At 37.6% G+C, this 64,259-nt stretch overlaps 1 protein-coding gene and 1 pseudogene across 7 annotated transcripts; one reads left to right on the plus strand and one right to left on the minus strand.

Moving 5' to 3' along the window:
* The first annotated feature begins 26,629 nt into the window (after positions 1–26,629).
* On the plus strand, positions 26,630–60,074 carry THUMPD2 (THUMP domain 2 tRNA and snRNA guanosine methyltransferase). Of its 7 annotated transcripts, XM_019742662.3 has the most exons (11): positions 26,677–26,814; positions 29,009–29,072; positions 33,839–33,968; positions 35,340–35,749; positions 36,847–36,924; positions 38,975–39,027; positions 40,443–40,530; positions 47,285–47,356; positions 47,857–47,971; positions 53,652–53,760; positions 59,457–60,074. In XM_019742662.3, the coding sequence occupies exons 2-11, from the start codon at positions 29,043–29,045 to the stop codon at positions 59,779–59,781; spliced, it is 1,410 nt and encodes a 469-aa protein (XP_019598221.2). In that variant the 5' UTR covers positions 26,677–26,814; positions 29,009–29,042; the 3' UTR covers positions 59,782–60,074. The 7 variants fall into 7 exon arrangements, with proteins under 7 accessions (XP_019598216.2, XP_074188014.1, XP_074188015.1 ...); XM_019742657.3 differs by lacking the exon at positions 29,009–29,072 and having other exon boundaries at positions 26,630–26,814; XM_074331913.2 differs by lacking the exons at positions 29,009–29,072; positions 59,457–60,074 and adding an exon at positions 56,076–59,450 and having other exon boundaries at positions 26,630–26,814.
* Positions 38,169–38,281, minus strand: LOC141572010 (U2 spliceosomal RNA; annotated as a pseudogene).
* Positions 60,075–64,259: the final 4,185 nt, after the last annotated feature.

Here is a 64,259-nt window from a genome sequence, read left to right on the forward strand (position 1 = left end):
CTAGCTTTCTTAAGGCTGAAGAAAAACTGTTTCAGAGTCAAGGTTTGGCTCTAAATGGTATCTTCTGTCTCCCAGTAAAAAACTAAAGCCCACAAAGTCTGTGAGTGGGAAAAGATGTCAGGGAATAAAAATAAATCAGAAAATATATGTTTTAACCTTTGACTTATGGGGCTGCTATGCTATTAGGTGGTAAGCTCCATGAAGACAAGGACCCTGCCTATTTGCTCACTGTATCAGCAAAATTCAGCCAAGTCCAGAAACGTAACAAACACTCAGTGAATAATTAAAGAAAAAAGAAAATATATGTTTTAAATATTGGCCCTAATACCCATGCAAATGTGGCATCATTGCAAATTGTTTAGCCCCATCCCACAATCTCCCAACAAAATTGCTGCCCCTAAGCGCCTCCTATACAAAATACTGGAGCTGCCACTAGTCTAGAAAATTTCCATAAATAAAGTGCTTTGATCTAACCAATCATTAAAAAGAGAGAATCCTCACCCTGGTGATTCAGTCAACAAAAGTTTATTGAGCACCTACTATGTTCCAGGCACTGATCAGAGGACTGAGGAATAACAGGAATAATAGAGGAAAGGTTTTTCCTAGGACCACCCGTCAGTCATTGTCTTCAAACCAGTTCCACCCTGCTCACCTTTTGTTACTCAAAATGGGGTATCAAACACATCAACCTGAGGAACAGGGTTGAACAACTGGAACTCTGTGGATGGCAGACTGCCTTTGTTTGAAAAATGCTTGAGTTTCAGCTCTGTTTAGACCTTCCCTGAGGTGAGAGGTTTAATGTGGTCCCTTTGAGTTATTTCTGGTACAAAACCAATCCCCAACATATCCCCTGACTGCAATATCCCCAAAGAAAGAGTTACTTATGTGGAAGAACAGGGTGCCAGGGGTTTCTGTTTGACTACTGAGTGCCAAAAAGTAGGCTCTACCCCAAGCTCTTCGGGTGGTTCAGAGGACTTAATTGGACTGAACCAGGCAGGTATCAGCTGACTGGGCCTGTGAGGTTCTACAGTGAGCTATGAGCCAGGGCTAGAATTTGCATGGCAGAAAACAGCTAGGAGGTCAGAGACACAAAACCCTAAGCCTGACCAAAGCCATAGGTACAGAAGAACCACTGTCACTGGAGGCCTCTATTTTTTTTCATAAGGTTCTGCATGCTGACTGGGATTGAAACATAGGCTAGTCGGGGAGGTCTGCCTTCCTCTTCCTTTGTCCCTAATTTTCCTGTAGAAACCTCTAGTGCCTATTTCTAACCTACCTTGTATGTCTTTTGAATCAGTTGCGTCTTCTTTCACTTAACCTGTTTGAGAAAAGAGAAATGAAATATGAGAAGGGTAGATAGACCAGTTCATCTAGTTTGTGACTTAAAATGTTATAAATGGCCATGAAAACGCCCCCAATTATTCCATAAACTATGACCAAGTGCTGGAGGGTTGTAAGAGACGGATTAGTGGATATAGTAATGTAAAATTTGTCCATCTGCCCTGGAAGTAAGATAGGCTTTTTCCCTCACCACTTTCCTGGGATTGTACCCGTTAACAGCATCTCTCTCTCTCTCTCTCTCTCTCTCTCTCTCTCTCTCTCTCTCTGTCTCTCTCTCTGTCTCTCTCTGTCTTTCCCTCCCTCTTTCATTTTCCTCTCTCAATCACATATAAACACACATACAAACTTAGTATGTGATAAAGATGGAATTAATTGCTTAGTAGTGGATATTGGGGAAAGTGGTTCACAATGAAGGAAAAAAGACTGGATCACCCTCTGCCATCATATATAAATGTGGATACCAGAGAAATTTAAGACTTAATATAAAAGGAAAAAGCATATAGATAATGGTGAGTGGGGAGAGGGGAATAGAATGTCTTTGTGACTAAGGGGTAACAAGCTATAAGGAAAGATTATCATTCAACCCTTTATAACATAGACAAAACTAACAGACGAGTGACAGAATGGAGTGCGATAACTATAATTTCTAATACCAATGAAAGATTAATAGCTAGACTCTGAAAGGAACTACTGCTAATCAATTGGAACAAACAGAGTAACTTTCAATAAAAAAAAATGGGAAAGGATATGAACAGGCAATTCAGAGAAGAAAAAAGATGACAAACATAAAAAAATTTTAAATGCATTAGTATTTAGGGAAATGCAAATGAACACAATTGTGAAATATATTAAATTAATTGGGAAGAAAAAGAATGTTAGACCATGCTAAACATTGGCAGAGGTGTGGCTACATGTGGACCCCCGTGTACTGCTGGTGGAATAGAAAGCAGCAGCCATTCTAAACAGCAACCTTGCAGTACTTACTTAAATTCCCACATGCATAATGCATGGCCCAGCAACTTTGCTCCTGGTTATATACACCAAAAAAAGTTCTCACACAAGCCTATAAGAGGACACCTAAAAGGCTATTCACTGAGCATTATCTGATGGTGGGAAGTGTTGGGGGTAATCTAAGAGAATGGATGGGCAAAAGGTGGTGGATGCATGCCATGGAGTCCCATGATGAAACCAGGCCCAAAGGACTCTGTGTACATCCAGAAACATACATCGATTTGGAAAGTAAGGTATTGAGGCAAAAACTTTAAAAATTGAGTGAGATATAGAATACATGAAAAATAAATGTATACTAAACAACAAAACACAACTTGCGAGAACATAGATAAACAACTACACTTTAGTTGGTTGCCTTAAGGGTGAGGAGGGGAATGGAGTTGGGAATGGTGATAAAAGAGAGTGAATGAGTCATAAACAAGCAAACAAATGAGAAAAGGGGTCTTGCAAGGACGATGTGCCATCAGCTGAGGGATGAGAGTAACTCAACCTTCTGTACCTGAATCTCACGTGTACTCATAATATTCAAGGAAGTCCTCAACCTGTCAGTGTGAGCTTTCGAACATTCTTCAAACCTCACATCATCATGTTCCATCCTCAGTTACATTGCCTTCTTCTAGCTGGTTCTTCTCTACATTTCACTCTCTCCCCCTCCTTCTCCAGCATTCTCTCTCTAACCTCTATTTCATCTCCCTCATCCTCTTCCCTTCCTCCCTTTCTATTCTTCATTATTTTGTCTTCTTCCTTAATCTTTCTTTCCCTTCATTTCCAAAGTTTCCTTGTTTTCTCCCAGAATAACTTTTAAAATGTATATAACACAACTATTACCGCAATAATAACGATAGCTAGCATTTATTGACTGTTTACTATATGCCAAGCACCATTCCAAGCTCTTTATATACATAACTTGATCCCCACACCAACTCAAGTGTAAACTATCCTTAGGCTTATCAGACAAGGAGGAAAGTAACGCATAGAGAGGTGAAATAACTTGCCCAAGGTCACATAACTACTGAGGAGCAAACAATGAATTCAAACTTCAGGCAATCTGGCACCAGAATTCATGCTATTAATCACTATGCTACACTGCCTTCTCTAATCTGCAGATAGACTCTCAGAAGTATTTATAGACCTATGTGAGAATCCTAATTGTAGCCTTGTATAAACTAGAAAAAACAAAACAAAACCTGGTCTTAATCTAACTGTCCACTAATAGTAGTCCATATGCCCAGATGGTCAATGTCCATAAAGAAGGAGCTAGATCTTGCATGTATTCACATGCAAGAAACCTAAAGACATAAGTGAAATATACAAGAAATAAAGTATTGTGTATAACGTGATTTATTTTGTGTAATTTCTTTTTAAAAAGAGATGAGTGTTTGTGTATATGCATACATGCATGCAAAAGTGTGAGTATGTACATCTGAAAAAATATTTTTGGAGACATTATACCTAGGAATTTATTCATGGCAGTTTTAGTTGGAAAAAGGGTCTAGGGTAGAAAGAAAGAAAAATTTTACTTTTCATTTCATTCCTTTTTGGATTGAGTAAATCTTCTAACCACACATGTATTACTTTGTTTTTTAAAAAACATTTACCAGAATTGTGAGATCGTGGGCCATTTTTACTTTGTTCTATACATTTATGTACCCAAAAAAAAGAAGCCTAATAGACATTATTTGAACAAATACATATACTTCTACTTTAAATCCACTGATGGCATGACTCACTGATGCTTTCATAATTGAAATTTTTACTTAATGTTTGACATTGTTAATGAAGCACATGTTGACAGAGAATACAATTTCACCAAGAGAAAACATAGTTTCTCTTCTCAAACAGCTTGTAGCCTTGGCTTAATGAAGTAGCAGGATAAAGATGGCATATCTCCAATATAACAGACAGCATGTGGCCTTTCAAATGGATTTACATTAGAGCCGAAAAACACCCTTTCCTAATGATAATATGAAAGGGAGGATAGAAGGGAAAGGATCTAGATTAAGAATTCTTTGCAAACCCATTTAACGGTATTGAACATTTTACTTACCACTCCTCAGGAAAATTAGATGTAAAGTATGAATGTTAGTTACTAAATGACCTGGATGATACCCAAAGTTCACATAGTTTAAATGGTTAACACAGTAACTGTCAATGTTTCCCAAGTAGGAGTGTTATGAACATTACATTCAGGCACAACATTATTAAACATGAATTCAGGTATTGGAGTAGCAAGGGCATCTAAATCTGTTCACTACCCAGACAAAGACCCAGAGAAAAGCACTATTGTCTTTCTATTATTGCATATTTTTCATGGCACCAATAAAACATTGTTTTCCTCTAAGAAATTTGGAAGGTTTTCCTCTGTTGTTAACTAAGCTTTTTTTATAGTCTTGAATTAATTTTAAATTAACATAATATACTCTTTTTTAATTATACCCACACTAGGCTTGGAGGTGCCTGAGGAGGCAAAACTGTGAACTATGGCCGGCTGCCTCTAATGCCAGGGTTGGGAGCTGCTCTGCAAGAGGTATGGGGCACAGTGAGGCCAGATGGGGCTTATTTGGGGTTTGTGAACTTTTGAGAGATTTTAGCAAAGTCCAAAATATGAGCCAAGACAAGCTATTTGTATGGGAAAAAAACACTGGAAGTGGCTCGGGTGGGCCCACAATTGGGGTGGGGTCTCAGGGAATCATCAGGATAGGGAGAATGGTGTCAGCTAGGTTGATAGAGACTCAGATATGGCGCTAAGTCTGCATTCTGGGAGGCGGTAGCGCTAAACAAGGGAACAATGCTTTCTGCCTGAGCTTCTGTTTGGAAGAAAGCTGTCCCTCCATCCCTCACCCTAAACCTAGATAACTCAGTTCCTCCCCATATGTCCCTGGTGTCTTTCTAGCTGCTGTCCCAGTACTGGAGCCCAGAGCAAGTGAGTTTATTAACGAGTAAGTCCATGCGCAGGCCCCTTAAGAGGACTATCTGGGACTCCCATTCCCTTTGTCTCACTGAGCCACAAACTCCACTGGTTTTCACAGCCAGAAGTTGTGGAGACTTCTCTTCCCGGCACTGGAACCCTAGGCTGGGAGGCCAGGTGCGGGGCTAGAACCCCTAGTTCCTCAGGGGGGGAACCTCCACAGCTGAGATATCCCTCCCAATTTTTAACTACACCCAGGTGTGGGACCAGCCCATTCTGTGGTTCCACCCCTCCTACCAGTCGCAAGGTGGCTTCTTCCATATGTCCTTAGTTGTAGGACTTCTGTTCATCTAGACTTCAGGCAATTCTCAATGATAGTTGTAGTTTAGTTGTAATTTTGTGGTCATGAGAGGAGGCAAGCACAGTGTTTACCTACGCTACCATCTTGGCTGAAAAGCCATCTGATGCACCCTTTTTTCAATGAAGTTTGAAAAAGACTCATTTGAAGCAAGTAAGAATTCCCTGTATTAACTTCAACCGTTCAGAAGTTATACTAGAAGAAAAAAACTGTTTTCAATAGCAACAAAAACGATAAATATAATATGCAACATATATTAAGGAAAAGCCTACTCCTAAAAGAACTAAAAGTTAATTGAAAATATAAACAATCAACATCAGTAATGATGGTAATTCATCCCCCAAGTTAACCTATAAATCTGAGACAAACTCTAACAACAACAAAAACCAACCACATCTTTGGAAGCTGTTTAGGAAGATCTATCAAATATTAAAAGCACATATAAATCTTACTTCTAGTAATTTATCCTACAAATCTACTTGCCCCATGATCCATGTTCAAGGTCATTCACTGTAGCATTGTTTGTAAAAGCAAAAGATTGCAAATAACCTAAGGGATCATCAATAGACCAGTTAAATAAATTATTGCATATTTATCCAGTGAAATACTATGTAGTTGATTAAAAACAAAATATTACAAAGTTCTCAAACAATGACATATTATCTTATTGGTTATAATATTAATTTTAAACGGAGCTCACTTTCATTTATCAATAGAATTCTATTATTCATCACTCTTGTGCACACATAAAACGGACAGTGTAAGTAAAATCATTTGGTTAAGGGATTCCTAAATCTTCTTCACATCCAGAATCCAACTTCTCAGAATCACTTTTAGACTGAGAGTTAGGCATAGGAGGGTGTCTAGCTTATTTTAGGGTTATGTAAGGAGACTTTAAGAGTTGACAGTCAGACTGAATCCTAAAGGCTCTTAACTCTGAAGCAAATAAACTCAGTGGCAAATGTGTTCAAAACCTAGTCAGAGGATCCATATTTTGCCATGGAATATCATCCTCTGTGCTCCACTTTTATCTCCAAGATCATCAAAAATATTGCCACTCATTAGTTTTGATGCTGGAACCTTGTTAATTTTTACTAGAAGAGAAATTGGGAGGCTTAAACTGGGACTCATATTTCTCCCAAAGTGGTCTTTCAGTGGTCTGTTGCCTGAAACATCAAGGAATTAGAGCTCCATCCCCTGAAAGCACAAACAGTAATGATCGCACCATGACTGCTGCTATTGACTATGGTTGTAAGATGCCATGGAATGTAAGCCTCACCTTAATTTCAGGTGCTAAAATGTGAAAAAAAAAGAAGTGTCATTATTGACATACATCATTTAGAGAGCAGGGTACAGTACAATGTGTAAAGCAAGCCACCGTTTGTGGGAAAATGGGGATAAGGAATAATATATATGATTGTGACGCATAAAATATCTCTAGAAGAATACACACACACATACAACTGTTGTCTGAAGGATGGGTGGCTGGTGATGGGGTAGGAAGGATAACATCATTGTATAGACATTGTGTCTCTTGAATTTTAAACAATGGGAATATTTAATTCAAAAAATACATTTAAAAATTTATAGATTTGCTTTCATTGTTTTAAACGTAAATTGGAAGTAAGGTACCATTTTATTCTTATCACAAACAACAGTTTTCAATGCTAGATAAAATGTGTTCGCATAAGAAGTAGATACATTTACTGCTTTATGTATGCAGTTACTTCAGAGCAAAGAGACCCCAAAGGATCCATTACCATAAGTAAAATCTAAATGAAAGTACAAATCAGTTGATAAATCACTTCTGGGTTGCCATTTATGTCCTTGCTAGCTGACTCCAAAAGACATTTAAAAGCTTTGAACCACAGAGACATTTAAAAATGCCATTTCTGATCCATCCATTTGAGTTGTGTATACAAACACAAAAGGGATGGCAGTCATTCACTCAATAAACTACTGAGTGGCTATTGTTAGGGGACTACAAAGACAAAAGTCCTGATTTCAAATACCTCACATTCTAGGAAGGGGGAAAGATTCCATACACCAACGATAGGACTCAATGGGGAATGTGCACGTGGTACAATGGAAACAAACGGTGTCTACCTTATTGTAGGATTACATAGGGACACTTACTCCAAGAATTGACACTCAGACTGAATCTAAAGGCTCTTAATTCTGAAGCTAACAAACTGTGGAAAATCTGTTCAAAATCTGATCAGAGGATCAATTCATCTCTACTCTTGAGCCCATCACCATCTGATAATTGATGAACTTAATAATTCTATCACTTGTCTCTCATATCCTCAACTTTGCCTTTCATATCAGCTTTTTCTTCTCAGCATAGAAATTCATCTTTACATCATCTTTTGCTTAAATGACCCCTTTCAACTATTGCCCTACTTCTTTCCTTTATAATCTCTTGACAAACCATGCTTCATTTACTATCTCTGCTCCTTTAGCTCCCATTCATCCTTCTTGCCACCTCACTGGTAATTACACTTGCCAGGGTAGCCAATAATCTCCTGCCTGCCAAATTCAATTAATATCTTACCATATCTTACTTGACCTCTTTTTCTCATTCCTTGGCTTCTCAAATCTTTTAGTTTGTAATCCAGCCTCCCATCATCTGAATGGCCAGTAATCTCAAGCCTTGAACAAAGATTAAGGAGGTCCCAGCATGGTAAAACTGCCACCTAGCAGAACCAAACTAAAGTCCTCTCTGAGAGAAGACGCCATAATCCTAGGCATCAAAACACTGTCCAGATTTCTTTTAAATACAATGTCCAGCACAGACTTAAAGATAACCAAGCACACAAGGAAACAAACACCCTAAGCAAAAAAACAATATAAACAATAAGTAACAGAAATGATCCCAAAATAGGGTGTATTGAAATTATTAGACACCGATGACTAAAAAGAGCAAAACAACAACAAAACTGCATTTACGATGTTTAAAGAAAAAATGCCACTATTAGAATTTTAAGCAGAAAATTGGAAAGTATAAAAAACAACAAAGAAGACAAGCAAAAGTCTGGAATTGAAAAACATAATGCCTAAAATTAAGAATGAAACAGATGATTTGAACAATGTATTAGACACAGATTGAGAAAATTCGTCAACTGAGAAACAGATCAAAATAAACTATCAAGAAGATAGCACAGAAAATTTAGGAAATAAGAAAAGATATTTAGAAAATACATCAAGACGGTATTTAATGCTGTAAATTTTGCATCATGGAGAAGCAGAACAAAATGCATTCTTCCACGGGGCATTGGGGTCCCAAGAGAAAAAGAGAAGGGGAAGGTCTGGGCCCTGCATGCTCACTTCCTATTCCCAAGTTTACCAGGCAAATAATTCCTTCTTCCCCTAAAAGGAGTGTGTGAGGGGGCAGAGAGCTATCAAGAATATCACAATGACTGATAAAGCTAGGGAAAATTCAGGCCACCCCCATAGAAATACTTATTATTCTAATCTAGGACACTGTGACGTATTTGTTTGTGGGGTATGGGAAGGAGAGATTAGGGAAGGAGAAAGTGAATGTACATATAAGGCAAATCTTAAGAAAGCTATAAAACCTACAATCAGGCTAGAAAGGAATAAAAAGATGCCTGAGATATTTCCAGAAGCAGAGTTATTAGGACAAAAATAAAGAGCAGTAGGAGCAGATACAAACGATTGGGGAAAATAGGGAAGAAGAATTGGTTAATACAAAATTCAGATGAAATATAATTTCTTCTAGTATGTCTCTGTTTATCTACATCCCCTTTAAAAATATCAGTTGCACAAAAGCACTTTTTAAAGGCCTGCATTTTTCAGCTAAAATTGGAGAGCAGTTTCAATCAAAGAATCATATAGAGTTAGAAAAGATATCATCTCAATCCTTCCATCTTTAAAAATACCCCTAAGCTAGCCATCTCAGAAAGATACAAATATATCCTATATTTAAAGACCTCCAGAGTAGAATTTTACAGGTCATCCCAGTAACTAATTTCACCACTTAGCACAAACTGTGTTTACCAATGAAATTAACTTATCATTTAGAACCTTAATTTGAATTTCATTAAAGAAAACTAAATTAATTTGACCTACAGCTTAAAGCTAACTTTTTTCCCCTCCAGGAAGATAAATATTATATGAGCTCCATAAGACTGGTCATAAGATACCCTGTTGAACTCGCAAGCAAACCTCCCCACAAAAAGTGGGAAGTTGCATGAGAATGAAAAGCTCAGAGAAAGGATAGCTCTTCATCACCATGCTTGATGGATCTGGTATCGGTGCAGGTGCAGGATTTATGGTGCTGAGGTGAATTCTTGGACTTTGTGGAAATCAATGAAAGTAAAATTCAATTTAAACTTTTTATTAAAATAACATAAATTTTAAGATGTGACTTTCCTGTCCTAGTAAATCATCAAGACTGGGAAGGATTACTAGAGGCAGAACCACAGAGCATCATTCAAGTGCATGAATTATACCCTTGAAGGTAGAGTATTGCCCTTTTTGAGGCCATCAGGAATCGAAAAGTTGAGTCAAGTCTATATACTACAGGCACACTATTCTATTCATATCAGAAGTCTCCAGAAATAGTGATTGGTATGGCCAGCTCAATTACACAGTAATATGCATGCTTGTTAAAATTACTGAAATTTGGAAAGGAGCCATGGTATACAAACACGGTATAACATGTCCTTTCAAACACAGTGATACAGCTTGAGAACTGGCAATATTATTAAAAAAAAAAAAAAAAAGTACACTGTGGCATGACATTGAATTAGCCCAGACTGTTAGCTCCCTCTCTTGAACCCAACCCTGAAGAAGCAAAACCAAAACAAAGCAAACACAAGCAAAACAAAACAAAAACCAACCAAGAGGGAATCACGTGCATTTAAAAAGCTAATATAAAACTCGTAAAAGACCCCTGAGGATGCAGGAGGTGGTTATAATCTTGAGAGGAGAGGAAATGGCAGTCTCACAAAGAGGTTTACAAACTGGGACCTGAGTTTCAAACTACGCTCTCTGGATACTCATTAAAAGTCAAGGTAATAAACAAAACAAAAAAGTCAAGGTAACAAATACCCTCAGGGGAATTTATTTTTCAATTTATTTTTTAAATTGGGGAATATCGGGGAACAGTTTGTTTTTCCAGGACCCATCAGCTCCAAGTCAAGTCTTTGTTTTCAATCTAGTTGTGGAGGGCGCAGCTCACTGGCCCATGTGGGAATCGTACCAGCAACCTTGGGGTTATGAGCACTGCTCTCTAACCAATTGAGCCAACCAGCCACCCCCCTCAGGAGAATTTAAACTCAGAAGGAAAAAAGGCATTTGAAGAGTTTAAGTGCTATAAAACAAAAGATAACATATAGCAAACAAAGCTGAATTAATGGAAAAAATACATTAAGAATTTAAAGTAAGCATAAGACCAAGTATTGGTTACATGAAGCAGAAACAAGAATTTTAAAGAAGAACCAATGAAGAACCATGAAAGGTAGTATAGATACAGTGAAAACTAATTTAATGAGCTGGAAAACTAAGTCAAAGAACCATCTCAGAAGGATTCAGAGATTGATTAACAGGTGGAATATATATGCGATATTATAAATATATGATAAAGATATGAAAATAGAGTGTTGCCATCTGCATAAGTAGTATAATGGGAGAGTAAACAAAAAGAAGTAAATATGTGAAGAATTAATGACTGATAGTTTCTGAAAGACCTCAGATTAAGAAGGCACATATGGTGCCAAGAGCCAAAAAGAGTGAGAAGGAAAAGAAAACCCCAAAATCTAGATATCAGTGGGGAAAACTAAAGGATTTCAAAGTCTAAGAGAAAATTCTAAAAGCTTCCAGAAAGAAAGAGCAATTCAGCTACAAAGAATAAAATTCAGATTATTAGCCTTCTCAACAGCTACACTAGAGACAATGGGGAAATATTTTGAAAGTGTTTAAAGGAAAGAACAATTGAACTTAAAATTTTATGTCCAGTAAAGCTATTGCTTAAATATGAGAAGGCGATAAGAATATCCTTTGTATGCAAAGCCTCAGAATATTTACCACACAAAGACCTGCTGTGAAAACTACTTAAAAAGTAGTCTAACAGGAAGAAGAAAAAAAATAAAGCTATAAGGGAAGTTAGGGTGAGTGAATAATTCGGCAAAGTTTATTTTATCTAAAAAAGCAAAGGTGAAAAAATAAGTATTCGTAATATTGCAAAAGTAACGTGGGATGATACTAAAGGGCTTTTCTTCAGGGAAAAGGGAAGTAGAGACTAGAGTCAGAGAGAAGTGAGACTCCATTTTACAGATGAGGAAACTAGGCACAGAGAGGTTAAGAAACTTATACAAAGACACACAACCAGTAAGAAGCAGTGCCAAGATTCAAAGTCAAGCATTCTGACTCAGAGTCAGTCCACTCTTCGTGGGGAAGATACAGATATTGATAAAATCAAGAACTGTGAAAGGGAAAATAAACATTAGAGTATGTCTTAATAAGTTTTAGGTGATCATTAGGTAAATAAAAATAAAAAATGTGTAACTGTCTAACTGGCATAAGAATATTTTATTTTTTCATTGTAAGGAAGGAGAAGAGAAATAAATAATCAAATGAAACTGTGATAAAGAGATAATATGAATTAGGTGGTCTCAATAACTCTAATATGACAATAACTAAAATAAACATAAATGATTAAACTAATCAACAAAAAGAAATAGGGTATCAGATTGGCTTAAAAATAAGTATGTTTCCACAGAAACATAAATGCAGAAAAGTAGACAATGAAGGGAAGGAAAAAGATATAATAGGCAAGTATAAACTAAAAGAAAGCCAGAGAAACAATCATAATGTCAGATGCAAGTGGATTCAAGGCCAAAAATATAAATGTTATATAAAATTAAAAGAATATGAATAAAAAAGGTATAATGAACATATCCCTAAATGTACCTAACAACATCTCAGATAATAATAATAATAGTTCACCTTTATTGAGTGCTTATCATATTCTAAGCACTGTTCTAAGAGTGTTACAGATATTAACTCATGTAATCTTCAACTACCCAAACAGGTAAATATTAGTATCCCCATTTTACAGGGGAGGGAACTGAGACACAGAGGATTAAGAGACTTACAAAAGAACACATTCAGACTGTCTGACTCAGAATTCACATGCTAAACCTCTATTTTCTGCTACTATTCTAAATTATAAAGTAACTACTGACAGGTTTTTAAGGATATAAATCAGGAATAAACCATCAATTTATTTGGAAATTTTAACACACCCTACAGAAACTAATAGATCAGGTAGATAACAAATAAACAAAGTAATAAAATATGGGTCAGAAAATTATGGCTTTCAGGCTGGCTGCCCATTTTTGTAAATAAAATGTTATAGGAACACAGCTAGACTCATTCATTTATATATTGTCTATGGCTGCTTTTGTATTATAACAGCAGAGTTGAGTAGTCATGACAGAGACTGTATGGCATGCTAAGCCTAAAATATTTACTATCTGTCCTTTAAGGAAAGTTTCCCAACAACGGCTATAGAAGATTTAAACAACAAAATTAACCAGCTCAACCATTGACATATAGATCATTTTTACACCCAGAGAACAGAGTCTACACATCTTCCAAACAGTGCATCGAATTCATGACTATAAAGCTCGAATTCCAGCCTCTTTGCACAATAACACAGCTGTCTAAAATATAACCCTAATTACAATATTAGAGAACAAAACCAACATTAAGGACCAGGTAAATAAGAAAATCAATGCCTTAAAAATGGCATTTGAATGTGACAGTCAAATGCACAGATCTTTAGTGCTAATTTAAATTAGTGTAGATGTATAGATTAGTATAATGTCTCAATGCAACTATGATTATTAATCAACAATTTTTAATAAGCATTTACTGCACAGTTACTTGAAGCATTTATTGCATGTCCTTTGAAGGAGAAAGAGTGAAGTATATAGGCAGATAAGAGCCTGGGCATTGAGGACAAGCAGCAAGAATTCCATTCTCAGCTCTGCCCCTTAGCAATGTGTGTCTTTGGGGAAGTCACTTAACCATTCTGTGCCTCAATTTTCTGATCAGTAAGATGAGGTTAAAAATAGTACCCAGCTGATCATAGAATTATTGGGAGTAATAAGTGAGATGATGTAAAGGAAAAAGTTTTTCATAGTTCCTAGCACAGAAAGTTTTCAATACATGCTACTGGATAGTATCTATTAGTAAATGGGATACCCATTCAACTGATAATTGGAAAATCACCATAACTCCAGAAATAGTGTGCTATGAGATTACTTTTTTAAAAGTTTTAAAAAATATTTTTCCTGTTTCAACAGCTGAGCCAGCCATATTTTGAGAGGCCAGGTGCTGCTCTCCACTATTCTTTCATTCACTAAGAAAACGAGTATCCAAGTTTAAAAGCAAGAACATTGTGGGGAGGAGGGCAGGCAAAGAGCAGGATATCTGTACTGAGGGGAGAATACACTCAAAATGTAAGGAAATCCAAATGCAGGCAGTTATCTTTTATTTAGTTCTGTGAACGTCTCCTAATACAGACTGTCAAGAACAACAGTCGGTGCAGAGACGTTTTTATGATCAACACCACAGAAAGCCAGATGTTAGCACCAAGATCCTCTCTGATAGGAAGTCAATTTTAAGAATAGAGGTGCAAAGGATAGTTTCTCTTAACTATGACCCTAACCATGATGTCATTGTTCAAAAACTCTATCTTATTCTGATCAGTACTAAAGAGATAGAGAAACAGGGTTATCCAACTTCAAGAGAAACAAAGCTTCACCAACATTTAGGGAACCCATTCCTTTTATACAGGCATCCGAAATAAAGGCAGAGCAACAAAAACTGGCAAAGGTCATAACTCAAAGATCTGGATTGAGAGCAGAAGAACTTTAGACCCAGAATTTGTCACTAGTGATGCTTGGGGGCAAGTTTAACTTGACATCTCTGGATAAACATGTTAATTTGAATAGTCACTCAAAGAATACCCATAATCTCTGTAACAAAGGATACCTAGAGAGAAAGATTAGAGTAGGGTCATCATTTTAGGTGACATTTCTTACAAGATTGTGAATCTCTTTTGACTGAAATCTCTAATTGGGAAATATTATCATTTATATAAATAGTACCATTTGACTCATGGCTGACATTGTGTACCATGGGCTTCAATTGATCTGAGACCCTTTATATAAAAGGTGGGAATCTCCTAAAATAATTCCAAACCTTCAAACCCTCTTTTTTCTCTTGTGCCTATAAGTCCTCATAGAGCAGTTGGCCCCACTAGCTCAGTAATCAAGCCTCAGTAATAATTATCACAATTGGTCATTTTCATTCAGACTATTACTAAGAAATATTCCCAAAATAACTCTACAAAATTAATACTTTGAGTTGTTTCATTGTTCTTGTCAAACATTGAACTGATTGAATTAAAACTTGTATTTAGGGGTGGCCGGATGGCTCAGTTGGTTAGAGCGCGAGCTCTCAACAACAAGGTTGCCGGTTTAATTCCCTTATGGGATGGTGGGCTGTGCCCCCTGCAACTAAAGATTGAAAACAGCAACTGGACTTGGAGCTGAGCTGTGCCCTCCACACCTAGATTGAAGGACAACGACTTGGAGCTGATGGGCCCTGAAGAAACACACTGTTCCCAAATATTCCCCAATAAACAAACAAACAAACAAACAAAAAACTTGTATTTAAATAAATTATACCATCAACTCCAAAGGAAAAATAATTATAACAAGTTCATTAACTCTCCATCTACTGATCCACCTTCTCCTAGGGTATAAAGGAAAAAGATTTTCCTTGGTTTCTAAATCTTTTTATTGAATTAAGCCTAACCATACACAAAATATATAGCTGTGTTGATTTTCAAAATCACAGAAGCAACACCAAGCAATTTGGAATTTGTTACAGATTTCCTTCTGACATGTATTTACTGAAATATTTGTTGAACAGTTTAAAAGAAAAAAAACAGAAAAAGTAAAAAGGAAAGGAAAGAATGATGCCATGTCAAAAAATCTCATTTCTGTAGGCAGTGTTAGTGTTAATGCAATCAAATGGAATAAACTGGGAAAAAGCTTATTACAAACTGTTTCCAGAGATGATGACTATTTTTTAAATTTGTTCCTCAGGTTATATTTTATCACACTTCTGTTTACACTTAATCCAGGATATAAGATTGGATGATTTGCCTCTGTCAGATGTGGAAGCCTGGGTAAAATAAAGAGTTTTCATTTGGTGCCATAAAACTTCAGACCACAAGGCCATCACAATGACTCAGGGAGGAAAGCAGAACACAGAGCAATCCAAACAGAACATTTTTTCTCTGCCTCATTTCAAAAACCTAACTGGACTGAAACCATGCAGCCATAAAACATTAACCAGCCTAGACTACATCTCCTGAAGGCCCTGACCTCCAGAAACTTCTGTTTGTTCTGCTTTTTTTTTTTTTTTTTACAAGCAAAATCTTATAATTATCAGTTCCCCTCCAGAAAACATAAGGATTCCCATACATTGCTGCCGTTTGGCTAAAGGTGAAGCTGTGTCTCTTTTCATGGATATTTTTCTGAAAAAGAGCCTTCTCTTTGGTTTTCAGTGTTTGTTCTATTCCCTCCCCAGAAAGTACATTTAAAAAAAGACTTTTCTTTAAAAAATAAATACATAAAATAAACCAAGGAACAGTGAGTGAGGAATTTTCCCCACTGGGCTCCCTATAAGAAACTTTATGTTTAGTTGATAATAATTAAATATCAATAATATGCAAGCCCTGATCCATATAGATTTTGGTATTTCTTTAAATACCAGTTTTCTACCATTGTCTAAAAAGTAATTTTTAAAAATCTTTCCAAATGCCTTACATAAAAAAGTAATAATTTATGTACATAATTTTAATAAATCTCAAGCAATTAATTGAAGTAAAATCTGAGAAAGACTCTTTGAAGAGACTAATTCCTCTGTCTCTTTCCCACCTCTTGCATTAATGCTTGGTGGGTTTCCTTGGGAATCAACTGCTGTTAAATCGACCAGAGTGAGTAGAGAGCCAAAAGTCTCAAGAGCGGCACCAGCTGCAGGTCAGAAAGGAAGACCCACGACTGATTGTATCCCTTCCCGATTCCCAAATAGACCAACATGCTGCTATCACAAAGTGCTGCTATGTCAAACATTACTAAAATAAACCAAAGCTCAAAGGGACCAGGGGATTCTCACAAGCTTATTAACCTGGAGAAGCACTTTCTTCCTTTTTTAGAAAGTGAGCTCCACGAGCCATGGACCTCTTCAGGCTAGTTCACTGCCATATCGCCAGCACCTAGAACAGACATAATCATGATTTTTGAAAATCGTTGTTTTTAATTCTGTAAATTCAAACTGCACAAAATAATCACAACTTTTGGGTTCCAAAGATTATATGCCATAAGATGTCTATCAAGACTATCAGATAGACATAAGGACATACAATTTCAATGAAATTAAGGTCCAACCCATTTCCCTTTATCTGTGGCTAACCTTCTTTGGCCCTTTGTAGAGACATATTGGCTACAGTAACTATTCAGAAAACGGATCTAGTATTGAAGTTTATATTTCATTATAAAGAGGCATTTATCTAAGTATTTAAAGATATATCAAGTGTCAAAAGTAAAATCCGTGAGGCCTGCCCTTCTCCACCTGACTTGAAACTGAGCTGTGCTCTATCTTCCACTCCTGACCTGCCTGAGCTTCTTCTGTTTTTTTTTAAAGTGATTTTCACCTCCTAACACACCATGTATGTTTTATTATGATGATGGTTTCTTTGCTTGCCTCCCTCACCCCCAACTAGAATATAAGTGCCACAGGGGTATATTTAAAGACAGAGAATTTGTTTTGTTCACTGATGCTTCTTTCCTATATGCTTTCTAAAATCATGCCTGATACAGAGTTGATGCTCAGTATTTGTTCAATGAATTAATGTTGTTTTTTTAGAAATTAGATATGTCATTCTACCATGCTTATATTAATGATTGGAAATATAAAAACAGAAACACAAAACTGAGTAAGAATTATCATATACCCAACCTTGGTCTGTTTTTGAAAGTTGAATGAGGGAGTGTTTTATGGGAAATATCATGGGCTTTTAGGAGAGCAGTTATACATTTAGGAAACCAGTTTTAGAGTTTTAGCCAGGTTTTCTGAAAACCATTTCATCTTGGGGATTTATCTGCATCAAGTTTAACTTTGGTCTAGGATACCCTTTGTCTCAGTTCAGAGTGCTTTTGTAAGCGGGTAATAACTGAAGAGCCACTCTTAGGGGTCTAAACCATAAAGACACTTATCGTTTACTTAATAAGAAAAAGTAGGTAGTCCCAAGGTTCAACGAGGTTATTAAGGGTCCAGGATCTTTCCAACTTTCTGCTTCTTCATTCTTAACTTGTTGGGTTTTTGTTCTTCATGCTATTGCCTCCTGGTTATAAGACGGCTACCATAGCATAAGGCATCACATCTGCGTTCCAGGCAGAAAAAAACGAGGACGATGCCACATCAGAGTCTTCTGGCATCTATCCCTTTTATAAGAAAAGCAAAAAGTTTCCCAGAAAGCCCAGTGTCATTTCATTGGCCAGAACTAGGTCACACGAACATCCCCAGGGATTAAAAAGCCTGGAAAAGCAAATGTCTGGCAAAGAAGAACAGGGTTGCTTAACAACCTAGTAGGAGATTTTTTTAAATCCCAATGCCAAGGCCCCACATCAGACCAATTAAATCAGAATCATGGAAGGGGAACAGGAATCTGTATGTGCAGGAAAGGATGAAAACCACAGACTGGACCATTCAAGAGTCACTGCCAGGACGAGACATATTGTCATTGTGAATAAAATCTGGGTTTTGTTAAAAAGGGAAGAAGTAAAGGGGGTAAGAGAAAAGCAAATGACAGTGCCAGTCACATGGTTCAACATACTATTATTACCACCACTCTACTTGAAAGACTCATTCTATTGTTATTCTTGCATTTAATCAACAGACATTTATTGAGTACCTCCTAAGTGCTAGACCTTGCAGACAAAAGATGAATAAGTTCCATAACCTAGAGACTAGTGAGGGAGACAAACATGTAAGAAAAAAAAAACAAAGAAAATCCATCAAAATCTAATATGCCAGGGACTGGAGGGAAATGTTCAGTTTTACAAGATGAAAAAAGTTCTAGAGATCTGTGTCACGATAATGTGAATACAGTCAGCACTACTGAACCATCCACTTAAAACGATTAAAATGGTAAACTTTATGTTATATATATATATTTTTTTTTTCTTTTTTTTTTTTCTTTTTTTTTTTTACCACAATTGAAAAACCAAAAACAAAACAAAGAAAACAATGTGGTAAATCCTAATAGAGGAAGAAGACTAAGGAACTTATGGGAAAACAAAGGCTTTTTTTTTTTCATTAATCAGAATCTTTGGAAGTCAGTAACAGCCCGATTATCCTTTTCAGTAACCATCTGTCCCTGCTCTTCATTTCACTCTTTATGACCTGATCCTGGGACACCTACCTTGCTTAGAATGTGGTCAAGCAATGGTAAACAATAGTGGCTGCACTATCACACACCCAGAAGAGGCCTTAAGGGGAGAAGAATCAGCAAGCTACACATCTAGGACATCAGACCACGGAACTTCAAAGTCTCACAAGGTTTTAAAGGGTTTCAGCCCGGGCCTTTTCTCAGTCCTATTTATAAACAGGTCAGTATCCCACTTATAACCCCAGTCAACTATTTGAAGATATTTAAGGCTCTTCTTAACTTTCCCTCATTTCAACGAGCTAAACAATTTCGACTCCGTTTAACTTTTCTTATCCACTCAGCCACCCTATGTCTCTTGATCGGAGCATTTAATCCTTTTACATTTAAAGTGATTATTGATAGGTACATAGTTATTGCCATTTTTCAAATTTGTAGTTAGATTGTTTTCATCTTTCTTCTGTATACAGAAGTCCTTTTAATATTTCCTGCAATGCTGGCTTGGTGGTAATAAATTCCTTTAGCTTATTCTTTTCTAGGAAGCTCTTTATCTCTCCTTCAATTTTAAATGATAGGCTTGATGGATAAAGCAATCTAGGTTGTAGGTCTTTGTTTTCCATCACTTTGAGTATATCCTGCCACTCCCTCCTGGCCTGCAATGTTTCTGTAGAAAAGTCATTTGTAGTCTTATGTGAGTTCCCTGGTATGTAACCCTCTGTCTTTCTCTTGCTGCTTTTAGGAATCTCTGTCTTTAACCTTTGCCATTTTAACTACAATGTGTCTTGGTGTGGACCTGTTTGGGTTTATCCTGGTTGGAGCTCTCTGCACTTCCTGGGCTTGTATGTTGGTTTCCTTCACCAGGTTAGGGAAGTTTTCGGACATTATTACTTCAAATATGTTCTAATCCCTTGCTTCCTCTCTTCACCTTCTGGTATTCCTATGATGCGCATGTTGTTGTGCTTGATGTTATCCCAGAGGTCTCTTAATCCATCTTCATTGTTTTTTGTTCTTTTTTCTTTCTGTTGTTCTGTTTGGGTGATCTCTGCTAACTTGTCTTCTAAGTCGCTGATTCGATCCTCTGCTTCATCTAACCTGCTGGCAATTCCTTCAAGTGAGTTCTTTATTTCAGTAATTGTGTTCTTTAGTTCTAACTGGTTGTTCATCCATTTAACTTTTCGTGTAAGATTTTCCTTAGTTCCTTTTTATCTTTTTCTCTGAACTTCTCTACTTTCATACCCACGTCAAAAATGAAATTGTTGTAATAAATGTCAGAAAAATACTATATTAAATAAAGGTTAATAAAAAAATAATTAGTGGTCAGTTTGCAGCCCACTTTTAGTACTTCGGCTTATAACAACTAAATTGGGATTAAACTTCTGCCTAGCCAGTTTTCCCCATTTCTTCCTTGCATTTGCTCCCATCAGATTGATTTTATTATTGAGATTTTTTTTCCCCAAGTATTTGAATATCGTTTTGACAGCATCTGGGGAGAAAGCCAAGTATAATTTCAAAAACAGAAAGAAATTTCCAAATCAAGTTATCACCTAACACAGTTTTCAACAAAGTTATGTACATGACTGTTTTTAATTCTATGTATACCCAGTCTGACATAGCAAGTACGTACAAAACCTGAGTCATACATTTAAAACATATGGGTGTCAAATTCATCTGGACTTATTGGATTAACAATGATTTCCAATATTTGTTACAGCGCTCTGTGTCTTCCAGCTCCCTTCACCAGATGCTCAGCATCAAAGTTGCCTTCGAGGAATCCAACTCTCTAAAACTGTAGCTGCTCTTCTCACCCCAAAGCATCTCAAGGTTCATAGCAGTGTTTCCCCAGCCCAACACACACACTCTTTCACAACTTTAGGAACTCATTCTCTAAGGAAATCAAGCTCACCACCACAGTTAAGAAGAGTGCTGACAACTTAAGGAGTGTGTGTGCCCAGCCTAAAAAGTTTGGGAAATCTACACTACAATCCATATTCAATGTAGACGACCAGTACAACATCCAGCATGAACTACATACCATGTCCGGATAACAGATTAAAGCAATTCTGATTGATGTGATTAATCCATATGCTAATACAAAACTTGTACTATTTTAATTTAATTAAAAAAAAACACTAGAAGAAAATGATCATCCAAAAATATGAAATTGAGAATGTTGGGCCCAATACCTGATCATTATCCCCATTAGTTAATCTGCCCTGGGTTGCTCCAAGATGGCAATGTCTACACCTGTCAACAATAAGTAACACACATTTAAATATTAGACAACTTGGTTTATATGAAATCTATTGTTCCAAGTGAGGGATCAATTCAGCTGAGTCCAGCTGTCAAATGGATTATCTTCATCTGAAATTGGCCTGCATTTCTGCCTTTTGTCAGTGATGACCCAGCACCCCTCTCTGTATGTTCCCAGGTAACAGACACCCCCACACCGAGGTTTCTCTTACAGCTCTACTCTGAGTTGCTGCTGTCACTGAATTTACTCAAATCAAAGACGTCCACAATCTACCTTGAGGGTTCCACCTCTTTTCCACATCACAACACCCTGATTCTCTGAATTCTAAAATACCTGAGGCAAAAAGCTCAAAGTTTTGTCTATTTGTTTTACTGAAAGTTTGGGTCACTGGAGACGGTTTAACATGACAGCACCAGAAACAAACCTAAATTGACTATTGAACATCCTTCTCAGACGGTCTTCAGCTACCACACCACGGCCAAGATCTAATTGGTTGCTTATCCCCATGGCCTTAGCTTCCCACAATGCTGTTCCACACATTCCCTTTCCTTATCTGATCTTTGCCCCTCATGAATATTCCCTACATCCTGTCGACAACTTATGCAGAACAGTGTAATTATCTCTATATGTATTTCACTGGTCGGCGACTTGAAGCCTCACTGAACTCCATTAAGGAATTTTCTTAAAACGAAGAGTATTTTGTACCCATGATGAATTCTCAGGCCAGCTTTTAAAATTATATTTTCCCAACCTGACTACATTTCGATTTTGACATTTATGAAGCAGAAGATCTGTATCATCTCAGTTGACCAGAGTGACAGAGCAATAAAGCAGCATATGGTGATTAAAAATACAAGTATTATTATCGGTCTGTGATCTAGAAGCTCATCCAGTACCAAATAATTTCCGGCATCATGTCCTGTTCTGAAGGTATTTTATGAAAGAACCAAATGATTGCCTAAGCTGGTATGGCAGGTTGCATGCTTTTCTTTTCTATATATACCATTTTTCTGTTTAGCCAAGGAATTCATACCATTATGAAAACTTATAGCAGTAAATGTAAACAGTATATTCTTCACTGTTAAATTTCAAACTTTTAAAAAGAAAATTGTTGGGAGATGAGCCTGATTATGTGTGGATATACATCAAAAAGAGCTTTTCCAGGGTGCAAAAATCTGTTTTTCAAAACAGCACAAAATGTCCACGGGCAGCAAAGAATTATCACCCTTCAATAAAAAGAAAAACAGAGATGAATAGATAATAAAGTAAGTTTGCCTATTACGTAGTCCACTCTCAACTCTTCATGAACAAGAATGGGAGAAAAGTTGACTGAATTAAGCAAACCTTCTCATAAAATCTTTAGGTTCTATTCTGCCAAATATCATTCACAATGAAACACGGTATTCCGTGTTTCTGAGAAAATAAAGTCTGTCCCTTGGTTGGTTTTGTTTATTTGCAGATCACATCTGCTTGAGTTTTAAGGTGATTTTTTTTTTCAATTAACACTGAAAAAAACAGGCAAAATAAATAATCATCTACTAGAAAGCAGTAAGACCTTATAGGAATATGAAAGGGGAAAATATCATAATATGGGTATCCTAGCTAGTTTTAGACATTTGGGGGGCTTTCTTTGGACTAAGAAATAGAAAGATAGGTAATAGAAAACCTCTAAAGGAAAACAATTCACAGTAATGGAGCAAGAAAAAAAGAAATATTAAAACAACAGTCTGAGTGAGATGAACATAACTGCAAGGAGAAAATGGCTTTGTTTTATTTAGGCAATATAGTTCATTCAAGTAAATTGAAGAAAATTGTAGATTCAGTCATTCGTTCAGTCAGCAAATGTATCGAAGAAATAATTTCCATACTCCCTTCCAACTGGGCCATTATAAGGGTCTATCAGATATAAATATGGTTTTATGGGCTCAAAATATAGTTAAACAAATAGAATCACATCAAATACACTAGTGTTTCAAAATATGCATTAAACACATGGCACACTTTTCTGAAAAAGCACTGGATATACTAGACTCTATTTGTACATCAAAATAATAATTTCATGCACTGCATAACTAAAGCAAAATAATACATATAGAAGAATTGTCTCTCTGCATCAAAGCATGGAGATCGCATCTTTTGAATTTTGATGCTACATTAAAACTACAGTGATATAAGCACTAATAAAAAAAGAATGTTTTAAAAGCAGTATTTACATACGCAATGCAATAATTTTCTGCTAAATTTTCTCTCTTTTGATTGTATATGCAAAGAAGCACCAGTCAAGTGATCACTGTGTGCATGTTAAGTGGTTTAGTCAGTATGTGACCACATAGCTTTTCACCAAATTGCTTTTACACTTGCAGCCATAAAAAATGTTGATTCTTTCTTTCACAATCTGCACTGACTTGATTGGAATGTATGTGCTCGACATTCCTCTGCGTCTGTACCTGTGGCCACAATTCAACAGAATTCTAAAAAAAATTATAAAATCCTACTCTTTACAAGTTACCACGCTGGGTTGTATGAGCAAGAGATCATCAAACCTCCATGGTGCTTACAAACTACATATCTACCTTGGGGAGGTGGGCCTCAGAAGGCAGATAAGGCCCCAACTTGACAAAGATGTTCAAGAGAGCATGCTGCTAGCCAGCCCTGGGCTGGGGAAGTCATTTCTTCATCCACCTTGCACTGCACTGCCCTAACCTCGCTCCTACCCACCCTCTCTACCATTATTTCCATCTGCTTCTCAACTCATAATTTATGCTCTAATAACACCTAGCTGCTGTTATGGCCTTCCTGTCCCAAAGCCCTCACCACACACACACACTCCCATTAACGTTTGCTGCTCTTTCTACCTGAAACACTACACCACTATTACAAAGCCTCCCACCCCCCTATCTCCAGTGAGTCGTTTAACTTTTGCACATCCTTTAATACTTGGCACAGAGTAATTTTCTCCGGGAAGCTCTTCCTGCTGCCAGTTTGTGCTGCCACAGCATCCTGGGTACATTCTTGCTAAATCAATCGCACCATCCTCTAAGCCCTTGAAGTGCAGACCCTTGTGTACTACTTGTCTTTGTATCCTCAAGACTTCGTGTGGTGTTTGGCAGAGAGTAGATGTCCAGTATTTGTTGAATTAGGTGGGATACATTATGTCTACGTGTTTACCTTCCTGGGTACAGAATGTAGGAAGTACTAAGAAAGTGTCATGAGTCTCCCCAGACAGACTTGAGAGTCAGGAACCCCAAAGTATAAAGAAACTGGAATGAGCGGTGGCAACTGCCAAAAGAAACAGCACGTAAGTCTGTAGACAAAAAGGAAAGATTTCACCAAAATAGGAGGGTCTGAGAAGTCTTAGGACTGAACTTTGAAAAGCCCATATTACATGACTCCATATAAATTTTCATGATCCTGTCCCAATAGACCATGAGCTGGGGACGGGGTGGGGAGGAAGAAAGCACATGGGAGCATTTGCCAGAGACAGTCATTCATTTAACAGTTTCTATATATCTATTTATATCACCACAGAGCCAATTTAATGCTGTTTTGTTTTTGTTTTGTTTTGTTTTGGAGGCAGCAAAGTTATACCTAGAGACTGATTTTGTCTTTGCCAGCAACTTACTTAGCACAGGTTCATTGTGGGAATTATAATAATTTCGCAAGCGAATAAAGAAGTATGAATAAACCAATAAAGAAGTAACATACTCCAAACAAATGACAAATTAATCACACTATTGATCCAGGCAAGGGGAGATGAAGGAATTAATTTCAAATTTAATATGAGGTGTACCTTTTTATACCAGGAGGCACTCAGGAGAGACAGTGACCAACCCAGAGCTGATTTCCAGCTGCCAGTACAAAAAGAAAGTCCCCTGTTGCTAGAGCAGGTTGCTAGGAAACAAATACACCAAGGCAGATGTTAGCAGTCTAGGAGTCACCTCACCTAGACAGAGCAAATGCTCTAAAGGTCTTTGAAGAGTTTTTAGGTTTGCAATGTGTCTCCTTGCTCAAACTGAAACTCAAATAGTCCTCACAAACTCTCAGTACAGCTGACCTTGAACAATAGGAATTTGAACTGTGTGGGCCCACTTACATGCAGATTTTTTATCCATAAACAGAGTCAGCCCTTCATTCCACCCTTAGTATCCACCAGTTTCGCATCTGTGGAATCAACTAACCTAGGATGGAAACAGTATTTTCTCATTCCCAGCTGCAGCTTCCCAACTGCGATTCCCAGCCTCAGACAGAAAATACTGTTTGAATCCTTGGATGCAAAGGGCCAACTGTAGTTTAGTTTGGGGAAGTCAAAAGTTTCAGCTGCTCAGGGGTCGGCACTCCTAACCCCAGTGTTGTTCAAGGGTCAACTCTATTTATAGTCTAAATGTCCCCTTGCCATAATTGCTTCTCCACGTTCTTAACCATAAGCCTCCAGTGGGGCCCCTCAGCAGCTGGGCTGCTGACCACTTATCAGTGACAACAGATGAGATGATCCTGACACACTTACTTCATTCTTACATGAAAAACAATTTTACTTCTAAAAACAACTTTGTCTTTGTAATATGTGAATTAACACATCACTTACCTAAATGAGTGGGTTTGAAATCATACTACACCATTACACAACAAATGCTGTTCACTGTATAATATGGATTCTAATCTTCCCAAGTAATATTTTCATGCCAATTTAAAATTCAGAGTTAAATAAAAAAATCCCTTTAAATACTAGTAAGAGAGCCAATCAAATCAGGTGACCCAAACATTGCCTTGTTAACCTAAGTAGTGCAAGAACTGCAATCTGTTTCATGAACATCAAGGCATTTTGTTGGAGAGTGGGAATGTCTGCCCTGGGTCCTGGGGATTCCCAGCTTTGGCCCAATGCTTGGCGAAGGCAGTGCAGGGCTCCTTCTGTGTGGATAGCAGTGGGGAGGCACCAAGGAGAGAAGGTGAAGTTGGGAGAAATGGAGAAGGTCCATTATATTGGGAATTAAGAAGTCTAGGTTCCTGCCTCAACTCAACTGTGCCACTGACTCGCTGTCCCTTGGCTTCAGTAGGCATCAATTTCCTCAATCTGAAAAATAAGGCCGATAGATTAAAAGATCAATTATATCCCTTCCACCTGCGATTCTAAATCATTCCACATGCCTAACCAAGGAGACTCACAGGGGCCACCCCAGCCGACCTGACCCTCCCGAGCACGCCCGGCCCGCCAGCCTTTGGCTCCACGCGGCCGGCCCACTCCTGCGCGCCGCCGCCGAGCCGCGGACACGCGCCGCGCGCGCCCGAGGCCACGTGACCCCGAGCCGCGGGTCTGCGCCCGAGCCGCCATGGCGGCGGGGCCGAGAGACCCCGCGTGGCGGCCTGCAGCGGGCGCCCGGTTCTTCTGCACCGTGGGCCGAGGCTTAGAGCCCTTCCTGATGCGGGAGGTGCGGGCGCGGCTGGAGGCCACGGAGGTGAGTGAGCCTCTGCGCGTCCCGGAGGGAAGGAGGGCGGCCCTGCCCCTGCAGCCCTCCCGCCACGGTCGGTCTGAGACCCGGGGAAGCTGCGAGCCCCCCACGCTCTCTGCCACAGACCGACCGTGGCGACGGTCCCCGCCCTCGGACTTTAATTACTTCTGGAGAGAACCGCCAGTCGTTTTTCCCTGCACATCTCTCACCGCACGCCAGTCACGGCTGAATTTTTTTTAAAGGAGGGGTTGAGGCACGTTATTTCCTAGGTTCTTTAAAAGCGCACCGTAGTACCTGTCATTGCAATTAGACCTGTCCGAGTTAGCGTCTTTTCTCCATACTTTAAATGCAAGTGCTGTATTCTTGAGGTTCAGTGGACTCTTGCCAGTTTCCTGACAATGATGATACTTTATAGGATTGTTGGGAGGATTAAGTGATAAAGAGTTTGTAAAGTAGTCACTTAAACAGGCAGTAAATACTAACTAGAGAAATACTCTTGGAGGCTTCCTAGACCAGCTTCCAGAGGAACTTAACAGTTGCTGGTATTTATCTGTTGTTAATTTCAATGAAGTGAACAGTTTGGGTTCTACCTGCTGAGCTGGTTTCCTGAAAGCAGAGGGAAAGGATGTAATAGGATAAGCCTTCAGTAACTGGGTGGGATCAAGGTGACAGTGTGAATGATGTGCTGTTGGAAAAGGAAAGTTTGCTAAATGAAACTGACCACTCCAGCTGCGCCTGCGTTGTAAGAAGCCAACAAAAGGAGTTTCTGCAATGAGGGGGTGGGGGGAAAGGAGGATGGAGGAGGTCGTGAGAAGGGCATCAGTCTTACTAGGCTAACTTGCCATTTGTGGCTTTGGTCACAGAATTTGATGTAGCTAGTATAAAAAAATCAGTGTAATAACTTCCAACATTTAATATGTGTCAGGCACATGTTCTTAGGTCCTTACTCTGTATTCACTTTTTTAGTTTTCACAACCTATGACACTTTCATATCTATAAGAGAAGCTCCACATGTAACAGAAAAGGAAAATGAAGCATAGGTAAGTCCAAGAAAGGATTCAAGTCACAGAACCAGAAAATGGCAAAGGTGGGGTTCGAAACCAAGCTGTGCGAAATCAAGCATGAGTAGATAATAAAGTTCAACCCAGGCAGACTGGCTCCCTGGTCCAGTTCCTTGACCACTGTGTGACCATGACATAATGCTGCATTGATTTTTTTTTTATGTTCAATTAGACAAATAGAAGGCTTGATCCAATCTGAGTGTGTTGGATTATTAGAGAAAGACAGACCCTCTCTACTTGTTTTCTTCCATCTTCTCTAAAGACAGAATTAAATGGGAAGGTAATTTAATCACAACCAGAAATTCAATTAATTGTAGGGGAAAACTTCTTGGCAATGAGCAGAATTAAATGCCAAGAGATTTGGAAAATTCTCCTATTTTGATATTTATGTTTTAAGGATAGGTATGCCTGGAAATGGAATCTGAGCAAATAACTTCTCAAATTTCTCCCCAGTATCCCTAATATAAACTCTCTAAGGCAATCCTGAAATAATAATAATAGCATCTAACATTTATGAAACGAGTCAGACACATATGTACATGTTATGATTTAATGCTCAAAAGAATCCTATGTAAGCCATTTTTACCACCATTTTACAAAGAAATAAACAGAAAAGTGATGCTAAGTGGTGGAGCTGGGACTTGCATTTGAAGCCCGTGTGCTTTACCTCTGTGCCAGAGTTTACCGTGGGAAACTACCCCGGAACACCGCATGTAGGTTCTTTCTATAACAGCATGGTGAAACGTGTATGTGGGCTTTAGAGTTAAAAGGCATGCTCAAATCTTTTATCTTCCTTTAACAGATTTGTAAGTTTGGGGCAAATTACCGAGCCACACTTTCCTTGGATATAAAATGGAGATGATAATACCGACTTTAAATGATTACTGCATTCTTTGAGACAACGATACATTGTACAGTGTCTGGCCGATAGTTAGGTACTCAATAAATGTTCCCATCGAATGAGTTGCACAGGAATACTTAAAATCATTCTTGCAATGACAAGAGACACTGTTAAAAACTTTGGTTTGCTTCCAGACAATTAATAGTGTAAAATCTGAATTTACAAAACTAATATAGAAGTGATTGTTTAATTTTACAAAGTAATCACTCTATTCTGATCAATGTTTTTCCAATTTTAGTAAACATAAGAATCACCTAGGAAACTTGCTGAAAATGCATATTCCTAGTTGCCAGTCCCAGAAGGTAAGCCCAAGGTGTTTGCATTTTAACTTGCAAACTTTCTCCCCATCCAGGTGACTGATACAGCGCTTCCTCCAACACATAGCTTGCAAGAGAAAATGTCCCATCTATTCTGTTTAGGTTTTTATTATGGAGAATTTCAGACATACACAAAAGTAGAATAGTAGGATGAATCTCACTCATCAACCAGCTGCAACAACAATCAACTCCTGGTGAATTCCGCTCCATTCACACTCCCCTACTCCATAGTATTTTTGAAGCAAATCCCAGACATTTCACTGTAACTATTAGCCTGTATAATTATAATATAAGGACTCTTTTTATAGCATAATATATATAAGAAATAATACATAGAATGGCTCTTTTTAAAAATATAAACCACAATATCATTATCACATCTAAAAACAATTCCTTGTCATCAAATATCTAATAGTCTTTATTCAGATTTCATCTTGTCTCGTAAATGTCACTTTTGTTTTTCAGTTTGTGTGTTGAAATCAAGATTCATATAAGGTCCACACATTGTGATTGGCTGATATTTAAGTCTCTTTTAATCTATGCATTCCCCCTCCACCTCTTTTTTTCTCATCACAGTCTGTTATAGAAGCTGGGTTGTTTGTCCCACAGTCTAGAACAGGAATCAGCAAACTTTTTCTGTCAAGGGTCAGATAACGTTTTAGGCTTTGTGGATCACTTTGTGATTTCTGTTACATATTCTCTGTTGTTGTCAAAGTGGCTATTTAAATTTAAATTTAAAAATTCACTTTCTCAAGCACATTAGTCACGTTTCAAGTGCTCGGAAGCCACATGTGCTCATGCTGACTGTATTGGACAGCAAACGTCACAGAAAGCTGTTCGACAGCACTGCTAGAATTTCCCCCAGTTTATATACTGCCAACTGCATCTCCATGGCAGAGTCTAACGTGCTTCTCTATCCTCTGTGTTTCCTGTGTATTGGAATCCTGTAAGTCATATCTAGAGCTCGCTCAGATTCAGGTTTGATTTTTTTTTTTTTTTTCTCCTCCTGGTGGTAGGGCAAACTTCTTTCTAGGTTCCTAGGTATTTTTAAATATATACATTATATAAATATATGTGTTTTATATATAATACATTTATATGTTACGTCTATTTTTATAGAGACACTGTATATATATATATATATATATATATATATATATATATTTCTTACTGAGACTACTTTTAAGAAATATAGTGGGGAAAAGTAAGCTTTACTTTGTGACCATGTTTAATGTATTAAATACTTTTCTTATAAGGATAATAATAGGAACAGTTATTCTTAAGATAAAATTCAGTACAGTAGAGGAGTGCCTAATGCCAGCTAGCCGCAAAGGCCCTGTCAAGTGATTCATTGGTCTTGATAAACCCACATAGCAAAGACTATTTAACCCAAGTCCTGAATAAGCCAACCAATTTTTAGCTTCTAAAGGGGTCGTGATAATAGAAGGTAGTGGGGTAGAACTAAGCAGATAGTCTAGTTATTTCATTTAATGGGATGATTGCATAAGATTGCTTTTTCGAAGATTCTCTGAATTCCTTTTAGATTGAATGCCTTTTTAACAATTAATAATACATAGTTTTTAATTCTCATCTAAAATGAACCAAAAAAAAACTCACACACCACTGTTTTTCCTTTAATAAAGGCTGTTATTTCACCTTTGTGTTAGGCATAAAACCAGCTGGTTTTAGACACTTGATTATGATTTAATTCAAAATGGAAAAACAGATTGTATATATGAATAAATTTTCAAGTAACAAATATTAGGATGAAATATTCTAAAACACCACATTATCCCTAAGAATTGTAATTGAACACCATCAGTTACAAGCAATAAACCAAGAAAAAAAAGGTAATACTATATTCAGCCATTTTTGAAATCATAAGCACCAAAATTCATTCTCCCTACTGCTTTAAGGTATAATAGCTTATCTTCACAAAGGGCAAACCATACAAATGCTTTCATATATATGATTGATTTTCACAGTGACTATTCTATAATTTAGTATACTACTTCTGATTATACGCTTATTACTTGTAAAAAAAAAAAATGTAGGCCTTATGTTAATTTTTAAATAAAGAGAATAAGTTGATTTTGGTTTTGAGAATGTATTTAGTATTTTCATGGATCAACACATTATTCTTATGATTTGACACCCTAAATAAACCTTTCCCGAGTCCCCCACCCCACAAAGGATATTTTTAGAAAAAACTAATTGTATAAATGTTTCCCTTGATATTCAATGAGTAAGAAAAGATAAGATCTTTGTACAATTAAAGAACTGTAAGTTAATGTCTAGATCATTGACTTTAGGTTAAAAATCACTGGTCTAGATGTTTGCATCAGTTTATTTATAGAACTTGAATCTTACAACCATACATTTTCAGTAAAATATTTATTTCAATTCCCCCAGAGTCTTGGAAAGGTATTTGTTATCATGTCAGTTAACATTTGTGTGTGTGTGTGTGATGGCCTTAATATCATCTATATTTCTACGTCAAATAATATAAAATCTGATTTTTTGAAAATGTACTCTTTAAAACTTTGTTTTCAACTTCTAAGCATTCTGAGGTTTATATTTAGTTTTGACATTAGTGGGACAATGTCACCTTTGTAATGAGAAAGAAGCAAATTTTAGAAATCAATTTCTTGTTTTATCTACTTCATTATCCCCTTTAAATATTGATTCCTAAACATTCATCGTATTTCCTACTTCATCTATCTGATCAGCTGCATTGCTGGTATCTAAGCTATTTGGGCTTTAGTTTTCCTTATTTCTCTAGCTTTACTGAGATATAATTGACATATAACATTGTGTAAGGTTAAGGTATACAATGTGTTGATTTGATACATTTATATATTGCAAAATAATTACTACGGTAGCATTAGTTACCACCTCCATCCTGTCACATAATAACAATTCATATATTGTGGTGAGAACATTTAAGACCTACTCTCTTAGGAACTTTCAAGTATATAATACAATATTATTAGCTATAATCACCATGCTGTCCCGTTACAGCCCCAGAGCTTGTTAATCTTATAGCCAGAAGTATTTGGGTTTTAATTGGTGTCAACCTAAGCCTGGCTCAGCAGAGATTCTTCGTCAAGCTAGAATAGTAACCCCAGAAATTACCATCCCAAAAGCTTAATTAGACCATGTCAGATTAAAAAAACAAAAACAAACAAACAAACAAACAAAAACTTGGGAGTTCAAGTTGCCATTAAATGGAGCTGCCTAAACACATGGGCTACCCCAAATTCCCTAGTGCCTCAGCTCTAGGAGATGACCTAGAATCGTGTTAGTCAGCCCATGGCCACTGCTGAAAGAATTCCAGGACAATCCACATCTACCTTGAACTTAATAGGGTTGGGCTAACCCAAGAAGATTTAGGATTCCGTTGGCATTGAGCACCATTTGCCATACCTCATTAGACTCCCTATGACTTAGGGCTCTTTTTTTTTTTTTTTTTTTTTTTGAACTTTAGTAATTTTTTATTTTTCAATTACAGCTGACATAACAATATTATGTTAGTTTCAGGTGTACAACATAGTGATAGACATTTATATAACTTACGAAGCTCTTTTCATTTTTCTTCCCTGATTTTTACCAAATAGTCATCCTATCTCCAAAGCCTGTTTTTGCTTGATGCATATTTCTTCCATCCATTTTTCAGTTCCCACAGCCAAGTGTCTCATTATTTCTACCTCAGTAATCTTACTTCTCCCTCCAGCTTCACGTTCCACACTCAGTCTTTTATGCCTCTTCCAAAATAATTTTTTTCTGCCAACTAATTCAGTGCTGTCAGTTTTCATCAGAAGTCTATAATGGTTGACCATTACCATCTGTGGTCCTCCATTTCACGACCATTTATCACGCTGGCCTGAGCTACACCATCCATCCACCTGACACTCTCAATCAGCACAACACAGCAAATGTTGCCATGGTCACTTACAGTTTACTTCAGCCAGGTTGTCACTCCCACTTCTGCATCTTGCCTTTTGTTCTTTTGTTAGAATTCCTCTTCCCAAATCTTCTCCGAGACTTTTACTAACTAGGGCTTCCAAATGCAGTGCTACTTATCGTACCTGAGTTTATTATATAAAAACTTTTTCATTTTCTTCAGGTTTAATTCAAGTTATTGTCTTGTAAATTTTACATTTTAATTAGTATGTCACAGTATGTCTATTACATTACATTGTTATTCATCTTTTGGATATATGCTCCTGGTAGACCAAAAGGTAGGTTTTTTATAAATACCCATTGATTTGTTAACTTTGGGCTACACACCTAACTTAGCCTATCCATTATATCCTTTCTTTGCCCACTTTCAAATAGTATGTGAGATTTGGCAATATAATTACTGAGTAATTTGTGTTGTTTTTCTAGTAGTGTGTGTATACACATTTACATACATATGCAACTTTACAAAAAGTAACATAACATAAAAAGATGATGGTCTTGGTCACTGACTATGTGATTTTATACAAATCTTTTAACCTAAGCCTCAGTTTCCTAATCTGTAAAATGGGGGTGATAAAAATCTACCTTAGAGAGTTGTTTTAAGGATTAGAGGGGGAAATGTATTCAGAGTGCCTAGTACAATGTCTGACAAGTAGTAGATACTTCAGAAATGGTCATTTTAATTTATTGTTAATCTAGATGCTATGTTTTAATTCATTAAGGGGAGAAAAGGGAAATGGTTCTTACTCTACACTGGACTACATTGATATCTTTTTTTCTGTCTCTAGGTTGAATATATTTTAGGAAAAGTTTTTTTTACCACCTGTTCTGACTTGAATATGCTGAAAAAGTTAAAATCTGCAGAAAGGTTATTTTTGCTGATTAAAAAGCAGTTTCCTGTTCCTTCTGTAAGTAAAGGTATGGTGTATACCTATTGCTTTTACCCACATAATATGTTGTACTCCAAAGTGTTCTGCTTGATAACACATATATAGCTATTTCACATTTTAAAGTGAAATATGTAGCTATTTTCACATTCATTCATACCCATGGGATCATCGATTATGTATTTCCTAAATATTACCTAATTGTATTATCACCTAATGGTGTCTCTTATTTTTGCAATCTGCTGCCTATATTCTGAGATTTTAATGTCTTAAGTCACAGTTCTTCCTTGAGAATTATGATCAGATACCTTTTCTAGAGATATGTATGGTCAATTGCATTTATTTAGATTTAGGAGCATGTAATAAACCAAAATGCATTGTTTTAATAATTGGTCAGAACTATCACTTTATAATTTTTAACTGATGAGTGATATAATTGGAAACATACTACATATTAAAATTTTCTGTTTGGGAGACCTTAATGTTTGAATACATTTACAGTCATTTATAAAGCATTAGAGTTAAAACGGACTCTGTCCACTCCCTAATTTTATAAATATGCTGCTAAAATAATTTAAAGATCTTGATAAAAGCATCAAAAAAGGGTCAGACACTGCTGGATTAAACATTGCCTTAAATTTCATTTTGATTGCTAATTGTGTACAAGAGATCATGTAATCTTACAGTCTATAATAAACTGTGTCAAGAAAGATATAAATTGGCAAGAAATCAAGACAGGGAAGAAAGTTTATTTTAAAGCACATCGTAAGGTATTATACTGTGGAGTCAATATAATTTCATTCCAGTATTCCACACACTGACATCATTAGAGAAATACGGTAATTACTCTTAGATCATATTGACCCCTGTTCATTTATAAAGCATGCTGGCCGTGCCTAAGTTATGAATGGGTTGTGTATCTGAAATGTTACTTTATGGAATCTCATTTTATGATGTGTGCTAATATTTATGGTCTAAAATAATCTCAAGATTCAGTTGCTCTGTTTCTGAGCTCTATGTTTTGCAATTGATTCTATTTTTTTAAACTTAGTTTTTATAGGCAAGATCAACATTATTTCAAAGATCGATACACATTCTATATGCATATATTGAAGAGATACTTATATTGGACAAATTATCTTGCTAAAGTATATAATAATTCTATGGGAATTTTAAGACAGTTTTGATGTTAAGTATGGAATATAAGAATTAGCCTTATTCTGCATAATATTCTTATGTTAAATGATATAAATTCCAGGTGAAAGTGAAGTCATTCTTCATGTAGTGATTAAAAAAAAAACTTATTTTAAAGAATTAAAGATAATGGAATTTGGAAGTGATGAATATAATAGACTATCTGTAAAGCTTCAATATAAGATAAACTGAAATTTTATTTATTTAGGAAAAATATTTAGTGAAGTGCAAAGACTTATAAATGATGATCCTGAGAGTTGGTTGAATGTCATTTCAATCTGGAAAAATCTTCTTGAACTTGATGCAAAAAAGGAAAATCTTTCTCAAAGAGATGCTAACCCACAAAAAATAAAACTGGGAAAAAATGACACCATCATTGGTAAGAAATTAAAAACAGAACAAATGCAAGAGACAGAAGAGAATAGGGAATGCCAGCTGGAGAAACAAATAGAAGAAACATTGGAGCAAGGAGATTCTCTCACTAAAAGAGAAAAATTTCAAGAAGAAGAATTTCAGAATGATGTAGCAAAAGCCGTTGATACTCATAATGAGAACAACTTGACTTTCAGAGTTTCTTGTCGCTGCAGTGGAGCTATTGCAAAGACCTTTACTGCACAGGTACTCCCACCTCCAAAGTGGGTTCCCATTCTCTAAATGAATTAAGGAATTTTTAGATTTAAAACGAGCTGAAAACCTTTCATGGAATAGATAACTAGGCTCAAGCAGATAACTAGGCCTCATATCAGGTAATTAAATATCTTTAAAAATGCATTTTTCGTTTTAACTTGACCTCAGATGCTTAAGAGGAATAGTATGCCGTTCCATGTAATGACCTCCTTTTACTTTCTGCCCCCCAAATTTCCTTAAACTCATAGATACCCTTTACACTTGGAAACCCTAATATGATCATAAGATTTTGGGGTTTCTCTTCAGTTCAGTTCTGCGTTTATTGAGTGATTATTCTGCCCCTAAATCCTGTGTGTGGGATTGTCACCAGAACCCAGACTGCAAATACATAAATGCATTCGAGGTCTCAACTATCTAGAGGAGAGTGAACATTACAGATTCCTTCAAAAAACCTTGTCAGTTCACCCTTACAAAATTCAGTGATACAAAAGGCATACCATGTTTCCCGGAAAAGAAGACCAACTCTTATATTAATTTTTGCTCCAAAAGACGCATTAGGGCTTATGTTCAGGTGATGTCATCCTGAAAAATTATGCTGGGGCTTATTTTCTGGTTAGGTCTTATTTTTGGGGAAACAGTAGGTCTGGGTTCTTTGGCCAACTGTAAAATCAAATAAACCCTAAAATTTGAATCTAATGCTACTGATCTGGTTTAAACGTAGAGGCTTGCGGTAGGTAAAAAGTTAATCTTTCAGCTTACATCTGTTTCTAAAACCCAGTCAGCCTTATTTATTAGGTCCTAATCTGGTTATTTCATATATCTAAAATTACAAGAATAGAGGTTGCATATGAGTAGATGTTAATGCCATAGAATGCATGGGGCTGGGGGGTGGGGAAGAGGTAAAATACAGGCCTTATCTCCTTGGATAGAAAATGCTTTAGTGTAATATTTTAATATTGTAATTTTAAATTACCATCAGATAGTCTGACTAGATTTTCCTACCGGCTCTGTTAGTTTTCGCTTATATTTTAACTTAAAATTTTCATTTTTAGTATTCTTATCTTTTCTATAACTTGCTGCTTTTCCAGGAGATAGGAAGAATAGTTGGAATTGCTCTTATGAAACAGTTTGGATGGAAAGCTGATTTGAGGAATCCAAATTTAGAGGTAATGAATGTTCATTTTATTTTTATATGCTTATAACCTAATTCTTTAAAGACAATGTCAACGATTCTTACTGTACTTTTCAATTTTACTTTAGAGTTTCAACAAGCATGTCTACATTCTATTCTATCCAGCAGTCTATTTTCTCTCTAGCAGCACGACAGCACAGATAATTTTGCTAATAGTTTTCACTGTGAAAATGTCTTCTCCAAATAAGGTGTTTTGGAATGGAATTGTTTTGTCACAGTTGAACTAAAAAACATTTATTGTAAGGTTGCAGAGATGCTCTCTACAATCACTGTAATATATAACAAGTCTCTGTGATAAGAAATTCTAGTAATTGTTAAAAGAAGACAGAAAGGTCTGCACAAAATTCAATAGTATGTTAGTAGGGCCTTTGTCAGGGTTATGGGTTTATGCTTTTCTCTTGTTCTTCTCTTTTTTTAAATTAATGAGGTTACACTATTTTTAACTGGAACAAAATAAAACATATGGGGAAATAAATACTAGCTATTAAAAAATATTCTTCACTATTTTTTGAGAACTACTCATAAACTTGGCAGGTAGTTTATTTTTAATTTTCATAATTCAATAATTCATAAATTTATTGTTACATAGCTTTAAATGAAGTAATAGCTGGCTAAATCAGAACGTTTTGTGTTTTATTTTTAAGTGTTTTACATTATGCTTTTTCACTTTTAAAAATAATGCCTGGTATGTATCTTTTATTGCTATCATGCAAAATTTTGACCCTAAGAATATCTTGACATAAGAGCATCTTCCTTTCGTCTCCCCCTTTTCGGTTCTCTTCTGCTCTCCTGGTTTCCACCTCTTCATCTCCCTCTGATTCTCACTGTCTCAGAATAATGATTTTCTCATAGTTGAGCTCATAAATGAATATAGTTAATTTAATTCCTTTTAATACAATTAATGATAGCTATTATTAGTAGAAATAATCAACACAAAACAATATTGACAACACTAAAATCACATGTAGTAAAATTTGTGACCAAAATTGACAGAAGAATCAAATCTCAACAAATTTTGTTTTGCAAAATAAATTGAAAAATTTTTATAGGGGAGAAACGGTTCTTAATAACAGTTGATGTATAAAAATCTCAGTATATCATATCTTTAGTATGAGTTTTAAATAGAAGAGAATTAATCCCAATAAATAATTTTGCTAAAATGAATAATATAAAAAATTGGAAGCTTTAGCTGTGGTGATCAAGGAATTAAATTGACTAAAGGAGTCCATTCCAGATCATTCTTTTCTTGATGAAAATTTATCAATATTGGAATGATCCTGATAAAGCGGCATATAGTACACTTGATCTTAGCCAAAAGGCCGAGAAGCTATTAAAAACGGCATATATTAAAAATAACCTTGTGGTGAAAGTATTGGTGTTTAAAAGCTCCCGAGGTCAAACCACAAGATTAGAATATTCCATAAACCTCATCGGACTACAAAAGTAAGGTTCTAACTTTTAAAATTTATGTAGATTACTGATTATAACTTGAGACCTTTAAATTATCTTTATGGCCTAACACAAGAAAGGTAATAGAAAAGAAGAAGCTCACCTATAGGTAGTAAAGAGAGAAAAACGTCACCATGTATTTGGCCTAAAGAAAGCTTTCTGTTACCCTAAAAGTATGTGTAGCCTGTGATAGTCCTGTGGGCCTCAAGTGTTATTTGAGGTTAGAATTAGGGTAGATTTAGGAAGTCTTCTGTAACCCAAAATGCTGAGAAGTCTGATCCAGTTATGATAATCCAGAGAATCTCTGGGGAAAAAGTTGGTCTTGAGTTCTTCATAACATGATTCTCCACATAACTTGTATTCCAAATTGACCTCAGAATTTTTCTACGAAATGTACTTAAAATGTGCTTCATCTCTGCTCAAGTAAAAATACTATGGAACGTTTTTCCAGATATGACAAATAAGGCCTTGGAATTTCTTATTAAAATACAGGTTTGAAACAGAACTTTTCAAATTGTCAGTAATTTGGTAATGCATTTCCTGTTCCATTCTGACTTCTCTATTTGTTCTTTCAGATCTTTATACATCTAAGTGACATTTACTCTGTGGTGGGAATTCCTGTTTTCAGGTAGATACTGTATTTTGCGCTTCAGGTTTGTCCCATAGGAGAGATGGTAAAATTGAGAACTTCAGCTTTTCATTTATAGTATGAAACATTGATATAACAAAGCATTTGAATTCTTTACTTGAGCCAGTAAAGTATTTTCATGGAGCTTAATGGATATAATTTGATCTGACCAGTTAGAGCTCTGAAAGATTTTATCACAATAATCCACTGATTACATGATTCATACTGACAATTATGTCTATTATTAAATCATTGTCATAGGCCCATATTTAAGCTAAAATTATTAGTCTGTTGGCATCTTAGAGTTTTAATTAAAATAGAAAATACAGCACAGTTCCTAAAATTCACCTTGAACATGACCTGTGTGCAGCTGTGCTGTACTGTACACATACAGCATAGTGGATAAAAACTCTAGACCTCAAGTCTACCATCTCCACAGATTTTAACTGCAAATTATGATATTCCTCCGCTATAAAATCAGGAGAATAATAATACCTACTTCATTGCTTTGTGGCTGGGATTAAATGAGATAACCTACATGAAAATGCTTGGTACTATTTCTAGGATACAGTAAGTGTTGAATAAATTTCAACTGTTTTATTTTTTAAACAGAGCAGCAACTAGGGAGGGAAGAAAGGAGCATTTATTAGAATAAGATTAATTTATTCAATTAATTTCAGTTGAAACATGTAATGAATACTTACTATATGCTAAGCATTATGCTACATATTCAACTTTCAAAGATGGGAAAGATGGTTATGAAGTTCAAGGAATTCAGTCTACTGGTGGAACAGAATTAGAAAAGAGAACCTAACTTTGGAGGACGGAAAGTAAAAGAACAAAGAGAAGAATCACTTAAATGGGAGATGTCTACTTTAGTGTAGACAATGCAATGCCATGCTTCATTTCATCTTTTGAAAAAGATGCAAATAAGCAAAAGGCAAACTTACAAAGGGGACTGTTTATAGAAAACCTATTTCAAAGTTACCACCCATTGAGCCCTACTTCCCACACTACATCTCTATCAGAAAATAGCACGTTCCCCTTGCTGACTCCAAATCGGCAAGAAAAAGTCTCTTCCATATGGGAAGACAGGGAAGTATTAAACACTTCAGAAAGCTTTCCCTCATGCGTGATTAGTTTTATGAATCAAACACATAAGGGTTTAAATTTCTGTTATCTAAAATTTTATCTTTCTGCAATACCACACTGGCTGAAAAAACACGGTGCTGATTAGAGAAGGTACTCTTGTAAGGTTACATACTCTCCAATTTACGGAATACTTTCATGTGGGTTGTGTGAACGTGTTAAAATGATTTCACAGATAGGGACAAAGTTTATCATTTTTATTTATATCAGGTTCCTCTTTAACTTACAGTAACATGGGGTGTTTCATCAGGTTCTATTTTTTGTAGGGTTCCTTTAGCCAGCAGAGCTTACATCAGGACAACAGGACTGAGATCTACCATAGCATGGGCAATGGCCTCTGTCGCTGAAATTGAGGTGAGGAAAACGTTTTCATTCTTATTAATATAATAGGAAGGTCCTTTCCAAAATTAACTTACACAGTTTCTTATTGATGGACATCTTGGTTGCTTTCTTTTCCTTTCCTTTCTTTTCTCTTTTTTATCTTTTTGTTGTTGTTGCTGTTGTTGCCATTACATATAGGAAGTACTACAGCGATACGTTTTTATATATTGGTGAACTTCTGAGAGTATTTTGACTATGAAAAAGCTGGATCAAAAGATAGCTACATTTGATTATTTCTAATTGTTTCTCACAATCATGTGTCCTGTAAAACCTCTGCTTCTTAAAATTTTTTCCTATGACCAAGATCTTAATCAATTTTTGTAAATGTTCCATGGACATAAGAAAATAATTTTGGGGCGGCCAGATGGCTCAGTTGGTTAGAACATGAGCTCTTAACAACAGGGTTGCCGGTTCGATTCCCACATGGGCCAGTGAGCTGCGCCCTCCACAACTAGATTGAAGACAACAAGCTGAGTTGCCCGTGGGGCCCCGTGGGGCGGCCAGATGGTTCAGTTGGTTAGACTGCAGTTAGAGTGTGAGCTCTTAACAACAAAGTTGCCAGTTCAATTCCCGCATGGGATGGTGGGCTGCAGCCCCTGCAACTAAAGATTGAAAACGGCAAGTGGACTTGGAGCTGAGCTGTGCCCTCCACAACTAGATTGAAGGACAACGACTGATGGGTCCTGGAAAAACATTCCCCAATTAAAAAATAATAATAATAATTTTATTTTCTAGTCATTGTCCTCTATATCTTAGCTTACTATTTTATATCTGCTCAATTTTGAAAGAGGTAGTTTAAAATCTCATTCAGATTTTTTTAAGTTTTTGCATTTTTATTAGTTATTGCCTTATTCAGCTGCTCTGTAGTTTAGTATATGCACATTTATGGTGCTGTCGCTTCCTCATGAATTGTGCCTTTTTATTGTTGCATAAAGTTCTCTTTATCTTGATTAGTGAGTTTAAACTTAAATTTCACTATTTCTTATTACTGTTTTCACTCCTTTCTTTTTCTTCGCATTTGCCTAATTTTTCTTTGACCCTGCCATATTTTCAGTCTGTTTTTTACAAATACATAGCTGTTTTTAATCCCACTCTGATGGTCTCTGTCTTTCGATTTAGAGAACTCAGTATTGTGACAGACACACCTGATTGTATTTCTCCTTTTTTACTTTGTTTAGAACATCTTCAGTTCACCCTTTTTATTTTTGCTAGTTTAATCAAGTTACTTGGTAATCATTTTATTGTTCTCCCTGAGGCTGGAGATTTTACTTTGTTGTGCTAGTCAATGAATGGTTCCCTTTCCCAGCTCTCTTAATTAAGCACATGGGACTCTACTATTACTTTATAACAAGACATCTACTCCTTCCTCTGCCAAGACACTTTAGTCTTCCCCATCTCCCCCTCTCCCCGAGATGAGACCTCTAGAGCACTTTTTTCTCTTCTCCAGCCCCTTTACTCCTCCCTACAATGAGACCTTTGAAACGTTTTACCTCCTTTCACTCTGTACTCCCATCTACTGGACTGAACTAAATTATTCATCATGTATCAGGTTCCCCTTAAAGTATATCCCTTCTGTTTCTAAAATTCTTATTTAGCACTTAAATTATACAGCCTGTCCTTAATTCTTAAGATAGAGTTGTGTATGACAAACACATATTTTTGTATAAACACGCAAAGATATATTGCAAGGTGTGTCACTCCTCACCATTGTTCTTCGCTTTATCTTTTCCCACTTGAGGTCTCTGCTCTGGTTTATTTCTTGCTTAAAGTGTTAGGTATTTTCCTCAAATATGGTATTTGAATAATACTTTGTCTGAATTTCTATATGTCCTCAGATCTCTTCCTTTCATCGTAGGTATGCCCATCTTGGCTTGAGTTGCAAACCTTTTCTCTCAGATGTCTACAGACGCTGTCCCATTGTCTTAGCTTCCAGTGGAGTACATGAGTTGTCCATGACAGTATGGTTTTTCTTTTCCTTCATAGCTACCTTGTTCTTTCTGCTTAGCAGCTTGTAAGACTTTGTTCTTTAATCCTATAAAGTTCAGGAACATTACCAGGATGTACTTATGTAAATGTCTTTTCTATTCATCCCATAACTCAGTGAGTCTGACTGCCTGGGTTCTAATTCTGGCTCCACCACTTACTGGCTGGGAAACTTAGGGCAAGATACTTAACATCTCTGTGCCTCAGTTTATTTGCAAGATGAAAAGTATAATCTCACAGGGTCATGTGAGGATTAAGTGAATTAGCATTTATCACGTGATTAGAACAGTGCCTGCCATATTAGAACGTGTGTAAATATTGCTGCTATAGTAATAATTATAGTTATAATTATTTGAAATACATAATTATAAAAATTATTATTTCTCTAGCTCAGGCAATTTTTTTTTCATTATTTAATAATTATCACGTCAACTGCTTTGTGTTAGTAACTTTAACTTTAAACCACTATCTTTTTTCTGCTTCTGAAATGCTTGTTATAGTGTTCGCTTCGGCAGCACATATACTGAAATGCTTGTTATAAACATGTTCAGCTTCCTGGAGCTGTCCTGCAAATCACTTATCCTTTCTCATATGGATTCCATCACTTTATATTTTGGCTCTGCATTTTGAGTTATTCTTGAACATTTATCTTGCAAGTTATAACGAGTCATAGAGTTATGCTCTATTTATTGAAATTTTTAGCCTAACACTCATGGTTTTTAGCTTTGGAAAGTTGTGTGTATGTGTGTGTACATGTGCTACATTTGAATATCTCTAGAAGCTCTTCTTTTATTCAGATGTTTATCTGTCTTTTCCAGTAGTTCTATTTCATTGAATGTGTGTTCTGATTGTTTTGCCAGTTCATTCTCTGACTACTGACACACACCCCTCCCCTTAGCTCTGCCATTATTTTTCTTTGTTGGCTCACTGAGGCTGAAGTGTGGTCATTAAAGTATTTTAAATGGCTGGAATCCTATCAATGGTACAAGACGAATAGATCTCTGATGCCACTGGGCTTGGCAGTGTAAGGACACTGTTAGCCATGCTGGGACACTTGCTGAAAACTTTTCTGTTCACTTGTCTCCCTCCAAGTCCATAGATCTCTGAAGACCAAGTTCTTCCCTGGTTCCAATGATTGTCCCTCTGCGCTCCAGTGCTGTTCTCTGATCAGCCACGCAGCCCACGGCAAGGAGGCCCCATACCAGTTCCTTCTTCTGGGCCCCAGCAGCCCAGGGCTTCTCTTAGTGCCCATTGCCTCTGGGTCTGAGCATCCCTTGGTTCAGGGGAAGTAAATAGCTTAGAGCCGAGAGAAGAGGAAAGAGCTTCTTTCAGATTACCATGTTCCCAGAACCGATGATTTTCTTTTTCATTTGATTTAACTTTTTAGTCCAAATTTCTTTTAGTATAAGGAATGAGGTAGGGTTACAGTTTTGTTTTTTTCCAAACTGCCAGTGGTTTCACCACAGTTTATATTGAAGTACAAATTTATATAACCACCTACAAACTGGCAGTGCTGCCTTTGTCTTGATATACACATCCAGGCTTCAGCAAAGTAGAAAGTAAATTATTGAAAATATCCAAAGTTAACGCTCGATCAAATTTTTTCCTTACTGTCAGTTTGCCTGCATGTTTCTCTAAATGTGACCACCAACAAAGAAGGTATGTGAAGTGTGTAAAAAGTAGCAGAGCAGAGGGCTTTTATGGGGAGTGCAGTGATGACCCATGATGGAGGTGATCCCAGCGTCCAGCCTTCATCTAGTCCCCTCTTTGGAGCTTCTTACCCAGAGCAGTGCTCAGATAGCTCAACCTTAGGTAGGCCAGTGCCACTAAAAACGAAATTAAAACCTGGGGATGTTAGATATTTTTCACGCTTATTATAAACCGTTCTCCTTCCTGCATATCATAACAAGGAAAATCGACTTCTATAAATCTTAGTTATGACAGACATACAGAGCTACTTCTCTACTTCAGCCTGGGTACACAAATGTCATGGCTAGAAAGGGTCCTACAGTTAAATAAAGATATTTAAAGATGTTTAAGGTCAGGTTACCTCATTGAACATGGACCCATGGGGGAGGAAGAACACAGTGTTTGGCACATCTTAAGATTTTAATATAAATTAGTTCTCATACCACAATTTATTTTAAATAAAATTGCCATTTAAATCATTATTCCTTTTACTTGCTTCCCCTTCATAGGGGATTCAGATGGTACTCTGCCTAGAATTTAGTACCAGGGGAAAGTCAGTCTCCGTCTCGCTCTCTCACTCTGTGTGTCTCCTATAGGACATTTTGTTTCTTACCATTGGGTGCCCTCTGGCTCTGACTGAAACCTGGCTGTCCACTGCGCACTCTGCTTTCCCTATAGACACAACAAGGGCCCACTGGGCCTGGAGGTGGGGTAGGTGTCCTGCCTGCGCCTCATTGTTTCTTTTGCCCCAAACTTCTCAGTGCCTTTGAAGCACATGCCATCAGATTATCCCAGTCATGTACAGACGTCTTCCCGTTATTCCTGTGAGGGTACTAGCCATTTTTCCTATCATCGTTCTTTATGATCTCAATATCCACGCTGTAATATGACCCCTTAGTGTCTTGGCGTCCTTACCTCTAATGATCTGCCTTAGTCACATCCTAGACCTTATCCATACCCAGAAGGATATACCTCTCAAAAATATCAATTTCAAGAATCTTGCTCTTAACCATCTTCCCTTTCCCGTTTACATCCTTGAGCACCCTGACACAATTCTGTAGCCCCTTGAGAGATCCAATCATTTCAGCCTGCCACTGTCCATTACTCACCACCTGTCCTCATCCCTTCCTCACAGCTTGGATTTGATGTTCTACCATTACAGTTATTTCCTTGCCCACATTTTTTTAATTCTCTTGCTTCTTATTTGACTTAAGTATTGGAATCAGAAGAGAACTTCAGTATGTTCTCCTCACAAAAATCTACCAACGTCTTAGAATCTGTGCCCACGTACTTTGCCTTATCGTCATTACCATAAGTGACTGTCCTTGTTTCTCTCCATTACTAGAGTACTGGATTCCAGTCCCTCTTGCCAGTCCTGTTCAGGACGTTTCTCTAATCAGCATGTACACTTGCTGCAATATCTTGCAACTTAAAAAAATAACCTCCTGAATCCACATGCTCCTTCAGCTATCACCCCTTTCTCTGTTTCCCTTTGCAGAAACACTCTTAAAACCAGTTGTCCGTGTTTGCTACCTCTGTTTCTCTTCCCATTCCCTCTTGCGCCCATTTCCATCAGGCTTTTATCACCAACACCCCACTGAAGCTGCTCATCTTACTTAACCTGTTAGCACTTTGACACTCAGCACTCTCCTTGTTGGAACTTTTTTTTCCACTTTGTTTCAGTAACACCAAGTTGGTTCTCCTCCTGCATCAGCCTGTGCTGCTCTCAGTTTGCATTGCTGACTCTTCATCTACCAAACATCTATACTTAAGTGATCACCGAGGTCCCACTCATAGACTTTCTTCTTTTTTCATTTCTCTTATTTCCTGGATGACTCATCTAGTTCTGAGGTCTTAAATGCTATTTGTACACTGACTAACACTGCTCCCAAATTCATATCTGCAGCCTGGGCCTCTCCTCTGAACTCCAGACTCATATGTATGTCCAATGACTCACTTGGCATCTGTACTTGGTCCAAGAGAGATCTCAAAATTAGCATTCCAGAACTGTATTCTTGCCTCCTTTGAAGCTTCTCCCAACTTTTCTCTCAGTAACAGGCAGCTCTGTGCTCCCAGTTGCTCAGGTCACAAAGTTGAGTCATTTCAGACTGTTGTCATTCTTTAACATTCCATCTCCAACCCATCCTGTTGGCTCCACCTTTAAAATATATCCAGAATCCAACTCCTTCTCGCCATTTGCACGAGTGCCACTCTTAAGTCAGGTCACCGTCACCTCTGCCTGGATCCCCTAACTGGCCTCCCTGCTAACACTCTTCCCCTTCTGTTCTAGTCTCAACAGAGCAACTAGAGTGATGCCTTTGAAATGTAATGTCATGTTCCTCCTCCGCAAAACCCTCCAATAGCTTCCCGTCCTTCAGAATAGAACTAGAATCCTTACAGTACCTACTAGATCTGACATGAGGTGGCCCCCAGAGTGGGAGTGACTCGTTTTTTTCCTCCAAATTTTCTGTTCTCTTCCCAGGTGCTCGTAGAATTCCACTTTCCGGGCCCCTTGAAACTGTGTCATGTGACTTTTGTGCTTTAGCCAGTTCAGTGTTGGTGGACATGATGCATGTCATTTCCAGATGGCACCTTTAAGAGCCAGTGTGTAATTTGTCATGCCGCGGTGATGGCCGTGCTTCCAGACGGTGAGCACTTCATCACTTTGGCTTCCAGAGTAAGGAGCAGAAGCCCTAGGTGCCTTGCTGTGCACATGTAGCCCAACATTACGTGCTGTTCTAAGCCTCTAAGACTGGGAGACTGTTACTACGTGCAGCATAACCCTGCCCATCTTGCTGGAACTGCCTAGCTATATCTCTGATGGAATCGCCACATTCTTCCTCTCGCTCGCTGTGCTTTGGCCCCACCGGTCTCCTTCCTAATCTTTAAACATGCCAAGTGCACACTTGCCTTAGGGCATAACTACCTGAAATTCCTAATAAAGTGTAAAAAGGAATCTTTACTCTGGAAATACTGATTCCTCAAGTTTTAGGTTTCTATTGTAATACTTGTTATGATAGACTTAATAATACCGAATCAATATTTCTGTCTTTAGGCTGGTATGTTTGTTTTAGATCCAATGTGTGGATTTGGAACAATACTTTTGGAAGCTGCTAAAGAATGGCCAGTAAGTTCTAAACTTTGGTAAACTAAGCAATATATTTACTTTAATTGGTATATGTATATTCACGTACCAATTATTTACAAGTAGATTGTCTTTGGAGATTATTATTTTTAATTGTATGAGTCTTTATTTACTGTTGTTAAAATGGATTATGAAGGGTTAATTAAATTGCTATGTTATTTAATTAAAATACTATGATAAATTTAGGAAAATATGAGTAATTCCAATAATTAGGCATAACAGATTGTGTTAATCCCCAAATTCTTTAGGCATTTGCAATTGTAAAATATTATTAATAGATTTTTAAAACTTTAACAAAAACTTTTAATTTTTTTGCTATTGCATATCATTTTAAGGAAATACTATAAATTTGTTTTAACCTGAATTAACAAATCTCTTAATTTTATTTTTATTATTTGAAAAAATGCAAGTAAGTTTTCATAACTACATAAGATATTTGATAGTTTTATTTATAATTAAAATATGAATTTCTTTCCTCATAGGATGTATATTATGTGGGTGCTGATGTCAGCACCTCACAGTTACTAGGTGCATCTGACAATCTGAAAGCTGCAGGCCTTAAGGATAAGATTGAGTTACTTAAAGTCTCCGTAATAGGTAAGATATTTAAAATGCAAACATTTGGGGAAATTAACATATGTAAATAGATTAGAATCACAATATAAAACAAGACTCACTTTCCATATATAAAGGTTGAATTGTTTATATCCTATAATGTATCTGTGGGGCTAATACTCAGTTTACTACTTCCAACCATGTTTCCCCGAAAATACACTGTTTCCCCGAACATAAGACTTAGCTGGACAATCAGCTCTAATGCAGCTTTTGGAGCAAAAATTAATATAAAACCCAGTCTTATTTTACTATAATATAAGACCCGGTTTTATATAATATAAGACTGGGTATAATATAATATAATACCGGGTCTTTTATTAATTTTTTGCTCCAAAAGACACATTAGAGCTGATTGTCCGGCTAGGTCTTATTTTGGGGGAAACAGGGTAATTGTTACATTTTTACTTTTCAAAAATTAATAATTGGGAACATTTATATAGTGTTCTAAGCATTTAAATAAAAGCCTGTCTTTTTAAGATGTATTTGTTGCATCTGAACCATTTCTCATGTCATAACCAGGGGTCATTTAATATAGGTATAAAATAAAGAGAAAATAATAGTTATTATGAAACAACTCTTTGGATTTCCTTCAGATAAACTATGAAATGTTCTGAATTATCTTACCTTCCCCTTGCCTCACAATGGACAGTATTCCTATATGTAGGAGCAAGGTAACCAACCATCCCAGTTTGCTAAACCAGTACTTTCAATGCTAAAACTGGGAAAATCTGGGGCACACCAGGACAGTTGGTCACCCTGTGCAGCAGAGGGAACCACTACCCCCTGTTTACTGATGGGGACTGAGCGGTAACAAACTTGACTAGGAATCAAGTCTGTTGAGTCCAGTCAAAATAATGTTTCCATAAAACCCATGGTATTTAGACTATTTTACCATGCATCCCTTATTTCTTTCCCTTTCCCTTACTACACCTTTCTCCCTTAAAAATGAGCAATTTCATTCCAAGCTAAAAAAATTATATTCTCATGGTATGAAAAGGTAAGTAGATAGGTGCCAGAATTAAACCTATAATCTGGAGGAACAAAATATTGTTTTACAAAAGTTGATTGCGGTGGAAAAGTAGTCGAGATGAATACCAACCAGTAGGAAATATTAGGATAACTTCTTTGTAAAAGCATAACAAAGCGGCCCGAAAGAAGTCATATTGTTGATTGAGCTCATATAGTTGTTTGCAGCCCACGACTATTTTTTCAGCCTTTCTGTCAAGGTTTTTAATGGGACTCTGTGCATAAGACAGAAATTTCTAGAGGAAACTGAGCCGTGAATAGACTGAAATCAAGTTTTCGTGAACTCTGGTTTCTTTATAAAAGCTATTTTGGGAGGACTTTCAAGAGAACAATGGCTTCCTCAGTTGCTCCAGAGCAGTGGCTTTTCAAACCCTTTACAATGTCCAGGACACCTTGGAGGCACGAGGAAGGAAGTACTTGCCCATCACACCTCTGCCACACTACCAACTCCACTTTTATCTGTTTTCATTTTAGGGGCATTTCCCATAAGATTTCACTTTGAAAACAAGCAAAAATGCTCAGTCGTTTCAAAAAAAATGGTTGCTTTAAAAATAAATAAATCTCTGGCACCAGGTAGCCAAATAAATCCCAGCTTTTGAAAGAATCCCTCTAACTACGATGTTAAGAATAGACTGCTATAGGGCAAGGATGGAAACGAAGAGACTGGTGACAAGACTATTGCAATAATCCAGGTAAGAAATGATGGTGGTTTAGACCAAAGTGGTATTCATGAAGGTGTTAACAAGAGGTCAAATATGTATTTTTTAGAAAGGAAAGCTGACTGTATTTGTTGTTTGTTGTTGGATTGAATGTGGGGTGTGAGAGAAAGAATGACTCTGCTCGTAAGCTTTCTGGCTTGAGCAGCTAGAGAATGGAGTTGCATTTGCTGAGCTGGGAAAAACTACAGGAAGCACAAGTTAAGAGTTTTGGACCAGTTAAGTTTGATGATTATTAGACACTACATGGAAAAGATGTCGAGTTGGGAGCTCAATATACAAATCTGGAGTTTAGGGGAGAGATTGGGCATCACCAGTATAGATAGCACTTAAAGCCATGAGACCACCTAGGAAATGAGTGTAAATAGAGAAGAGAAAGAGCCCTGGGGATGAGATGCTTCGAGTTCTGGAAGGTGAGGCTCTAGTAAAGGAACAGCCAGTGATGTAAGAGAATGAGAGAGAAAACCCAAGGAAAAGAGAATGATCAGCTGTGTCAGATGCTGCCAATTGCTGAAGTAAAATGAGGCCTGGTGATTGCAGATGTCAAGGCCCGTTTCCCTGAAGCAGCAGGAGCGAAGGCCTGCGTGCATGGGTCCCAGAGAGAACGGGAGGAGGTAACTTCTCCAGTTCAGTTTACATCATTCTCTTGAGTAGTTTAACTGGTAAGAGGAGCAAAGAAATGGGCCAGCAACTCAGAAAGTGGGGAGATTCAGGATCAAGCAGGGATTTTTTTTGAGGATAGAAATTAGAATTTACTTTTTTTTCAAAGTACAAGTTTGCATAGTAAAGAGAATGATCAAATAAAAAGGAGAAACTTGACGTGCAGGAGAGAATTGTTCCTCTGATACACTCACGGCCCCCAAGAAGGCAAGAAGGGATGGGACCCAGTGCACCGGGGTGGGGCAGGCATTTCTAGGAACGGGGAAGGCAGAGCACTTGACACTTGTACTAGGTCATTCCAGACCAGCTGTAGCCAACTATTAGTGCGCATTTCCCTAAACCTTTATTGAGACTCAATATTATCATTTTATTACAATTTTTAAAACTACAAATTTGGTAGGTTTTTAAAATTTATCTTTCTTTAATTACTAGTGAGATAAAACATTTTTCACCTTATGTCATTTGTAGATTTTTCTTTTGTGATTTACTTGTTTTCAGGATAACTTTCTGGAGAAAAGAATAGAACATCTATTTTAAATTGTTTCATCATTATAACCTTTTACTGTTAAATTTCAGTGTAGAGGGGACTCTCTATCTTGTGTACATAGGGGCCAATATCAACTATTTAATAATTAGCCCTTCATTGTATATCTCTATGTTAGAGGTGGACATTCTCGCTGGATACAAGTGTTTGTTATCTTCACTCGTTTGGTTTTACCTTCTTTCATCATAAATGCTTTCATCATAAATATAATTTAGAATGTTGAGACCTATGAGTCCCTTGTTCAACATGATGGGTGCAACAGTGTCACACCTTTTACTACTATGATGAGAAAGAGCAGGGGTGGACTTTGGAGCCAAATAGACCGAGTATAAATTCTTCACTGTATGGCCTTCAGCAAAATACTGGACCTCTCTGTATTTTCTCATCTATAATATGAAGGTGATACCTTCTTCCTAGGGCTGTAGTGAGGATTTATCACATAAGCACATAGAGCCTGACACACAGCATGAATTAAAGACCTCTGTATGCATGGATGTCTCTAGGAAGCTAGGAATACTCCTGTCATGATTTATGTCTCTGCAGAATCACCGCCTTCATTCTCTTGGTGTACTTTAATGACTTGATTGTTTCTACTTTTTTAGTAATATTCACTTTATTTTATAACCGTCTAGTGGTATAAAAGGAGGTGACCCTTTCACATGCAGAAATTGCATGTGTTTATTCCTAAATTTTAATCATCATGAAACATTTGGTACCAAATAATACTATGTTACAGGCTATCTTAGGAAATGATTAGTCATTGGTTAGGCTTTTTTTTGTTGTTGTTGTTTTATTGAACTACAGATATTTTTCTTGGTGTAAAGTGGAGAGGTATAATAAATACAGATTTGAGCAAAGAAACACATGTGTGGTTAATTAAAATGACAAAATTATCGCCAGATAAAAAGGGGCGAGGTGTTTTCACGCCTTCCAATTAGACATTCTATAGCCTGTCATACATTTCTTCAGTGAAAGAGTTATAACAAGATTATTGGTAACACTTATGCTTTGTTCTCAGGTGTCATTCATTTCTACCTGTGTAGGAGTAAGGCATGCTTTTTTCAGTATACCCATAATCTCCCCATAATATTCTGGTTATATTTTCTTTCTTATTAGTGTAAATTTTCCTCTAATACCTATCCTGCCCTTTCCTGCGTGGCCCCTGCTGTTCTGGCCACGTGTCCTGTGGCCCACGCCTTATTCTGCAAGATTGATGAAGCTGCCAGGCTGCCCATTTGGGGAGTCAGAAGGAAATGTTGGAAATGATGAGTTAGGTATATGTGAAACATGTGTAGGAAAATAGGGAATAAGAGGCTTACCATAGAGAGTTGAGTGTTTTTGCTATAATGGCTTTACCATTTATTGTATAATATAAATACTTTTTTATTACTTGCTAACAATTCTATTCTGTAATAAACTCAGCAGCAATAACTTTTAAAAAGTGCATATTGAATGAAAAAGTAAGTACAGTAAGTCCTCACTTAATGTCATCGATAGGTTCTTGGAACTTCAGTGAAACAGTGTATAACGAAACCAGTTTTACCATAGGCTAACTAATATACACAAGAGTAAAGTTCCTCCGGCATCTCATCAACATTAAAACAATATTGAATGAAATGAATCTATTCAAGGACCTGCTGTATTGAGTTTCCATTTCTCAAGAAAGCTGATAATGAACACATCTTGTGTAAAATGTTGACATTTACCATCCACATGAGGGCATGGTGATATCACTGACCAAAGGAAACAAATCTCTTTATAGAAGCATCTAGCATTTACTTCAAAACTTAGGAGTTATTCTAAGGAAACTAAGCCCAAAGCCAACTATTTATGACATGTATGAAGAAAATGCATTTAAATATTTCACTCTGTGAAGCATGACTTTTTATTTGAATCAAATGACTACTCTTCTAAATTAATTTTGCTCATTTTTAATTCCAAGTTGTTTTTTTTAATGTACATAAGAATGAATGGGAAGTAAAATAAGTAGAAAAGAAAAATATACTCAGAAAGTGTGGATGTTAAGATTGGGTGTATGATAACCTTATAGAATAACCCATAATTCCCACCTTACAATAACCTAATTTCTGAGAAGAGAATGGATGAGAAAGAAATGTAGGTTTCATAATCAAACACTATGTTTAATTTTATTTAGTAATAGTATTTGTCTTGTTGATTATTGTTTAGCCTCTTCTCTACTATTAGGACTTAAGTAGATGTTCTTAATGTTTTGGGTCCCTTTTAAAAATTCAATGAAAGCTATGGTTCATCTCCCTTAAAAACAAATAAATCTACACATGCAAAATTTAATATAACTACGTATAACTATAAAAAGGGAAATGAAAGTTACAGAATATAACTTTGTAAAAGGTTTTTCTAGACAACTTAATGTATTTCTTCTTGGCTCTGGCAATTTTCTAGTCATGTAATATGTTTAGAGAATTGAATTTTCTGGTTAACTTAAAATTCTGCATAACTTATGTCATATTTTATCATACCTGAAAAACCAATTTGCAAAGAACAGAGTATAATAACTATTCCATTTATCTTCAGTGATTCTGAAAGCCTTTTGGGTACTTATGACTTCTTAGAAGCTATATTAGCTACCCTAAATTGTATTTAATATGTAAAAATAATCCTATGTTCTTCAATTGCCTCATTTAGGTTGTAAATATTTGAACTTACTAAGTAGGATTCTCTGATTTCTGTATTTCAGAATTGCCTTTGCCTTCAGAAAGTGTCGATGTTATTATTTCTGACATTCCATTTGGGAAAAAGTTTAAGTTAGGAAAGGACATCAGAAGCATTTTACAAGAATTGGAAAGGTAAGGTATTGAATTTATTTCCATAATTTTGAGCTGTTGGGCATTTAACCAAAATACATCCGTAGCTCTTCAGTTAAGATTTGATTGTATTTTGTAATTTCCCAGAGTTTTTGTGTCTTCATTTTCTAAGGTTTTAAACTAGAAGTTTATAATTTAAATAGTTATTCCATATCATCTTACACTATGTTGCATTCAGAAAAACATATTAGTTTTTCATTTTTGCCTGGAATTTGAATATCTGAAATAGCGACCTTCCATCTCTGAGCGAGGTAATTTACATATTTACTTCCAATCCTCACAAAAACCCTGCCTCCTATGTGTTAATGTCCCACAACTTTACAGATGGGAAACTGGTACCCGGAAAGATTAACTTTCTCAAGATCACACAGCTACTAAACAACAGAACAGAATTCACATAAAAAACATCCAGTAACGTGGACTGGACAACACCTGCATTGTTGATTGTGAAATGAAAATGCTGAAGTGTTCTTCATGTTATGGTTTATTACACTCCAAAGGTCGATGTCAGGTAGTATAATTCAGTGAAAGTACTTCTTTGAGAGGTTTAAACAGTGGAGCCTGAATGTATATTTTTCTGGTCATTTAAGTTGATAAAGCAGAGAGCCTAGAATGCATAGAGGAATGAAAGGACATGAATAAGAAATCAAATCACATTAAATTCCCTCAGCTGAGCATTTGATAGAGCAGGACTATAAGTGTTCAAGAGCCTGTGTATAAGTGATGTCACCCGTTGAAACAATGAGCCCTGTGTTTTGGATGGAGAAAATTCAGTGTCACAAGGAGACACTGACGTTCTATAAGGAGAATTAAAGTTTAACATGAAGTCTAAGTCTAAAAGCCATCTCGTCTCCTTCTTGCCATCTGGGTTATCCTCACTTCTTTTTGGATTATCTTATTTCTAAGCAGCGTCCGTTATTCAGTTACCTAGCTCTGATACGTTGCCTGAGATCTCTTTCTGGGCAGCACCCATCATTCAGACATTTCCAGTGCTCCAGTTCTCCCTTTTGCCTGATAGCACATTCCCTTTGCGCAGATATTGCAACCCTGACTTCCTATTAAAATCATTTCAGGAGCTTCTGAAAAACGCTGATGCCCATTCTCCCCGTCTCCCCACCAAGGCTCTGATTTCATTGGTCTGGAGTAGAACCTGGGCGTCAGTATTCCTTAACCGCTCCCAAGGTGTGTGTGTCATACAGCCAGGGTTAACAAGCACAACCTTTGCACCCAACTAGGTAATTCACCAGCTATAGTATTAAGCCAACTCACTGATACGAGTGAGCAGTGGCTTACATTCCACCTGGAACTTTCCAGAAATAATGGCTTAACCTAATTGACAATTTAATGCTGCCTATTTTAGACATTACAAGTTAGTGAAGGGCATTATTTTGAATAGACGGTCCTTTCAACACTAGTAAAATTCCACCAGCCTGACTTTCTCTAGGCTGGTTTTGGTTCTTAGTCTAGGTGATTGAAAATAAGACAGTAACAGATATTACTGGCCTCACACTGTGGCAGTAAATTTAAATATTTACCTAAGAGTCATGAAGTGATTCAAGGTTTCCCACATAGTCTCAGTAGGACCAGTTGAAAGTGTATATATTTATACATAAGGAACTTCTCTGATCAGACATTTTTGCCACTTGCCCACAGCCTTTATAGTTTGACTTTTGATTTTATGGTTTCAGGTTTTATACAGGCGATGCTGGATGATATAGTGGTGAAGAGGACAGGCTTTGAAACCAGATACTGGGTTCCATTTTTGGTTCTATTACTAGTAGTTCTTCGGTTTTAGGCATATCGCTTAGTCACTTTGTGCCTCGTCGTTAAATAATAGTACCTGCCTCACAGCACTGTTCTGAGGATTTAGTGGATTTAAATTCCTTAGAACAGTGGTGAGCACCTAGAAAGTGCTCAGTAACTGTTAGGTCTTAGGTGGTTTTTTGGTGTAAACCACTTCAAACTCTTTGGGGAAGTAGGTGGGGACATACACAGGTATATCAAGTATGCGTGTACATAACTTTTCTCCTGGAGATTTACAAATAGTTTAAAGCTCCAATTAAAAAAAAAAGGAAGGAAGGGGAAATTATGTTAGTAAAAATAAGAAAAAAAAATACAAGAAGTCAGCAAATCTGTTTATAACAGGGCAAGAACTAGTTGGTCCTGTATGTAATACAGAGCTGGACTCTTCAAGAAAGAACATGCATCAGAATTAAAGATCGTCAGACATATGATTGCTCTGGCGGCATGAGCTCTGCACTCTTCACTCAGTTATTTCCTCCTTTAATTTCTTTCAGCAGTAACCATTTCAGGAATACAGAGCACTGTGAGGAATCCAGAGAAGTATAATATTGGAGTTTTCCTCTCAAATATAACCAGGGAAAACATACGAGCAAAATTAGAAATTCAGCTCACTCACCTTGAAGGAAGAAGTCGCTGTGTGCCCAAGAGGCTTGAGGTGGATTTGTGAAAGAAGCAAGGTTTCAGTGAAATTTAGAAATTTGGAAAGAATAAAAAAGGACACCCTACCATGTTTTATACATACAGATGTTCAAGAAGTATTTCTTGAGTAAAAACTTCAAAAAATACTGCCAAAAAAATGTACACAAGTGGACACTTTGGTCAACTTATTGCTCAAGCAGTAGTTCGCCATAATCAGAAGTGTCTGGACGCTGATGGTAACCACTTTGAGCACCTCTTGTAATTGCAGAAGTCAAACATGGCTTGTATTCATCTGTTGTTATCAGTATATATTGAGTATTACAATTTTAATACAGTTTTTCTTTCTTAAAATGTGTGTACATTTTTTGGCACACTCTGTATGTTCAAGGAACAATGAATACACCAGACTGCTGGGAACAGAGATTGGTGGTAGAAGGTTAAGGCCTAATGAGTTCCAAAGTCAAATAATCTGGGACTATTTGCATTATCAGCCCCTAGTCTTAGAGGTTCACATGCAAAAGAAAAATCTTTTTTATGCTGTTTGATACAGAGTTTCCCCAACTTATTGACTACAGAATCTTTGTTTTACAAGAAATAATATCTCATACTGCACTAGTGTTCAAACTTACTAGTGTTCAAACTTACTATATGAGTAAGTTACTTAAAACCACAGTGCCTCGGTTTTTCAATCTGGCAAAAATGGTAATGCTAACAGGACATACTTGAAAGAATAATTCTGAGGATTACATGATACATAACACAAAGTACTATGTGCCTGGCACATGGTAAGTGCTTGATAAATATCAGCTGTCTGCATCATTACTGCCACTATTGTTCTACTACTATTTCTATTGTTATATTGTCTTAGGATAATTTCCTGCAAGTGAGAAGACCTATTTGCTAGGTCAAAAGTTACACACATTTCATAGTTTAAATACATCTTTGCTAAATTGCTGTCCCAAAAACATTGTACCAATTTCCATCTCAGCAGTACTCATTTTCTCAAAATCCCGCCATCTTGAGTATGGCAGTGTTTTTATTTTTGTTAATATGGTAGGTAAAAAAATTGTATCTCGTTTATTATTTTAATTATATTTTATTCTAAGTGTTTAGAGATATTTGTCTGTTTTCTTATTTCTGTCCCATCTCATATAGCCATATCTCCTCAGGGATTGTACTCCACCCTCTTCTCGTTCTTATCTTCAGACTATTCATCTCCTCTTTCTTTCCAGATTCACTCATCCCTCCCCTGGCACTTTTGGAGCTGGAGGTCTTACTATTCCACACGCTATACTAAGCCGTGGGGATATAGTTGTGAATGAGATAATGTCCCTCCCCATGTGGGACTTGCATTCCAGCAGGCAAAGACAGATCTTTAATAAATAAACAGGATACTTTCAGATCCTGATTGATAATATGAAGGAAATAAGACAGGATATTTTGCTAGGGAGTGTCTGAGAGAGAAGCAGTGGCTACCTTAGTCAGGGGAGGCCTCTCCAAGGAGATGATATTTGCATTCTGGGGCCTAAATGATGAGACAGCACGCAGGAATGAGTGTTAGGTGCAGAGTGAACAGCGAGGCCAGGCGTTCTACCACAAGAAGCCGCTGGCCGACTTTGAGCAACTGAAGGAAGATGAGTGTGTCAGACCCTAGTGTGCACAGGGGGCCAGCAGGCAGTGATGTGGGAAAGGCAGGTGCGGGTCAGATTGTGGCGAGTGTAGAGTTTATTTCAAGTAGAGAGGAAAAGAGAGTTAGCAGGGGTTTACATTTGTAGTCTGTGTGGAAACTGGGAAGGGAGAGTGGGAGGAGTGACAAGAACGGAAAACGACCTGTCAGGAGATGCTTGCAATAGTGTAGGCAGGATTTGAGATGGAAAATGAAGTAGATGTGATGTCATCTGGAGACAGACTTGTCTAGCTTGGCTGATTGTCCTCATGAGGAAAAGCTCCGTAAGCTCCTGACATCTTTGCTGGGCAAGAGGGCAGTTCCTTTTAACTCTTGGTTCTCTAGCTGTCACCCTGTTTCCTTACCTATACGACTGAACTTCTTGAACGAACAGTCTACACTAGACATCTCTGCTTGCTCACTTTCCAGTCCCCACTTGATTCCAGCAGCCCAGCATTTTGCTGCTGCCCTCAGGTTCCCTAATGACTTCTTACCCTCCTCGGCACTTGTTAGCCCTGTAGCCTTTGGCACTATTGACACCATGACATCACTACTGTCTAGATTTTCTCCTAGGATTGTTTCCTGGGCTCCTCCTCCTCTATCCTGCCTTAACTGTTCAGCCTCTATTCCTTGGCCCTTTTTCTCTTTTCCCTGCACTCTCACCCCAGATTATCTGACCCACCATTACGGCTTTAATCTCCCATTTGCGATTGAGCACTCCAAAACCTCTGCCTGAGTCCTGGTCTTTCTCATTACCTCCAGGCTGGTGGAATCTCTGCTGACACCCTCTCAGAACCCTTCCTCTCGCCTCCTCCCCCACCCTGGGCCCAGCTCCTTCTCTTTACTCCCTCCCCCCTGCTTTCTCTGCCTCCAGCACCCTCCCTTGCTCCAGCCCCTCCGTATCACTTGGCCTGGCTCACTCCTGCGTGTCCTGTAACTACTGTGTAGGGTTGGGACCCACCTGATGTGTTCCCATGTCACATCATACCTGCCTTGATGGCATTTGCCACACTTTAACTCTCTCCCACTGTTCAGTAATCTCCTTAGCAACTCAGAGGCCTGTATGGCACTCATTGCTCTTTCCACATAAGTGCGATACAGACTTTGGTCCAATGATTGAGTAAATGTATTCTCCTCAACAAGCTGACATTTCAAGGCCTTCCCTTCTTTTTCTGATCTTCACTTTTGCCATTCTTTTGTTCCTGTTCTCACTCTTGACTGCTGACTTTCTTCTGCCATCAGTCGGCTGCTTTCAATATATGCTGATTCTTTAGGATTCTTTCATTTGTCTTTTCCCGTGTACAATCATTTATTAGAATGTGATTACAAATTACTTGGAGGCTTGCCTTTTAAGTAGAGTAAAAATAGATAATTAAAGCAGATTTGTACTAGCAATTTCATAATTACTATAATGAATGTGCATTATGGAAGATACTACCTAATTATTAAAATCCTTGTATTTAAATAGATAAAATTAAACTTCAAATTGAAAACACCACATATTTTAAATAAAGTGGGATTGTTATCTAAAAAGAAGGGACTACTCATACCAGTTACCATTTTTTGTCAGAGTGCTTCGTGTTGGAGGGACTGTCGTGTTGTTGCTCAGTGAAGCCCACCACAGACGCCTTAAAGACGGTGAAGGGTGCAGCATCCCTTTGAATTCCAAAGGCGGCCACACAGATGAACTTGGAGTTGCGAAGTGCTTGATTCCCGAAGAAAAAACGGGCATAGCAAAGACAGTGTCACCTTCGTTGGAATCTAGTAACCAGGAATGCTTAGACAAGATGCCACCGTTTGGCTCCTTGGTGCCAGTGGAATGCTACAAAGTGAGCCTTGGGAAAACAGATGCTTTCATATACAAGTATAAGAAGTCACACTCTTCTGGACTATAGCAGGCTAGATACCGTAAGCCTACTATGTCAGCTCTACAGCAACAGAAGTGTTTGTCTCTAGGATCTAGACAGCCCCACAGAATTCCAAGCAGACAGATACCCGTGAACACAGAAGGCGTGGCTGCTTGACACAGGTTTTTAGTAAGAGTTTGCTTTATACTCCAAAGGGATTAATGTTTCTGACAAGGAACTATTAATAATTTAAACTAAAGTATGCTTAACCTTTGCATTCTGTCAGAATATGAAAAGTTCTGCTCTGCCTGCAGTGTTTCTGAGCAGAAGCTTCAATATCATCAAAACAGAAGTTTTCAGGGGTTAACAAAGTATATCACAATCATCACAAGGTTGGTAATATTTTTTTAAGGTTGGTAATATTTTAACTGTCAGATTTTTTTTAACGTTGAAACTTTTATATTACATCTTTTGATATTAAACTTGATTTTTTTGAACCTGTAATTTTCTTCTCCATTGGAATGATAATTTTATTTACAATACATTTTACATGTTATACATCCCATATTATGTAAAGCATCAATGGGAATAAAAATTATATGAATTGAGCCAATATCCTCCAACATTGTAGAAAATAAACTTTGCTTTTTTCTGAAAGCATTAGTAAATTGTCGTCACATACTTGTTTAAGTTAAATGCATTCCTTGTGTTCACTGCTTGAGAAGGTGGTACAGGAAATTAATGAAAATATGATTTTCTTTTCAGTAACCTAATACAGTGCTTAGCTGCTTGGCTGCTTTGGTAGCATTTGAACAACGTTCCCATATTTGGCGAATTTGTCACCTTGTGAATCCCACCTCCAAAGTAGAAGCAGAAACCGTGTTTTCCAGCTGTGGTGAGGCATGTAACCTAGGCCCAGTATCAAAGTCCACTGGTCAGAGTGGGGATCATGGGGTACAGGTGATAAGTGAAATTTTGACCTGAGAGCACCTTACAGGAAGCTCAGTGGGACGTGAGCCTGTCACATATTCATACAACAAATACTGCATACCTACTCTCTGCCAAGGCACCGTTCTAGGCCCTTGGAGCACATCAGTAAACCAAACAAAGATCCCTGCCCTCAGAGGACTTAAACATTCTAGTAGGAGAAACAGATAAGAAACAGTAGACATAATAAGTCATTTATTTGATAGGTTAAAAGGTGCTAACTGATGGGGTGGGAGAAGAAAGCAGAGTAAAGTGATCGGGGAGTAGAGGACAATGGGAGCAGAAGTGTTTTACATGTTTAAATAGGTCAGGTCTCACTGAGAATATGAGATTTGAGCAAATATTTAAAGAACGCGGAAGAGTGTTCCAGGCAGATGGAACAGCCAGGTGCAAAGGCCCTGAGGCAAGAGAGTGTCTGATGTGTTTGAGGAACAGCAAAGAGGCAGATGTGGCTGGAACTAGAGTGAGTGAGAGGATCGAGACGAAGTGAGCGGCTGGTGGGGATGGCAGGTTAGATTATATGAGGACTTGAAGGCAGTTAGGAGGACTCTGCCTTTGACTCGAAGCCACTGGAGAGTTTTGAACAGGTAGAGATCGAACATACATTTTACAGGATCACTGTGACCGCTGTATTGTGAAGCGACTGTAGGGGGACAAGGTCGGAAGTAGACCAGTTGGGAGGTTTTTGCAATAATCCTAGCAAGAGAAATGGTGGTAGCAACAGAGGTGGTACAAGGCACCTGGATTATGGATATATTTTCAAAGTAGAACTAGCAAGATCCGCTGATGTGTGTGACATGTGTGTGATGTGACAGATGGAGAGGACACAGGAATGACTGCAAGATTTTGGCCAAGGGCTTGGAACAATGCAGTTTCTATAAACTAAGAGGGGAAAGGCCACTGGAGGGGCAGGTTGGGTGGGAGATGTCAGAAGTTCAGTTTTAGACTTGCTAATTATGAGATGTGCATTACACCAAGAGGAGAAGTTGAATAAGTAATTGAATGTTTGAGTGTGCTGTTAAAAAAAAAAAAAAAAAAAAAAAAGTCTGCTCTGGAGATATAAATCCAGGAATTTTCAGCATATAGATGCCATAAAAATGGATGGGGTCACCAAAGAACTGAGCGTAGGCGAGAAAGGAAGAGGAGCCAGGCTGAGCCCTTTTTTCCTCCAAGAGGAAGAGGTCTGGAGAAGAGGTGTCTACAAGGGAGACCCAGAAGGAACAAGTGAGGCCAGAGGAAAACAGTGGTTGCCTGGAAGGCAAGTGAACAAAGGGCTTAGAGGAGACCGTGATCAACTTTTAAATGCTGCTAAGCACAGCCCAGTAAGATGAGGACTGAATTGATGTTGAATTTAGTAATGAGGAGGTCATTAGTGAGTTTGACAATGGGAGTTTTGGTGGCGTGTAGACCGGAGACGGAGCAAAACAAGACTGGATTGGATTTAAGAGAAGATAGGAAAAGAGCTGGAGGCAGTGAATATAGGCAACTCTTTCAACTAGTTTTCCTGAAAATGGAGCAAAGAATGGAGATACTGTGTTTCCCCGAAAATAAGACCAGGTCTTATATTGATTTTCGCTCCAAAAGACGCATTAAGGCTTATGTTCAGGGGACGTCGTCCTGAAACATCATGCGAGGGCTTATTTTCCGGTTAGGTCTCATTTTCGGGGAAACACAGTAGTAGGTTGATAGAGGATGTGGAATCAAGAGAATTTTTTTTTTCTTAAGATGGGACAAGTAGCAGCATTATTTTTTTTTTTAACGTTGAAAATGTTCTAGGAAAAACGAAAAACTGATGAAGTAGGAAAAAGAGGATAAATGCTGGAGCCTTGAATAGGGGGATGAATGCAGTCCACACGTGGAGGAATGAGCTTTTGAGAAGAGCATGAATAATTTCTCTATGGTTACGAGTGGGAAGGCAGCATACAGGCATTTCTGCAATAACATGATAAATGTGCTCCTGAAAATGTTTTCATTCTCAAATTTATGCACTAAAAAATACCGATTTATGGAAACAATAAGGTTAGGGCTGCCATTCCAAACCTATCTAACTTTGCAACCTGCGCACTAACACAAACAACATTGTTTTCAAAACAGTTATATTTCTAATAAATAAACACACCAGTAAATAAAGGATTTCACCATTCCAAGAAAAAGGTAGCAGGAAGGGTAGACTGCTGAGTTACACAAAAAGCACTTCCTAGACAAAACCTATGGCCAAACTGGACCAAGAAGAAGGTGCAGTGAAGGGGCATCATGTAAAACACCTTATTCTCCTACAGCTCATTCAGCTGATTCCCTGGTGTCCTTCACACTCGGCTGCTCTTACCTGGCGGCACAAAATACTAACGAGCTGGTGGAAAACATCACTTATGAACCCACCCAGTTTCCATATCATAGTGACATCATGCCCTACTTGGTGGTAATATTTATATTAATATCCCTTCCAGAAACACGCATGGTAGGAGAACAGCCTGTAAGTGGGAGCAGATACTGGAAGGTGGGCAGACGTAGCAGAGGTAGACTGTGGAAGTTCTTTTCTGACTGCTTCACTTTTCTCAGTAAAAAATTACGTGGTCATTTCCCCCTAGTTTCTGAGTCTAAGCAATAGATCTCAGCAATTGCAGTATCCCCACAGTGGCCTCTGACCCATGGAGTAAGGGTGTCTATGATTGGATGGCCAAGGTCACAGCCTCTTAGAATCCCCCTTGCTACCAAAATGGCCAAACAAAAGCAATACCATATCTTTATAGAAACTGCAGCTATTAGTGCCACCAGGAAGAAAGAAGCACAGATGCTTGATGGAATGCGGGCATCTGAAAACAACTTATGTCACCTTTGGGTTTGCTGCTCCAACTCATTTACTTTTAATGGAGGCCTGGGCAAGAGAGGGCTCGCCAGCTGGTCCAGACCCACTGCAGGCAGCTCTGCATGTTTGCCCTTCTGACCCGAATCAAATGGTGAGAGTGTCTGTGGATGTGGTGTGCAGCCTACAGCAAGTCCTAATAGAGGAAGTACAGCTGCAGCATCTTAGCCTTTGGAGCAAAGCCAAGCTCTCTTATGCATGTAATTATTCTCCTTTTGGAACTAACACTTGACCTGCTCCTAGGGCTTACCACAGGACAGGAGGTGACTGTGTGATCTAACCTGCCATCGTGAACCAGCCATGATTTGACCCGCAAGTTCAGTGGGCCCAGCCCAGCAGCAGCACGCCCTCATCGGGTGGAAAGAGTGTATGTCAGCACTGAGCTCTGCATGGCTGAGGGTCCTTGTGAGCTGCAGGAGTGGTCAGTGCTTTATCTTGGGATGTGCCTCCTGCCTGCTGGGCTGCTACCTGCCCTCGTGACCATGGCCCCCTGGGGAATTCCCAATGAGCCAAGGAAGAAAAAAGTCAAATCTGGTTTGCAGATGGCTCTGCAAGTGTTGCTGGCACCTGCTGGAATTGAACTGCTGGGGCATTTCAGCCCCACTCGGGGCCAGGGAACAATGGGGAAAGCAACCCTTCCCAGGGAGCAGAACTGGGAATGGTCCACATTGTACAC

This window comes from Rhinolophus sinicus, chromosome 2 (genome assembly GCF_057876585.1).
Source record: "Rhinolophus sinicus isolate RSI-liver-muscle chromosome 2, RSI-T2T, whole genome shotgun sequence".
Lineage (NCBI taxonomy): Eukaryota > Metazoa > Chordata > Mammalia > Chiroptera > Rhinolophidae > Rhinolophus > Rhinolophus sinicus.

Excerpts from the sequence above, each read along its gene's own strand:
- THUMPD2 (XM_019742657.3), top strand. The coding sequence starts at position 26,689 with ATGGCGGCGGGGCCGAGAGACCCCGCGTGGCGGCCTGCAGCGGGCGCC. Across the intron at positions 26,815-33,838 it reads CGCGGCTGGAGGCCACGGAG|GTTGAATATATTTTAGGAAA; the intron begins GTGAGTGAGCCT and ends TTCTGTCTCTAG. Across the intron at positions 47,972-53,651 it reads ACTTAAAGTCTCCGTAATAG|AATTGCCTTTGCCTTCAGAA; the intron begins GTAAGATATTTA and ends TCTGTATTTCAG.